The sequence below is a fragment of the Hoplias malabaricus genome, chromosome 10, assembly GCF_029633855.1.
Source record: "Hoplias malabaricus isolate fHopMal1 chromosome 10, fHopMal1.hap1, whole genome shotgun sequence".
Lineage (NCBI taxonomy): Eukaryota > Metazoa > Chordata > Actinopteri > Characiformes > Erythrinidae > Hoplias > Hoplias malabaricus.
The window spans coordinates 29,447,137-29,504,914 of NC_089809.1; the positions used below are offsets into that span (position 1 = coordinate 29,447,137).

Below are 57,778 nucleotides of genomic sequence, written 5' to 3' on the forward strand. Positions count from 1 at the left end.
CCTTTAGCCTACCTCCTCCACAATCTGTTTATCCTGGGAGGCACACACAGCCCCCCAGAGAGGACCCAAGGATAACCTGGCTGCCGTCTTATCCTAACCTTCAAACGCTGAGCCAGACTGAGGGAGCTAGTGCCACGGCAACAAAGGCACATGTGAGGAAGAACTGGGCCCTTAGAAGCAATAGCTCACTAATTGACGGCTTGAGGGAGGGAGAGAGAGTGCGAGAGCGTGAGTGAGAGAGGGAGAGAGTGTGTGAGAGAGAGAGAGAGTGTGAGAGTATGAGAGAGAATGAAAAAGCTGCCAACCCACCCCCACGAAACTTTTCCTCCTGGCACATGCACACTTAAAATGCACGCTGCCTTTCTCAGGGTGTATTTGTTTCTTTTTTCCCCCCCTGCCCAAATAAGTAGACCCAGTAGGCTTTTGAAGCCTGTTTTACTCAGCTGGCCTAGTTCCTCTCCACTGGACCCAGTTGTCAGTTTAACCTGCTACACACACAGTGATCCACTGTCACTCACTCTATCCCTCTGACATAAGGGGAATTAAAGCAAGGTTTCAAAATGTGTGTACAGTTAAATGACTATAGTTTAAATAGTCATGCTGAATGGTTTGACATGAAATGCTATCTTTCTTCAGTGGTATGAAGACTCTAATCCTATCTGTACTGATGAGGATGCATTCCCTAAACAAGTGTATATATATATATACACTTGTTTAGGGAATGCATCCTCATATAGTCTTCTTAACATCTCTTTAGTGTTGTCATAATATCTCTGTTGTTTCTCTGTAACATCACTGGTTATGATCAGTGGTTATAAATGGGTTTTGATATGTTAAACCCTACATGCTTTGGTCAATAAATTGTTTATACTTTTGCTTTCATCTAACCTTGAATGTCTACTGTGAGCTCTTTCAGTACGAAATGAGTACACAAAACAGGTAAACTATAACTCTCAAGAACAGGAAATAAAATATATGGTTAATGCAAGTGTTAGCCGAGTGCAAGGTTTATTCGACATGTATGCAGTAGCACAAATTTGATCATAGCTGTGATTGGAACGCCAAATTGAGCACAGTCCTCAGCACAGAGCCAAATTCTTAAAACATTCTCCCAATGCCAGAGAAAGTAAGTGCAGTGTTCAGTTAGCTCCATATTCACCACGTTCTCATCTGAACTTGCCGTTCCACCTTAAATGGGGCACTAGAAGGCAACTGCGGCAAGAACCATTCAGGAGAAATTAAAAGTTGGCTAATAAACATCATCCTTAGTTGTGTCACCATTACATAGAAAATTACATTTTGTTCACTAATTTATTATGTTTTAAACACAAAAGCTCATCTTTTTGAAAAATTCAGGTGACAGCCCCAGGGAAAGGCAGACAAAATATACAGGCCTACTATTAGTATACTTGTAATGTAGTAGGCTACAGTAGATATGTATTTAAAGGCTATCCAATGATATGTATCTTTGAATGATAAACAAATAACAGTAATACTCTTTACATTTTAGACATCACAACTTCTGGTTCCTCTCACCATCACTGTGAAAGAGATCTGAGCTGGTAAGTTTCTATTCAGCTGTAATGTGTAGGATGAGGAGAATGAGAAGGCAAAAGGATGTGCTGAGGTGAGTGAATAAAGTTGAGTAAAAACCAAAACCAAAGAACAAACAGGGAACAATAAACTAGATAAGGGTGTAGCAAGAGACAACCATGGCAGTGTCACACACAAACAGCTCATGACACAATATGATTCACCTGTAAGCTCAGTCAAATGACAGCCTTCCAGCTCACAGTTGAGGGGCGTGGCACTAGGAGACAAAAGAAAACACAGCAATAATCAAACAAAACCCAGAACAAATCAGAGAAAAGAGCAGATATCTGACATTAACGCAACATTTCACTTTACTCTGAATGGTCTGAATAGTAGTTTACAGAGTACGGGAAATAATAAAATAAATAAGTGGAGTTACTCTTTGATTCATATGCATGCTCAGCGTGTGTCCCCATGTAAAGGCTGCAGCTCAGTTTGCACAGTAAGCCAAGTGCTAATGGACACTAAGGGCCTAGGGCCACCATTTAATTGCTGTGTTCAAACGTTCCATCTAAGTGCCTAAACAATTAATCCTGTTAGTCAAGGCCCACTGTCTCCTATTTGCTGAGGCACGGCTGGAGCTCTGCCCCACTGGGCTGTGGGTGAGTTGTGGTGTGGTCAGGTGTGTTGTGGTCAGAGGGGACATCTGATGCTCGCTAGCTTAGGGGCTGGTTGGCAAACATCTGCTCATTCAGTCCGTGGCCTGCATTTGCCTTCATCCATCAATGTGTACAGGACGATCCTGCCATATCCTTTTGGTCATATGATTGTGTTTTTCTGTCTGTTTACATAACAGCAATTAATTAAGTACATCCTTAGAAATGATAATGATGAAGCTTAATGAGCCTGTGTAAAATTACAGGATGTCATTATATCACAGATACACCATAAATTGTTTAATGACAATATTAATGACACAGTAGTCATCTACTAAGCAGAAGACATCAAACTAAGCAGTATTTCACACCAGTATCAGCCCCCTTATACCATTAAGAGAAATTATCATAAATATTCAGAAATGATTTATACTTGGGAATAGCAGGGGTAGAGAACATACTATGTCTTGTGACAACAGGGTATAAATGCATAACAAATTCAACACAACTAAATAATAAAAATAACTCTTTCTTTTTAAATATAAAGCCCACTTTTATCTTTAACTTTTATCTCATCATCTTTTCCGCTTAATCCATTTCAGGGTCATGGTTTTATACACACACACACACATATATAAAGAATAAACAATGCAGTATTTGCACTTACTATACAATACCTGGTTTATCAAATCAGTCCTGCATGAAATTAAATTAAGTGCTGCTTGTGGAATTGAACCAGTGCTTGCAATAATCTGGAGTGCAGTCTGGAAACAAACTTTTTTTTTTAAACCTATATCATCTTCTAAATCTTATGTTTGATTGTATGTTTATTTATAGCTATTCTAATGCAAAGGAATGTTTTTACTAGGTTTCATGGTTGCCTTTTTCTGTATTTATTTACAAGGCGACAGTTTGCTCATGACACCCCACATTTATCTCGTGGTTGTAGCGTTAGCCCTTTGTGATTTTGCTAGTGCAGTGTACAGTGTGGGGACCTGGGACACATCACTCTGATTGGTCAGAGGAATTATATGAACCAATCATTTTATTTTGTTGCCTCTTAGCAGCTTAACTTCTTTGTATGTAGTAGAGAGGATCTCAATTCATTGCTTGTTGCTATGTCATTGTGCCACGATGATTATGATGATTTACAGTTCTCAATAATTAAATATACACTAAGAATATTTTATAGTAAATTCTGTTCAAACTGCGTAACCAGACGTAATGTTGGCTGCCTCTGTTCACCTTGTTAATGTAAGCAAGGGATTATTAACAATTGTTAATGGTTTTTTATCCATAATTTTGCCAGAACAAAAAAGGTCTCATTAATTGTTTGTCATAAACTGCATGTATTAACTCTAGTTACATGTGTTAGCTGAGGTTGCATATGGACCTGGACCTGGTGAGATGAGTTCTGATCAGACCCCAGGTACTAGTTCATAAGAGTTGAAGTTAATGAATTAAAAAGGAGGTATTATTTGTGTTGTGGATTCTTCCCAGTCCAGTAGTGACACAGAGGGGTTTAAAAATTGCATCAGCACTGCTGTGTCTGATCCACTTGTACCAGCATAACACACACTACAACATCACAATGTCAGTGTTACTGCAGCGCTGAGAATGATCCAACAGCCAAATCATAACTGTTTGTGGTGGTACGGTGGTGGCCCTGACCATTCAAGAACAGTGTGAAATAGGGCAGTAAATGGATGCAGAGCAACAGATGGACCACAGTCTGTATCGTAGAACTGTATGGTCAGTGGAGTTGGGAGCAGAGGGTAGCAGAAATTGGGGGAAAAAACCTGACGCGCATCAGAAACAGTAGAGGAGGTGACAGCTGGTAGAAAGGGAAAGAGGGACACAAAATAATGAAATGTGTGTACTTCTGATTGAAAGGCATACCTGAGGATGTACTCAGTAACTGTAGTTTGAACTGGCAGGTTGTTTTTACTGGCTCTTGTGGAGGTGCTCTGAAATCTGAAGGACAGGCTTTTCACATAATGTAAAGCATTCTCAGATGTCTATAGTGACAATACTCCATTTTATCAACACTGATGATTTCAGGTACTTCTAAATACACAGTAAAGACCTCCTCCCAGTGCTTGGCCTCCTCACATCTGCCTGTGCCCGCCTCTCTCACTCCTCCTGCTGAAAGACTCTGAGCTCTGGACTTTAAGTGAGATTAGGAGCATTAATTAGGAGAGATTAGGGGAGAAAGTGACTGTCACAAACACACACACACACACACACACACACAGCTCAGAGAGGAACGCAGCTCCTGCTGACCTTTGTTCTGATTTAAAAATCAAACGAGTGGCAGCAGTGAGCCAGGGGAGTGGTGGGCATGGGGGCGTGTGGATGACCTCTGACCCCCGGAGGCGTGCTGAGGGGGGACGGAGGGCCTGTGGCCCTGAATGTCAGCCCCCTGGGCGGCAGACACTGCAGGCCCTGTAATGATTTATGGGGCAGGAGGGCCATCGATGGCTGCTCAGCCCTGGGGAGGGACCTAAATGGTAGTTCTGACACCACTGAACGTAGAGGTTAAAGGTGATCAATAACAAGGCTGCTGAAGAGAGTGAAAGAGAGATGGAAGGAGGGAGGGAGAGATGGGAGGAGGAGGAGGAGGCCTGGTGTTTTTTTAATTGCTCTGCTCATTACTGGCCTCTTTGTGTCTGTCTGCTCTCTTCCTTTGAGCATCAGAAAGCACAGCACAGCCCCTTTCGCAGGGTGGGGTTAGAGAACTGTCACTCCTTGTCCATACTGTTCATATCCTTAAAGTTTTACTGCTGGAAATGTGCTGTGTGTTTTCATATACAGCAGTATGAAAAGGTGTTTTATTTTTTTATTTTTATTTTTTTAAGCAAATATGGCTGTAAAATTTGCATATTTTTATTTATCATCAACATCATCTTCATCATCATCATCATTTTCTTTTCCGCTTCTCCATTTCAGGGTCGCGGTTATTTTTATTTATATAAAATGTAATTTAAAAAATTTAAATATATATATAAAATAACAGTAAATACAAATACTGTTTATATTAATATATAACAAATTAGAAATAGATTTTTTTTTCTGTAAAGTAGTAGGTGTGAGTGAGTTTGAAGAACAAGGTTTTGTTCAGATTCTCCTTGATTGAATGAATTTGAATAAATCACCAGCACACGTTATTTAAAATCATAATTTATTAACCCGTAATATTAAGTATATGATGATAACCTCAAATATATGAATTGCCACAAGAAGAGATTTGTAAAAAGTTAAACCAACACATTCACACACACGGTATCACACTTACTGGAATAATGTTACTTGGTTTTATTCTAATGTTGGGTGTCATTTGTTGATTGTTTGTTTTTTTTAGCAAATAAACAGTTACTGCTAAGATACATAACTTTTTAAATCTCAATATCTGGTGCCTAGATTTTGCACAATACTGTATATATGTATGAATATATATATATATAAAAATTCATTGATATCATTCAGAGCATATGCAGGAACAAAGTAGAAAGACACCCCGGAGCAGCCGGTAGTGTCACAGTCACACCTGCTTCAGGTGTCTGTCTGTGTGTCTGTGAGACTGTTAGTGTGGGTTTCCTTCCACAGTCCAAAAAAACACACATTGACAGGTGGATTGGTGACTCAAAAGTGTCCAAAGGTGTGAGTGAACGTGCCGCTCTGTGAAGAACTCGCACGCACCCACCGTGGCCCTGAACTGGAGAAGCTGTTAGAGACAATGAATGAATGAATAAACATTTATAAAATTAGCTGTAGGGCGGCACGGTGGTACAGCATGTAGTGTCGCAGTCACACAGCTCCAGGGACCTGGAGTTTGTGGGTTTGATTCCCGCTCCGGGTGACTGTCTGTGAGGAGTTGGTGTGTTCTCCCTGTGTCCGCGTGGGTTTCCTCTGGGTGCTCCGGTTTCCTCCCACAGTCCAAAAACACGTTGGTTGGTTGGATTGGCGACTCAAAAGTGTCCGTAAGTGTGTGATTGAATGTGTGACTGTGTGTGTTGCCCTGTGAAGGACTGGCGCCCCCTCCTGGGTGTATTCCCTCTTTGCGCCCAATGATTCCAGGTAGGCTCTGGACCCACCGCGGCCCTGAATTGGATAAGTGGTTACAGATAATGAATGAATGAAAATTAGCTGTTATAGACTCAGTGTGCCAGTCCCAAAGCCTGGATAAAATAAGGAGGGTTGCGTCAGGAAGGGCATCCAGTGTAAACAAAACTGTCAGATCGTTTTGCGGATCGTGGTTGATCTGCTGTGGCGACCCCAGACAGGAGCAGCCGGAAGATGAAAGAGAAGAAGTCTCTGTGTGCCAAAATGTAGAGTTTGACCTTGGCTAAATTTACTTCTACCTTTATACTGTAGTAGTCTCTGAGGTGGAGGCCAGGAAAACTCCCTTCTTATGCCTTTTGAGAGTGGGAAGAACTATTGAAAAACAATAAGCGCACAGAGGCTTAATTATTATTACATTTTCTCCATTACTTGGATATTCCAGATGGAGGGCAGAAATCTAACATTAGTGTTACGAAGCTGAATATGTTTCTCTATGTATCAGGCTCTACATTATCAGCTATAAAGTTTGGATTTCCTTCACAGTGTAGGGGTTTTCTCAGTAGCTGTATGAAATTTTTGCATAATGCATGACAGGTAACTAATCTTTAAGTTAAAACAAGGCTAACATAAGAAAGTAATAATGTAACAAATTAAAAGGATGTCCTGGGAATTTAATTTAACCTTTTTTTCTTTTTTAATCATTATTTATTTTGATTGAAATGGCTTTATTTTTCCTGTCTGTCTGTTGATGTGCCACTCTCTCCGTCTCTCAGTCTCCCTGTATGTTTGAGGAGGGTGAATGCGCCACCCACACCACCCCCACCACCCTCACACACGCACTCTTTCACTCCCACCCCCTGTGTCTATGAGGAGCTCTCAGAAGTGAGCTGATTAAGATTAAGACTGGGCTGCTTTCCCTAATCACATCTCCGCATCTAAATCATCTGTGTACATTTCTAATTACGCAGTCGCGCGCCACGTCCTTGAGCTCAGCGGCAGGTCTCCATTTCATCTCTCTCTCCCTCTCTCTCTCTCTCTCTCTTTCTCTTTCCTCGTTTCATCTTCCTTATTTATTTCTTTTTTGTTGTTGTTGTTATTTTGGCTGTTGTAAGCTGAAGGGCTCATTTACACTCGTCTCTTCTCTCCAGTGACAGTATAGCAGAGGGCAGGGCAGGCCGCCCAGGCTCCAACCCGCTCACACACAAAGATCATAGAGAATGGAGAGATCACTTTTGCATGTGAAATGTCTCATTCCAGACACGTGACATGAGTTTATGCACTTAATCAGTTCTCTGGGCAGATTCTCGTGTTCCTAGGTGTGAGGAAAATGCTCCACATCCAGAGCCTGAATGGAGATTCTCTTAAAATCCATTAAAAGCAACTGCATTAAACAAAAATAAAAATGAGGCGTTACTGTAATCATCAAAATAGAGAAGACTCTTTATCTTGGAGGAGACGTGTTTATTTTTATACAGTTAGTGGTCTCCCAAACATGGAGTCTGTTCCTCCTTAAGTAATGTAACAGTAACAGCAAAATAGAGCAACATCAACATCTCTATTCATACTTTTCAAATAGGTATCTCCACTGTCCAAATGCCTCCAGATGCTGTGCCTGAGTCAGCGATGCAGTTATAAAGCTCCTGAACCGTTTTGAACAGTTTGTTTCCCATTTACGGAGCCAGGGCTGCATAAAAAAGGGGGACCTTTTTCCATGCACCAACAAACCGTAGAGCTAGCAAATGGTGAGGAACCAACCTCTACATTTTTATGAAAAATATATTGACTTTAAATCTTGAGCATTACCTTTAAAATTTTCTTTGCATTGTGAAATCTATCTACAGACTAATGGGAAATATGGTTTATTTGGTTCTTTATAGAACCTATTTGAAAATGATTCTGTGTAGCACCACCCTTTGTGCCATTACAAGCCAGACATTGTAACAAAAGTAGAACCATTTTTTGATGCTATATAAAACCAAAAACAACACATATTGAATTATTTTGAACAATTTCAACATGCAAAGAACTGTTTAAGCAAAGAACAAAGGGTTCTATTGGGAATTCATGATTCTAAATAGAAACATAGCCTTTAATAAATATATATTTTTAAAAAGTAAAGTGATGTTACAAACAGGAATAAAGTCGTAAAGGGGCCAAATTGTGATGTTCCTAATGTTTTGGTCAGAGCATGTCCAAAGGGCAGTGTTTAGTACCTACTGCAGTGTTACATAAAGGACACTTGCAGAACTCACAAAAGGGTCATTAGTGCCCAAGTGTCATTATATTTATATGTTAGAAAAACTGATAAGATGTGGAAATTCTTGAAGATATTGGAGTTAAGAGTGCAGGGCCATGGGGAGTGGCTTCAATTTCCTCTTCAGTATCCTTAATGAGGACGTTGTGATTATTGTTGTAATACTTACATGTGTTTAGATCATTGAAGGTGTTTTTTGAGTTGTGTTGTGTATGAGGAGGATGGGTTTGCTGTATGTGCTTTTCTGTCCTCCTTGTGTGTAATGTCATGTTTCCCCTCCCATGTTGCGTTGGGGGTATTTTCTATGTCCTTATAAAGACTGATTTCCCAAGCCCTTTCATTAACAGAAAGTTATTCTGTAAGTGCTATTTTCCTTAACTTCTTTAACACCAGCACCACTACATTCTTCAAGTTTAATAAATTATGAAAAAAGGGGAAAAAAAACCCACACACATATTTCAATACATTTTATGCACTTTTTAGCTGCCACTCCTAGTTTTTAATTTGTCAGTAGCACATAGAAAATGTGGAAATGATAAATACCATACTTTTGTGGCATTGATTGAAAAGCCCTGGATATCCGAACACACATGACCTTCCCATTGTCTAGCACGTTTCCTTCAGAGGCTATGGCTGCTTTTTTTTATTATTATTATTATATTCTTTTCTTTATTCGAGAGTCAACCTTGTGATTTAAGTCTTGAAAGAGCGGTCCCCCAGGCTGACCATGATACAAAGCCAAGGTTTGAAGGTGAAGTACTGGGCAGCCTATAGCATTGACTTCACATTACCTTTAAGATGTAGGCCTTCTGGGTGAGCTATTAACTCTGCAACCTTGAGCATCTTCCAGGAAGAGGCCTTCAGTGCTAAAGATTGGCAGAAGAGAGAGAGCAGGCCATGCACACAGACTCACAGTAATGACCGGGAAGCAGCCAAAAGAGGAGAAACAGGAACATCAGAGGAAAGCTGGGGCAGATTTGGAAGGTTTACTGAACAGTATTGAATTGCCGATCCTCTTGCTCTGATTATGGCAGAGAGGGATGTTCCCAAACACATTTTATAAAGTTCTACATCTTCCTATAGATTCCTGCTGATGTTTTACTGCTCTCTTTATGAATAACGTTCTTCCATGACAACTGATGTAAACCCTCATGAACATCTATAGAACATCTTTATCTATTCCTTATTATGGGCTTACTGCTTAGTACTGCTTAGATTGTATAGTGCACTACTCACTCATTTCTTACAACTTCAATGTACTGACATGTACTAACACTTTTGGTAGATGTATAATTGGTCATTGATTATTCAGTGCCTGTATATATCTCTAAACAACCACCTGCACAATATTTATGTAAGCCATTGGACATTCTAAGTTTTAAAATGTTTTTATGTAAAGTATAATTACAATTCAAAATTCAATAATTTCCCTGCTCTTTTGTCATTTTATGATAACAGGTGTGGTATTAAAATTACATTTCTCATTTATTCAACAAAAATGGCAAGCAAGAATAATAATAATAGTAATAATAATAATAAAATAAAATAATAACTAATTAATCATTGCATTCGGTGTGAGTTTCAGCATGAAAGAGCACTGCAAACGAATGTGCCTCAATTTGTTCTGTTCCAGAGGATAATTATTTATAGTTTTGGTTTCAATGTTCAAGATGGTGATTTTAATGTTAACCACTATGAAAATAAAGCATTTATATACTAACTTAATAATACTATGCAACAGTTACCATGAAATGACAAAAGGGATGGGAGAATGTTTGAATTTTTAATTACAATTATATGTTACAAATAATCTGCAAAATTATTGGTGCAACAATTTAATCCGACATCTGATCTAGCATTTAATATAGAAATATGCAGATATGGTACATTGCTCTTGTCTTTTCTGAATGTCACATTAGTAGCACTTGAGTTTCTCAATAAATCTATCTATCTATCTATCTATCTATCTATCTATCTATCTATCTATCTGTCTGTCTGTCTGTCTGTCTCTCTGTCTGTCTGTCTCTCTGTCTGTCTGTCTGTCTGTCTGTTGACTTATTCCAACAAGTGGCAGCTGTCGTAAAGGCTGCTTCATGCAGGTACACTGTAGAAAGTGTTATGGAAACTGAACCTCGCTGGAATAAGCCTTTATAGTTCATGCAGGTTTATATCCAAATTGTCATCAAATCTCTAGTCATCTCCAATCCTATCTTAGGCTGAACTGCTTCATCATGCCACACAGGATGCCAACAAACTCTGAGGGTGAGGACAAGAAAAATCTTTCTTTGAGACTCTTCATGACAACCACTTTCTTTTCAAACTTCTGCTGTTGCAACATCAGCAGACAGCCCAACATGCCATGGGACAGGACGAGGGAATCCCACCCATAGAGCGAAGCCAGATATGTTCTCTTGGAGCTCCTGATGATAGGTCAGAGGCTCAAGTTTAGGATCAGGATCTGGCAACCAGCACCTACCTCTGAAGCCGGCTGGAGATGGTTAGCCTACGTTAACATCTATACTCCTATCTTCGCAAACACATCACATTAGTATTTTTTGAGGCAGTCAACAAAGCTCCCATAGTTCCTTGTTCAGGAACATAGGCTGGAATCATCCAGTCTATGTGCTTGCTCATGATTCAAAAGAACCTTGCTAGACCCCTCAGTTCTACAAACAACGTTCTGTGCCACTAAGATTAATAGTCCTCAAGATGGTATCTTGTGTCATTTTGAAGTGTTATTTTTCAAGACTACAGGGTTGTGACTGCTTTCCACCAAAAACAAAGCCAGAGGCAGAGGCAAGCTCGGGAACTTTCTAGACCTCCACTTCCAACCTCTATATTTAGGTCCACACCTTAGAGCCTACTTGAAGGCGAAAGCATATACCTACAGTGCCCTGTATCATAAATAACACAGCATTCTCCCTCTCCTGTTCTCTGCGGAAGCTTTTCATATGGTAAATAGCTGATCACTGTGTGGCCACATTGTTGCCTAGCTTTCATGTAGCTCTGAGGGGAAACCTTGAGGTGTGGAAGAGAAGGAATTTTTGATGAAAAAAAAAGGAAATCTTTCCCTCTTCCTTCTACTGCAACCCCTCGCTCTGCCCTTCACGGCTGGGGTCAGGTATTTACTACATAAATGAGAGAGACTGAGACTTGAGGTTGAGAGAGTGGGTGTGAGGGAAGCACGGAAAGACCTGTGGAGAGACAGCGCTTACTCACCTGGAGATAACACTGTTAATGGACAGCCACTATATAACTCCTAACAGCCTCCTGCCTGAGCCTACACAGCCTTTGTCTTGGAGACAGTTAGCACTGTGGCACTGCAGGTAATGCTGTGGCCACACATCTTCAGGACCTTGGGGTCTTGGGTTTTCAGACACCTACTGTTTGTAGACACCTCCTTATTGAACATTTCATCTGTAGTGACCTTAATATTCTGTAAAGGCGTTTTATAAAATGTTGCAATCAATGATTTGAATGCATTCTGCAGCAGATATTTTAATGAGTTCAGATTCTGATATTGAATAAGCCATTCAGCATCACACACACCACTCAAACTCTTCATAAAGGCATTTAATGGTGCTCCATCATGCCAGAAGAAGCAAGGTTCGCCTGTTCCACAGCCTAGTGCTGGGTAGTTTTATATGCAGCTTCTCTAGAAGCTCCCATTCCTTTGTTGGCGCTTTTCCATGGAGAAACATATCAGCAATGCATGCACCTTAATTTAGCTCCATACCCTGAGTAAAAGATTCCAGGCATATAGTGAAAATGTCATGGCCTTGGAGCTGGATATTCTTGCTGAAGATCATTGCTGTAGAGTGAGCTGTGTCATTATCTTAAACAGTTCCCTTGACTTTGAAGGCTTCCTTATTTTTTTATGATTATTGATGGGCTATAGATATTGCCATTGCACTGGAATGATGAATGACATCTTGGGGAGTATCATGCCATATGGTGAATACAATGCTCATAAGTAGTAATCCAGCATAGCATTGTGTGTGTATTGGGTCTAATGAATAAATCCATAATCCATCTAATGGAGTGCACCAGTGTGGCGCGACCACCATATCAATCTAAAGGCTCTCAAACTTGATCTTGTCTAGATTGCAAGACTAGTCTGGGCCTCGATTTTGAAGTGACTGATAGCTGATTTGCTGCTGGGTTTTGGTTTGAATAATTGTGGACATGTCTCATCTCTGAGCGGCATCCTTTCTAATACAAAGTGCCAGTTTGCAAACTATTTCCTATTGCCGTTTTAACACACTTGTGTCAGCCCAGTCTCAGAAGAATCAGTACAGAATCTGTAGGGATGGCTGAATACACTTCTGTAATATCTTAAAAGAATTCAGTGACAAATTTCAGTACAAATATATCAAATAAATTAGTGCTGTATTCAGAATGCATTTATAATACCAACCCTGGTTCCAAATGTTTTGCAAAATTCAATTAAAAGAGTAAGCTTTTCCCATAAGTGTACATAATTCATGATACTTAAAGGGAATGTCTGTGATTGGTGGGAACGTCAGGTCTCTCTGGTTTGTTTATGTTCAGAAGCTCTGCGTCTTTTAAGGTGGAATGGTATGTTTGAGGGGAAAAAAGACTTTTGTTCAACAACTTTAAGATAGTAATTAGCCTTACTAAATGGTTAGGTAGCATTCTTTTATGATTTTATATATTTTATTTATTGTCTTAATACTTAAATTATTCTTAATTACTAATAATTAATGTACCCTTATTAAATGAAGCCAAAAAAATATCCTGTTCAGGGTCATTGTGGGTCCAGGATTGGCCCCAACTGACTCAGCACAAGGCATGAACACACCCTGGACAAGGGAACAGTCCATCACAGCGCATCACACATTGACAAGACAGACACTCACACCTCTGGATACTTGAATAACCAGTACACAACAGGTGTTTATGGACTGTGGGAGGAAAACAGGAAATCCACACAGACACAGGGAGAAAAAACTAAACTCCTCACAGACAGATACCCAAAGAGTGTTTGAACCCACAACCACAGAACCCTGGAGCATATACAAACCAGACATATTTTTGGCACTGATTCCCTACACCATGACAGACATATTGCTTTGACACCTTTCACTGATAACAATCTGGATGGTCTCTCAACTTTTACAAAATGAATTAACAAGATTAAATGTGGACTCATTGGGCAAGCACCATTATTTCCTCTTCCTAAAAAGTACAGAATACAACACAGATTCAAAAAAAGCATGTCTTCTGTAGAGAAGATTGTTCTCTTTAAATAACTCAGTAACACAGATTAATAACTTCTTCACCACAGTTATTTATTTGTTTGCTCAGATTACTTCTATAAAGTCAATGGGCTAAACACTTTGTGCTGATTTAAACTAGTTAATAAGCAGTTATTCATAGTGTTTCATTTAAAGCTATAATATTCATTCATTCATTCATTTTCTGTAACTGCTTATCCAGTTTAGGGTCACGGTGGGTCAGGAGCCTACCCGGAATCACTGGGCGCATGGCAGGAATACACCCTGGAGGGAGCACCAGTGCTTCACAGGGCAACACTCACTCACACTCACACCTAGGGATACTTTTTGAGTTACCAATCCACCAACCAATTTGTGTTTTTGGCCCGTGGGAGGAAACCTGAGCACCCGGAGGAAACCCACGCGGACACAGGGAGAACACAACAACTCCTAATCTGTAATATTTTCTGTTAAAATACTAGATGTTTCAGTAAAATAACATTTATCAGGGAAGGAATACAGATACTTGTTTCCTGTCTTCTGAACATGTATTAGCAATATTTCCCAACTCAGAATATGCCAAAAACAGAATATGCTTCTTATAATGAATCCTTCCACACACACACTTACACTTGGATGTAGTCCAAATGTGGATATGTGGCTCATATAAGGTGGACCTATATATGAGATGAGGAAGCCAGACTCACCCTGAGTCAACAGTCATTCCAGGCCAAATGTGAGCCATATGATAACTGCAGATGTGCCAAATATTCTTTCCTGGGAAGGGCTCTTCTCAACATATTTGTTAGGAGAGTGTCCCAGAGTCTGGGTTCAATGGACAGGCTGCAGAGAACTAGAACTTACCCTGGAGCCTGGACGTAATACAGCAAGAAACTCCCTCAATAAGAACTGCTACTAAGGAGTCTTACTGTATTTTCCACTCTTGCATTTCACCAGAATCCTCGGCACTGCCACACACTCTCAAATAAAGGGAAAGAACATGAGTTTAAAAATAGCAAAAAATGCATTATTCAGGCATAATTGCCAGCATTGTAGTAGTGTTTGTAATGTCATTAATAACAACCCGTGCCCAAATAATGCGCTTAATGTTATTTATCTGTTGGCAGATAGATGTAGCTAATCCTCATTCATTTGCTGTGGATCAATGCAAATCCGCTAGCGTGAGCGAAATCCCACCCCCCCTCGAGCCCATGGCTTCTAATGTATTTTCCCACCATTAACCAGCTATAATCCCTGCTAATCATCGCTAATCCACATCTCCTGTGTTTGATGATACTCTCCTGATGAAGGAGGCGGTGTCGGGGTGCAGCACGGAGCCGTGGCTGTGCAGACGCTGGCAGGAGCAGCCCGTGGATAACGTGGCGAGGAGGGAGAGCTCGAGCGAGCGGCCTCCTGCTTCCCAGGCAAGCTTGATGGCACCAGCTTCCTCTGAACGGCTCTCCCTGTGGCTGAGTGTAATTATGCATAGATAACCAATCTGCAGTTATCACACATGCACATCTGCTTTATGCTTTCCATGGAGAATCAATGAGCCATCCCATGCTCTGTTGTTCACCTTTTCATCTTTATTATGTACATACGCTCTCCCACAAGGCATTTTATATTAACCTTAGACTTGTTCTTTTGCAGAAACAGAAAGCTTTCTGAAACATTCTATTCAAGCAGAGCTGGAGGAATAGGATTGAGTTTCTTTTTTTTTCTTATCTGTTATGCATCTGCAGTTTTGTTTTTTACTCTGGTATTAGAGTCAGAGTACTCAGAACTGCTGAATATCAATGGATACTGTATAAGAAATCCTCATTTGTTATCGTGTTTGGATACAATACTATGACCACTAGCACAGTGGGATTTTAACAGATTACACATTATGTTTTGGATTATTTTTATGGGACAGTGTTGTAACAGACGGAGTTGGTAAAGAAACTGTGCACATAAACCAACGTGTGGGTATTCATTTACTTGAATAAAAATCGTCTAATTCTTCACACAAAGAGAAACATGCATATGTATATACACTCTCCAAAAAAAAAAAGGCACTGTATGGGTACATTATTGTTACGAATTGTGCAAACAGTGTAAATGTACCTTCAAAGGTACAACAGTGGTGTTAAAGTCCACTTGTGCTCCCTAAAGATACATTACATTTTTTTTTTCACCGGAAGCAGAAGTGAATATATGTAATATTTCATTATATAACTGTGTTAAATAAAACAAAATATAAGTCCTGGAGATTAAAGAGGGCATATGTACTCTAGAGGGAACCAGCACAGTGACAGTTTTTCTGAGAGTGTAACAGAAGGAATAAACTCAATGTTAACAAATATTTTATTCCAAGTAAATTTGGAGCATTTCTGTTTGTCTGTGTTCATGACTTTTCCACACAGTGTAAAACAGCCGATAAATTCAAATGATGTAGTAAGATTAAAATCAACAAAAATGGAGAACAAGTTTTCTTTGGACAGCAAAGATACTCTTCTCAATGTACAATGAACGGAGTAAGACCAGGGCTGGCCAAAGTGTGACCACATGCCTGTCAAACTGTTTGTTTTCATCATCCCAATCTCATCCCCCAACCCAATCAGAATACAGATATTCTTAAACACTATATGTATCTAGAAAAGTCTGAAAGTATGGCACCCAGAGACACAGGTCTGGACACCACTGGGGAAGTGGCACACTATTTATTTATTATTTTTGCTTTGTAGTCCTCCGCACCCTTTAATGAACTGTGACTTGGTTTAGGGGTAATTCAAGTGTATTGACGACTGATATTTCATGAATCACATTTGAAATCATGGCCTTTCATATATACAGGCTATTTAGTCCTCGCATGACATGTGTCATTGCAATATTAGTTCACACACAGAGAAATAACAAAAGGTCTGGGCCTGATTGTGGCTGTGGCATTTACATCTGCACTCTGTTGCTGTTGTCTCACAACATGACAACCAAGGAAGAGTCTGTGAAAGCAAAGGCCATGAGCTTGAAAAAATCAGAACAAATCATTTAGAAATGGGGCCAGACGGGTGTCAAACTGAAATGTTTAGAATGGTAATGCACCATTGAACACCAGCAAGAACACAACCTGCTTAACCTCTGTCATTGTATTTTTATTTATTTAGTTAGTAATTTTGTGATGGACAGGCGAAAAAAAAAAGTTCAAATGCTTCCTAACATAAAAATGAGTGTACATAAATTACTAACCTTTGGGACCTAGTGGGATCTGAGGAATTTTTTCACAAATTTGAATTATCAACTGGACAAATAAGTGAAAACAAACCTGTATGGAGGAATATACATTCTTCTGCTCAAATCCACTGTAGAGTCTGAGAACCCTCTGTGGTAGACATTTGTTGTAAGTTCTGTGCCCTTCAGGTCAGGAAAGCTAGGCTGTAAATCCCATGTTTTCTGCTCTTGTTGGTGTGTGCAGGGGCTCTGCTGTCCAGTGTGCTGCTCTCCTGCTGCGTCTGCGTGCTGGGAGGAAACCTGTCAGGTAATTGCAGGCTTTCATGCAAATAGCGCAGCACAGCAGTGGTTTGCCTCATCCACTCTTGAGGTAATTGGTAAATGGATATAAGAGGTTGACCGGGTCCCTGTAGTACTCTTCCCTCCTCTGACTGGTGCAGGCTTAACTTCCGGTTGGTCTCCTCTGTGAGCCATTTCACACCCTCACTACCAGCTGTTTCCTGGTGAAGAACAGGAATACAAACAAAACAAAGAGGCAAGCTTTAGAATAACTACGAGTATCTGCATGTTTGCATTTCTAGGCTTCTAAACATTTAGGTAAGGATTTAATGTGGTCAGAGGACCTAATTATTATTATTTTTTAAAATATCTTGAACCTTGAATAAATTCACTTTACATATGTTTGTACATCTGTATTTATTTACACTTAGTGATACAGGATTACTGTACAATATACACATATTAATAATATTTCTTTTAAATCACAAATATCGAATGAAAAAAGGATATCAGAAGTTAATAAATAAATATATATATGAAAGAGAGATTATTCATAATCCACCAAGCTGATTTTGTATTATTTGCATTGGCCGTTGGGGGGCGCTGAAGTCTCGCGGTTCCTCTTAAGAGCTGTAGGAGATTTTGGGCTCCTGTCTGGCTTTATATTCAGTGCAAGAGACTGGAATGTTTGGAGAATTTTTATGTATATTCATGTAACGAATGCGTAATATAGTTTTTGTTTTATTATTCTTTAAACTTGTCATGTGAACTGTTGCCTAGAACCCGAGGTAGAACCCGAAAAACATTTAAGAACATCAGTGAGTCGGTGTAGATGTCTGTCTGCGCTTTATATCCTGAATGATGACTAAGTTTATGCACTTTTAGGAGAAGGAATAGTGCGTTGTGTAGTCGATGATGTATGACGCGCTCTGTGAACAACGTTAAGACGTACACACTCGTAAACCGTATTCGTCAACGCTAGTAAACATGTCTGTAATATATATGTAATAACTCCACATATTTTTTCCGCGTGTACAGTGGTCAAGCCTCGTGTTTTATTTTTAGCATTATTGTTATTATTATATATTTTTATATTATTGTATACAATATTTTGTAAAAAGTTCTCTCCGTCTGCTGAAGCTTTGGCTTTAATTGCGCAAATAAAGTGTTGTGGATTTGTGGTGTGTTAAGTCTACAGGCCAAAACTCTCTCACAACTCAGTTCATTATCACAGAGTTAACCATAGAAAATGCAATACATTTACATTATTTTATTAGAGGCGCGAGCGCGATGTTAAAATAACAGTAAATGTGAAAAAGCGCGCGGGGAATGAACGCCTCTCCGCGGATTAAAACAAAACCTGAGAAACATGGGAAATAAAATCTCGTTTTATTTACGCTCTCTTCAGCTTGAATCTCAATCTGTAAAACATATTAATTCGATGTGATCACAACATTTAACCGGATATATATTGACTGTATGATTTTAAATAATTTTCTAAATCATTTCTTTCTTTTCACATCACCCGTTTCTCTGGTGTTTGTGCGGGAGTGTGTCTGTGTTTATGGAGTTATAACAACACTACTAATAATTTTATTAATCTAATTTAAGATGGACAGAACATAATGTTCAGAATAAAGAGGTGCCCGAGTCTGTGCTCGGTTATTCTGAATATATCAGACGAAACCACTAAAACGTAGAAACTTCCCAGGACCGTTGGAGAGTTTTGAGAGTAACCGTTATTTTGGGAATCAAAAGAAACGCGCCGCTTGTTCACGGAGAGGACTCTTCATTTAAAAATTCTGAACCTATTCACTGTAATATTGTAAGTTGGTACAAATATATTTCTAGCTATTGTAGCTCTGCTTATTTCAAAGAAATGTCTCTCTCTATATATATGAATTTAAAGGCAGATCACCTTGAGCGAGAAGAGAGCATTTTACAGCACCTTGTTACTGACAAAGTACACAACTGTAATGTTGCATTTATTTAAATATTGTCTCAATTTTTAGATATTTTTTTAATAGTAAAACACTTTAATCAACCCTTCGCGTAAATGAACTCTCCGACACATCTGGGGATTAGACAAATACTTTACCCCCCAATCTCAGGAAGGAATATTTCATATTAGAAAGGTGTAGTGAATTAGTGTATAATCATAATGTTAAACAGAATGAAGTTTGGACTCTGCACAGAAGCGGAAACAGACACCGATGCGGGAAAGTTATGTTGGGGGTGATATATGATAGAAATGAGAACCAGTTGTAGTGAAAAAGCTGATCTCAGAATGAACCGGATCGAGGAGTTGACTGTTAAAGACAAGTTAGAAACACCGGAAAGTGAAACTACTGCTACAGGAAGTTCAGACATACCGCTCCCACCGAATTATTTTCCATTTATTATTTGTATTCTTCCTGTAATTTATATATATATATATTTGTTTTCTCAAAAAGATAAGTAAACAAGACAGAGAAAAAGAGCAGATAAACATGTGCTTAAAAAAGACAGAAGGCAAATTCTTGTATATACGTTTTATGTAAGTAATAAAATATTACTATAACATAAATATAAATGTGACTTTGCAGTCTACATTTCGCAATCAACATACAACCAAATGTAGTAAACAAAACATTTGTAATCCACTGCAACATAATTAACAGAGCCCAACGAAAACAAAGCTCCAAACACATTTCAGAAATAAATATATAGATATATAAACGGTCAAATTCATAAATGAAATATTAAAATATCTTCTTGGAATTAGTAAGTGTACAAAACTGCTCAGAGGGAACAAGAAAAGAGGAAGAAATAAAAGGAAAAACAAAAAGAAAAACTCAAAAACCAAACTCAGAACAAATACATATGTTTACATATTGGACATATTTACATATTGGAAATAATCATGACAACTATTTATTTAAAATCTTTTAAATTTTTCAGTGTTTTTTTTTTGGAAAAGTTGTATATCCACACTGTGTCAAATAACAGGATTGCGAACAGGAAAAAAAACAAAACAAAAACAAAACCAAAATCAACACCTGTTCCAAAAACTGCTCACTCACAGATGCCTCTTATTTTTGAGAAAAGACACGGAACACCCGAGTCAGAATCCCTCGGTTCATGTGCTGCTCTCAGAGAGAGAAAGAAAGAAAAGGAAGAGGGAGACATAAGAAATAGTCCCACAGCAGCTGCTTGCTTTTCTCCCCGTGATAATCTCCCTTTATCCGGCGAGGGTGAGTCAGGAGGACAGTGAGGGTGGGGGGTGTTGTTGGGGGGTTGTGGGGGGTGGGGGGGTGGACAGCGAGGGGCTCAGCAGAGAGAGTAGTGGTCTCTGGTGGTCCTCACGGTGGGCTGGAGAAGAGGGGAGCTGGACAGGCGCTGGGATTTTACCTGAGATTGAGCACTTCTGCACTTTAGCCCTCTCACTCTCAGCACGCTTTAAACCAGGGAGATCAACCCACCCACGAGAGATAGACCTTCACCATGGGGGGACATTTAAAAGAGACTGTAAACAACAACAACAACAAGGTGATGATGATGATGATGAGGGAGAAGAGGACATTTCACACAGCCTGCCTTTACAACCAGCACCCTTTGATTCAGCACGGACACAAACACACCAGAATAAGTGCTCATCAAAACAAGAAGACAAAGATACGTAATAATAATAATAATAATAATAATAATAATAATAATAATAATGGAGACAGACAAAATAAAAGTCTTTTTTTTTTTAAATAAAAAGCTCGTGCGTGTGTGCTGGCTGCTTTTTTAGGCCCATGGCTGTGTGGACAGAGAAAGCTCGTGCTCCACTTCCTCCACGACATGGCTCACAAAAAACGCTCGAGCTTTTGTTTCCTCGAAAGAAAACCCAAAGCCCAGATTTGAAAAGAACGGCACAGAAGGATCCCCCGAGATAAATCAACACCTAATGTTTGCCTCACTCTTACAGTGTTTCATGGCAGATTTTGCGCGATGTGAAAAACAACAACAAAAATAGAGAACATAAACATTTTCAACAAGTTCTCACATCCCAAATTAAAGATAAGCAGCACAGGAGGCAGAGGAGAAGCAGTGTGAGAGCTACTGATTAAGATTAACGTAGGGTCGATCCAGCCTCTGGTCATCTACATCAGGACTAACAGCTAACAGTAAGGACAGTGTCGCTAGGAACTGACTTGATTGAGCATTGTACGGAGTTTCCACAATAACAAAAACACACCGGCATCAGCTCAACCCTATGGGCTGTTGATGTTGTGTGTTTTATTCGCGTGGAATCAGCGTGCACATAGGAATCAAGACATTTCATTGTGTTAAAGGAAGGAGTAGTGCGAGTTACTGGTGGTCAGAGGGTCCATCCAGCCTGTGGTCATCTACATTAGACTAAACATAGTCTCTTTCATGGAATAAGGGCTCTCTTTGAGCAGTGCTAAAATAATAATAATAATAATAATCTAAATGAATCCTCAGAGTGTACTATTTTTGTTGTGTCCCCACATTGCACCCCCATGTCTTTCATTTAGTAAATACAGTAAACAATGTCGATCTGGGTTTATTACCTAAACACACTCTCTCTCTCTCTCTCTCTCTCTCTCTGCTGTGTCGGAGACAACACTCTCCCGACCCAACTTTTCCTGCCGGACAAACAAAACGCAAAGGACCGAGATGAAACAGCTTCCATTTAGTCCCCTTTTCTGTTCACTTTTTCAGCTGCACTCTCTCTCTCTCTCTCTCGCTCTCTCTCTCTCTCTCTCTCTCTCTCTCTCTCTGTCTTTGAGCACATGGAGACATTGAGATGAAACACCATCCATTTAGTATTTAGTACCTTTTCTATTCTGTTGCTGTAGGTCTCTCTCTCTCTCTCTCTCTCTCTCTCTCTCTCTCTCTTTGCTATGATTTTTAAATTTTTTTTTTGTCGTTGTTGTTTTTTGAAAAAAAAAGAAAAAGAAAAAAGAAAACCCAACAAAAAAAGAAAGGAGTGTCATTGAGCGCTGTCTCGGGGTCACGGCACCGGACTATGGAGCGTGTTATGGTGCAGCGGTGGCGTGTCGGCCTGCGCGTAAACGTCCTCGACGCCGGCGTGCGGCGGCAGGCCTACGGGCGTCATGCGCTTCTCCTTCTGCCGGCGGTTGCAGAACCACACGCGCACCACCTCCTTCTCCAGCTGCAGCGTGCCGGCCAGCGTGCTGATCTCGTGCGCCGACGGCTTGGGGCACTTGAGGAAGTGGTTCTCCAGCGCGCCCTTCACGCCCACCTCGATGCTCGTGCGCTTCTTGCGCTTGCGCCCCTGCGCCGCGATCTTGTCCAGGTTGGTGGGGCTGCCGCTGTTCGAGTCCGTCTCCTCCAGCCACTTGTTGAGCAACGGCTTGAGCTTGCACATGTTCTTGAAGCTCAACTGCAGCGCCTCGAAGCGGCAGATGGTGGTCTGCGAGAACACGTTGCCGTAGAGCGTGCCGAGCGCCAGCCCTACGTCCGCCTGCGTGAAGCCCAGCTTGATGCGCCGCTGCTTGAACTGCTTGGCGAACTGCTCGAGGTCGTCCGAGCTAGGCGCGTCTTCGTCCGAGTGCAGCTCGTGCTGCTGCTGCTGCCCGTAGGGCGACGCTTCCAGCGCGCCTTCGCTCCCTGCGCCTCCTCCCGCGCCCGTGCCCCCGCCTCCTCCTCCTCCGCCGCCGCCTCCTCCGCCAGCGTCCTCGTGCAGCGGCGCGCTCAGCATTCCGTAGCCCGTCTGCGAGTAGAGCAGGGACGGCTGATGCGCGCCGGTGCCCGGCGAGAGTGGAGGCAGGTGGTGGGCCGTGGCCGCCCACGAGCCTCCGCTGTGGTGATGCTGGTGATGCTGCTGGTGCTGATGGTGGTGGTGGTGGTGATGGTGATGCTGTGGATGGTGCGCGTTCTGGCTCGGCTGGTGCCCGAGATGCGCGCGCTGGTAAGCGGCCGCGGGGAGGTCGTCGCAGGCGCTTTTGTGCTCCCAGTCTTGGGCGGAGGAGCGGGGCAGCCACTGGTGGTGGGTGAGCCCTTGCAGGTATTCGTGGTGCATCATCTTCTGCACTTCGCGGTACGTGGTGCCCTGGTGCATGCGCTCCGGGTCCGGGTGCATGAGCGGCGCGGACGACAGCGCGTTAGTCCGCGGGATGTACTGCGCTGTCGTGGCCATGGCCGGTAATGGGGGTGCTGCTTGCTGCTTGCTGCTGCTGCTGCTTCTGTGGATGCTGCTGTTCTCACGTGCGGGGAAACACTCAACACTGACGGTCGCTCGCAAGGCGCTGATGCGCTTTAGAGCGGGGGAAGGAGGCGAACGAGCCGGGGAGGAGGGGCCAGGGGCGGGAGCACACGCCCTCAGAAAGCGCTGATTGGCGGGATGATTCCTTAAGTTCCGAGGGCAGGATCGCATTCACTCGCGATTGGCTGCTCTCTCTCTCTCTCTCTCTCTCTCTCTCTCTCTCTCTCTCTCTCTCTCTCTCTCTCCTTTTTACGAAATGAGGCTTTGTGGGGTGTTTTGCACCTAAACCACGTGGGGGAGTGCGGTCCTCTTCACTAGGGTAGAAGAAAGCCCCCCTACCCCCACCCCCACTCCACCCAACACACACAAAAACACGCCTCTTTCTTTAAATTAGTGTGGTGAGTAACTGTATCTGTCCTTTTTCAAGTACACACCTGCTGCATTAGCCGCACAAAGCAACTATCTGACCGCCACAACTGTCAAACATATCAAACAGGAAGAGTGGTGTGTTTTCCCTTCACCCGGTTCCACAGAGCACTACTCAAAACGTCCAGAAGGAGCTGACTTGACTGGGATGTGTCCACCCTTCCACGTGTATCGTATACATGACGTTGATGTAATACCTTCCGTTTCTCTATGGAGCCAATGGAACTAGAGTAAACTAAAGAGAGAGCTGAATCTCACCTCCCTTGGTGTTGCGTGCATGCTCTTAGAGCAGTGGTCTAGTGCTCTACAGTGTGTGAGGTGGGCTTCTAGCACCCGCCCTCCCTTTGGTTGGCAGTGTTCAGAATAAATGTGATGTTTTGTTCTGGATTTATTTATTTATTTATTTATTTACTTGTCCTTTAATTGATTTATATTTATTTGTGAATTTCTCCACGCGGGAATTTTGTGAAATTTGGACACTTCCACAGGTTTCTCGAGTGGGGAGAGCTCTATTTTCATATTCCTTCAAGCCTTTTTTTTTCTCGCCACGTTTATTTTGTATTCTTTATTTTATATCCCCCCCACTCTCTCTCTCTCTCTCTCTCTCTCTCTCTCTCTCTCTCTCTCTCTCTCTCTCTCTCTCAACAGCAACTTGGAGAAATCCTGCCTTCCTCCCTCCTGGCTTTTCCTCGCGCTGCTTTCCCCGGCTGATCTGATTATTTTTCCCTTCACGTTTTGTCCCAATAGCAAATTACCAATTCTATGAATTGCAAAGCAGCCTCGGAGACGCTGAGGGCTGAGGAGAGAGAGAGGAGAGAGGAGAGAGAGAGAGAGAGAGAGAGGGGGGGGGGGGATGCCAAGATTGAAAGGGATCTTTGCAAACACAATCACGTTCTTAAATGGAAATGTGGGGCTTTAAACAAATCTTACATCTCTCCTGTTTCAGTCGTGTAAAAGTCTGCAATCAGGCGCGCGCTCCTTCCAACTCCCGCCGCTGTTTGCAGGACGGCTCTTATCTTCTCCTTGGTTGTGGTTGTTGTTGTTGGTATCAGGCCTATTTCAATTATTTATTCTAATGCAGGTTTTACTGGGCCACGCTCGCTTCCTTTGCATTTGCCTTGTTCTGATTTTTGGGGGGACTCTTTCCGCAGGCTTTCCGGAGAAGAGAGGACGAGGCAGGGGCTGAGGCTGAGGAAAGGGCTCGAGCACGCTGCCCCACTGGTGAGTTTGCACGCTTCTTTTCCACCCCCCACCCCCCCACCCCATCTGTCTTGCTGAGAGGGAATGAGCGCTGGCTGGACGGGGATGCTCTCAGGGTCACAGGTGCTCGTCACCACTCTGTCAAAGGCGTGGTTATGTCCAGCCACCATTTATTTATTTATTTATTAATCTCAGCCGCGCGCGGAGGAAAAAATCCGGAGCCAGCTGTGTTTGGTCATAGATGGCTAATAGACATGAAAGAGACAGTCGCTGTTATTTTTGATTGATTTATTCGGTTATTTTAAATTGTTTTAATTCAGCGTTAATCTGATCAGCTTTATACAGGAATACGACGCTGGAGCTGGATTTTTAGCACCCCATAATTAGAGCAGAACCCAAAACAAGCGCGAACATGACCCTTAAACAAGGACCATCCATAATAACCCTAATCCTAAACCCAGTCCTAATCCTAAAGGCTGGTCGCCGCTTACCGTTTCGTTTTAACACGTGATATCACCAATTAATTCGGTTTAAATTTAATACCGTGTAATTAACCGTTATAAGCAGCTCCAGCAGTTTTAATTCTACTGCTCTCTGTGGATTATATGTTTCTTCAATAACCACAGCGTTGTCCTGTTATCTCTGTGTGTATTTCTGGATGTGATACGGACTTAATGAGGATGATGCTTTACTGTAAGCTCTCTCTCTCTCTCTCTCTCTCTCTCTCTCTGTCGCTTTCGTCTGAGTGGGAATAAAAAAGAGCAGAGGGAGGCAAAATCCCAATGGAACACACACACACACACACACACACACACACACACACACACACACACCACACACCCGAGCTCGCACCCACACACCAGCTCTTGTACTTGGGACAGAGGGGCTACAAAAGCGGGCAGATGCTCGTGCTGCTCCTCCTCCAGTTCTCCTGCCCCCTGTGAGGGGCAGAGGGGGGAATTTTTGCCGGGACGCACGAGGTTGCTATGGAGAGAGGATTGAAAGGAGCGCACTGATCTTCCTCATGAATGATCGGCCATACAGGAAAAAACGAATAACAGGCCTCCGTCTGTAAGACAGTAGGGGACAAGTGTGGTCTTTGACCACTGAATTTTTGGACGCACTAATTTTGGCCGCAGTCTTTGAGTCGTTTGGGGGTAGGGGGTTGGTGTGTGTGTGTGTGTGTGGGGTGGGGTGGGGGGTGATGCAGGGGTAGTGGGGTTCAGGATGTGTTGGCTAGTGGCAGCTTGTCATGCAACTTCACTTTCCGCCCCCCACACCCCCCGCCCACTTCAGGAATTCTGCACTCCGTTTAACACTCAGAGCCGCGGCTGCACGCAGATCACTTCCGCAGCGCGCGGTTGCAGGGTGCTCGCGCTGTTACTCACAGAGTGATTCACGAGTTTTGAATCGTATAATTATGATATTGGAGAGTAGCAGACCCCTGAGCCCCTTCACTCCCATCGGACTTTCTTGAAGTGGTTTCAGAATTAACGCGATTCCACGCAGCGGCTTCTAAAACAAGGTCCCCGCTCGGTCCCAGCATCTGCTTCACCCGTAAACAAACAAACAAACAAACAAACAAACAAACAACGCGAGCATTCTTTCTCACACAAAATCGAGGAACATTCATTATTATTTTATACAATCTTCAGAACGTAAAGTACACACCTAGAAAAACCGCGAGTGCTGTGGTCCCCTCAGGAGTAGCTACGTTTTCAGTATCTTTATTAGAAAACATTATTTTATAGCAGTCTAATTTAATTGTAGTTTTGGTTTTTATTCCTTTTTTAACTCCAGATGTTTTTAATTGTTTTTCTATTTAAACAGTTCTATTGGGAAATTTTAAAACAATAATCGCCCTTCTTTCTGGCAAATAGTTCTAAAACTTCAAGGCACACAATTGGATTTTATTACCACTTTTTTTTTTTTTATCTTTGGAGATATTTAAACGGTCTATACTTTAGTGAACAGAAGCAGTACCTGGAGACAACCTTTTTTTCCTGAGATATTCGTTCGTTTTTATTCATTATTATTTATTCGGTTCCATTTGATAGATTTGTTTTGTTTCACATATTTCCATCAATGTCTAAAACCCAACAAACAATGAAACAAAAATGAACGAATTAAGCAGAGTTTGAAATTTTTAGCATTCACTACTCAATAAAGTTTATATTCATCCACTTTTATTTTGCAATTTCAACGACTGAACAAATGAAAATATGTTGTATTAACTGGGTTTCCCCAGTAATTATTTGTTTTAAAAAAGAATATTTATTATAAAAGTCTGTATATGAGACAGTAAAAGTGTATGTGTGTGTGTGTGTGTGTGTGTGTGTGAGAGAGAGAGAGAGAGAGACAGAGAGAGACAGACAGATTCTTTGCATTACAGTAATAAGTCTGTGTTTAGGAGACAGTAATGTGTATGACAGTAATGTGTAAGCGATAGTAAAAAAGTGTTTGACACAGTAATACGTGTATAATGCAGTAGCAAATTGTGTGTGTGTGTGTAGAAAGCGTGTATGTGTGTGAGACACAGTAATAACAACAATATGTAATAACTATGTGTATTAAATTGTTGCGTGTGTATCCATGAGGCAGTAGTAAGTATGTGTCAATGAGGCAGGAATATGTGTAATGTGTGTACAAGATAGTGATAAGTGTGTATGAAACAGTGTGAAGTGTGTGGCTATGAGAGTAATGTGTGAGTGTGCAATAAATGTTTGTGTATCAGGCAATAATATTGAGTGTGTGTGTGTGTGTGTGAGAGAGAGAGAGAGAGAGAGAGAGAGAGAGAGAGAGGGAGAGAGAGAGTGAAAGAGAGAGAGAGAGAGAGAGAACATTTTTTTTGCATTTACAATAATTGTATATTTCAATGATTATTTTTGTCCTAAATTTTTTGAAATTTCAGCCCATTGCTTGGCAGTATAAATGTAACCAATGGACAAAACACATTGAATTGTATTAAACTGAGAGAGAGATGGAGAAAGAGACAGTTTATATGACACACGTGTTTCTGTATAGGAATGTAATATGTATGTGGGTATAAAACAGTAATATGTGTGTATGATGGTTTAATAAGTATGATTGTCTGTGTGTGTGTTTTTGTGTGTATGTGAGACAGTAATAAGTGTGTCTCTATGAAGTAAAGTATACTGAGTAGCATGTAGAGTGTGTAGTGTATTATGTGCAGTACATTGTGTAGTATAGAGCTTCTGAAGTGTAGTGTGTACAATAGTTTGTGTTCTGTAGCATTTGTAATGTAGTATGTTCAGCAGAGTGTGTAATGTTTTGTTCAGTAGTGTGTAGTGAAGTGTAGTATGTTCAGTAGTGTGTAGTGGAATGTGTTCAGAAGTGTGGACTGTAATATAATGTTCATTGGTTTAGAGTGTAGTTTTGTGTTCAGTAGTGTAGTGTTGTGTTCACTAATGTGTAGTGTAGTGTTGTGTTCTGTAGTGTAGTGTTCACTAGTGCGGTGTGTAGTGTAGTGTTCAGTACTGTGGAGTGTATTGTAGTGTTCAGTAGTGTGTAGTGTAGTGTTCAGTAGTGTGTAGTGTAGTGTTCAGTAGTGTGAAGTGTAGTTTTGTGTTCAGTAGTGTGTAGTGTAGCTTTGTGTTTAGTAGTGTGGAGTGTAGTTTTGTGTTCAGTATGGTGGAGTGTAGTTTTGTGTTCAGTATTGTGGAGTGTAGCTTTGTGTTCAGTAGTGTGTAGTGTAGTGTAGTGTTCAGTAGGGTGGAGTGGAGTGTAGTGTTCAGTAGTGTGTACTGTAGTGTGCAGTGTAGTGTAGTATTCAGTAGTGTGTAGTGTAGTTTTGTGTTCAGTAGTGTGTAGTGTAGTTTTGTGTTCAGCAGTGTGGAGTGGAGTGTAGTGTTCAGTAGTGTGGAATGGGGTGTAATGTTCAGTAGTGTGGAGTGGGGTGTAGTGTTCAGTAGAGTGGTGTGTTTTGTGTTCAGCAGTGTGAAGTGTAGTGTAGTGTTCAGTAGTGTGGAGTGTAGTGTGTAGTGTAGTGTAGTGTTCAGTAGTGTGGAGTGTAGTGTAGTGTTCAGTAGTGTGGAGTGTAGTTTAGTGTTCAGTAGTGTGGAGTGGGGTGTAGTGTTCAGTAGTGTGGAGTGTAGTTTTTTGTGTTCAGTAGTGTGTAGTGTAGTGTTGAATAGTGTGTAGTGTAGTGTAGTGTTGAGTAGTGTGTAGTGTAGTATAGTGTTCAGTAGTGTGTAGTGTAGTGTAGTGTTGAGTAGTGTGAAATTTAGTGTTGTGTTCATTAGTGTGGAGTGTTGTTTTGTGTTCAGCAGTGTGAAGTGTAATGTAGTGTTCAGTAGTGTGGAGTGTAGTGTAGTGTTCAGTAGTGTGGAGTGTAGTTTAGTTTTCAGTAGTGTTTAGTGTAGTTTAGTGTTCAGTAGTGTGGAGTGTAGTTTAGTGTTCAGTAGTGTAGAGTGTAGTGTTCAATAGTGTGGAGTGTAGTTTTGTGTTCAGTAGTGTGTAGTGTAGTGTAGTGTTCAGTAGTGTGGAATGTAGTGTAGTGTTCAGTAATGTGGAGTGTAGTGTTCAGTAGTGTGGAGTGTAGTGTTCAGTAGTGTGGAGTGTGGTGTAGTGTTCAGTAGTGTGGAGTGTGGTGTAGTGTTCAGTAATGTGGAGTGTGGTGTAGTGTTCAGTAATGTGGAGTGTGGTGTAGTGTTCAGTAATGTGGAGTGTGGTGTAGTATTCAGTAGTGTGGTGAAGTCTGTGCAGTTTTGTGACTTACTCACTTTAGCTTCGTTCACTGAGTAGAGCGAGCGCACCTCAAAGTGTTTTAATGAAAAGCTTCACCTCGCTATAGCTGAAAGAAAGACTCTCTCTCTCTCTATCTCTCTCTCTCTCTCTCTCTCTCTGTGTGTGTGTGTGTGTGTGTGTGTGTGTAAGGGACCAGGCTCGGTCCGCTTAGTCCCGAGGGAAACTCGCAGGGGAACCGGCTTCCTTACGGGGAAAAAGGAGGGGAGAAAAGAAAGGTGTTAGCCATCTTTCTCCATCTTTCTCCATCTCTCCACTTATCTTTGGGCTAATTAGGCGGGGCTCTGAAGACGTCCGCATGAATATTCATGACGGGCAGCAGCGCGCAATTAACCACGGGAAGAGGATGAGAGAGCGCGCGGAGAGGAGAGTGTTTCAGCTCTCTCTCTCTCTCTCTCTCTCTCTCTCTCTCTCTCTCTCTCACACACACACACACACACACACACACACACACACACACACACACACACACACACGCACACTTCACTCTCTGCACTGTAAGGGAAGGTTTAGTTTTGAATGGTATATAAATGTTACCCGAGCTCCATTTTAATTGCCCGCGTGTCTGTGCACTGTGGACAGAATACACTTTTTTTTTTTTTTAGGAAGAAACCATTCATATTTTTTAGAAGTGGAAATGACTATAGTCGTCTAAAATGCAGTGGATTGTGCAGCAGGCCCCGGTCTCACAGGTTTATAGATTTCCAACAATTTATTATATTTTTAATTTGGCATTTTTCTTAACCCTTAACTAAATCAAAGAAAATAAGGCACTGAGGATCCAAACACAGCGTGACACGTGCATAAAAGCAAGCAAGTGAACAACTGAACAAACAAACAAACAAATGCAGAAAAATGTATTAGTAACTTTTCAGCCCCCCCCCCCCCCATATTTACATATAACCACACAGATAGGCATATTTTTAGAATATGGAATAAAAGACTAAATTCAAATGAAAGTCAACATGTGTTTAATTAATGATCTATTATATCTGATTGTATAATAATAAAGAACTGTAAAAATATATATTTAGACAATATATACAGACCTAAAAAGCAGCATGACAGCAGGAAAGAGAAGGACAGGATACACACACACACACACACACACACACACACACACACACACACACGCACACACCACACTTTGTTTGGTGCCCTAACCTGTGTGGCTGCCTTTCTGTCCACTGAGGCCTCAATCCTCTACTTTGAATTCAAGGTGATCTTTATCCTGTCCCCCCTCCTGGGTGTGCACTTGCCACTGGCTTCCATAAAGATGCGCTTATGTATGTATGTATGTGCGGAGGGGAACACGGGGAGCTTTTGGAGAGGGCTGCTGCGATAAGCAGTGGAATTTGTGCCGCCTGAATATGGATGGAAGGCCGGCTCTTAGTAAGCAGCTGATAGAGAGGTAAACAGCTTGTGGGCTGAAGGGGTTAGAAGCATGCACCTGAATACATTGGGCCTCTCCTCTGTCTATCAGCCCAATAGCTGATCAAGTCACTATTATTTCTTCCCCTTCCCATAATGTAGTTTGTCTGAAAACCTTGCGGGGACCCTGACCACAGAGACTGACTTGCTCTGATGCCAATTGAGATACACTCCCTCCGAGCTCAAGGGAAGACTGCTATTGCAAACATTTTCACTCCCATTTTTTCAGAGATATGTCGGCTTCAAGACTAAAACTATGGATGGATTATGTTGCATCAGTATGCATTTGTATCGAGTCTAATCAGTCAGAAACGTGCCTCCTTTCTTTAATCCTTGGCTTCAGCTCTGCTTTTCGAATACTAATGTTTGTGCCTGTATTCGTTCTGTGGTAATCACAAACAGCCCATCACTTCCGTAGAGCTCTGTAGAACCCTGCGCTTTTACTGTCACTGCTGTAGCAAAAGTTTGGCTGAAGTACATTTAAAGTATCACTAAAGTGCATCATTAGTTCATCATTTAAAGGCAGGGTTAGAAGAGAAGTGTGCCACATTGTTTAAAGTGTTGTTCTCTGAATTCACTAGTCAATGTAAAATTAAATTGAATGAATTGTAACTGATGTATAATCTTAGTTCATTCACATTGCTATGTTCTGAAAACAATCTGAAAAAAAGGTTTTTCAGTTACTGTAAAATCTGTAAAAAAAAAGCTACATAAATAGAAACTTAAATAAAAAACTGTACATGGCATTTCATTAGGTGTTGGAATTGCTTTGGAAAAAAAACAATAACAAAAACATAGGCATGGCCGTGGAAGCAAATATGCTTTTCTTTAATTATGAGAGCTTTTGCATTTTTATGGCTTACATTCATTTCAACACTGTTTTGTGGGCTGCTGCCAATAAGCCTTACTTTATAGGGTTTCTGTACATTCTCCATCTCTCAGACTTCAGCTGTGGCTTAGATTATTACACGTAAGCATTTTTTAAAAGTAAGGTGGAAAAGAAAGAGTTATTACATGTAATTACAATTTAATTACTACCTTGTTCTCCATGCGGCTGCATGGCTTCAATAAGTCCTCTGTGAATCGAGCCTCTACGGTCAGCTCAGCAACTGATTATGGAGTCGTGCTTGCACTGGGTCAGTTGGGTTGGTGTATAATAATGAAACAGTGCAGTACAGTGAGCTGCCAGGAGCAGGATTTAAATACAGCCACAACTTAGAAGCACAATATTGTACTGCGGCTGTACTCCACGGAAAAAAAGAGAAGGTGATTTACTATTTAGATAGTCTGCTGGGCTATTTTAAATATTTAATTACTGGCGTTGAACACCTTTGTGGATTATTATGTATCCGTTGAACCTTAGCGGGGCTAGTCACATAGCTAGGAAGAATCACAGCATTCCGCTCATTTACATACACACACACACACACTTGTGAGAGATGTCCAGAGGCCCTCTCCAATGTTATTAATGAGGTGCTTCCTTTTAATTAGATAGTAATTCTTGTTAATGCATGCCTAATGGAGCCCTATTGTCCCCTTCGGTCACTTCACATGCTTCTTCAGTGTATACCCTGCTTGTGTCTCTTTCTTGCTTTTGTGTTTTTCATTCTGCTTGGAGGGTCCTTAATGACTTTTACCTCGGTATAAACTTTAGAGCTGTGCTTGGGGGTGGGTTACTGTGAGCGGACCCATTCAGGTGTACTGATTGACCGCAGGACCCCATCGAAACGTCAGTGGTCAGTAACGTTACACCCCTCCAGAGTTTGTGGAGGAGCAGTCCATATTGTTCCCGTCTGTGCTCATGTGTGACCCGGCCTTTCCATGATACTGCGCTAGTGAGCGGGAGAGTGACCGTGGCGAAGCAGATTGTTCGCCAAAGAGGGGTCACGACCAGCTGCTGACCGCCCGTGTCTCAGCGCTGTCTGCGGTCAGGCACTTGCAAGGCAGACGCAATTGAGTTAGACTGCTTTTAATTGTGGATTGACCGGTCTGAGAGCTGTTTTGCGCTCGGGTCACTCGCCATAGCAGAGGTGGAGTCCCTTAAGCCCAGCGGCAATTTCAGCCCAGCGGCCAGAAAGAGGCTAGAGGCTGGAGGAGAGTGGGCAATGCATGACTGATGATTATAAGAGTTTATAGAAGAGGGCTTTGATAAGCTTTGGTTTGTTTGCTTAAGTGGAAAAGTGTAGAAAGTATGGGAACAAAGCTGAGGAAAAGACAGAATCACACACCCACAACCACACACACACTAGTGGGAGCTTAGACTGCGCGCCTCACTGACAGCCCCCTCATGCGCACGGTTGCGACAATTAATCGGCTCATTAGCAAATGATCACTGTGTCGATACTACAGCGGGGCAACAGGGGGCTGGGTGTTTGAGTTCTTTTTTTTTTTTTTTTTTTTAAAGCACTCTTTTGCTTTATTCTTCTTTTCTCTTCCTCTATTCAAAACTTATTCTTCATCTCTTCCTCCGCTTTTTCTTTTTTGCTCCTCCTGCTTTTCCTTCATCCTCTTGATACCATTACAAACGCCCACTTCTGCTGTTATAGCACTCTTTTTACTCTCGGAGAGCAGGTCAGGGTGTTGCGCTAACATTTGTTATCTGTAATCCTGCAGCTTCCTCATGCAAAACGAGCGTAGTAAACTCCCTCTCACACCTAATCCTCCCCTACTTTCTTTGATGCACTTTTATTCTCTATCTTCCTCCCTTTCTCTCTCTCTCTCTCTCTCTCTCTCTCTCTCTCTCTCTCTCTTTCTGTGTCTCTCTCTCCTTCGCCCTCTTTGTGGACCAGGCAAACAGGATGGGTAAAGAGAGGCATTCCTGATTGCCACACTTATCTTCTTCAAGCCCTTATGAATTATGGGGGGACTTCTTCTTCTTCTTCTTCTTCTTCTTCTTCTTCTTCTTCTTTTTTTCCCATCCTGAATCCCATACCACCCCCACCACACACACCCACTTCTCCTCTTCGCCCTTCTATCGTTTACACCCATTTTCTGGCAATTAAAAAGCAGCGGTGCTGCAGGTTCTTTCGCCCGCAGTGCAACACTCCAGCGCTGATGAATAATTTCTGCTCTCAGCCGAGGAGCTGGCTCTGCTTTCATGTTCTGGCTTTGTTGATTTGCTATTAAAACTCAGTGTGGGGTCTTTGGCTGTAGTGGAAAAATATGGAAACAAACACCAGTGGCTCGTTTGTAGGCATGCGCCACCTTCCAACAGGCTTCATCACGCACTCTTCTCATTGAGAGCCGGGCATGTCACTCAGAGGCCTGTTGCCCGTGTCTTTATGGGTGATCAGATTATTGATTTGATTGCAGCGTTTGATGCCTGTGTGAAGGCACACATTGAGATTATGTACTATATATCATGCAGATTGATGCTATGTATCATGGCAAGTGCAGTGGAGAAGGGACTGTAAGTGCTGACTGGTGCAAGTGATGGGTGAAAGATGGCTGTGTGTGTTGTTGATGCAGCAACTTCCATGTTACTTCTCAAAGTTAAGCCATTTTTATCTGATAAAAGTATAAACTGTGGAATATAAGAAACTTTAAAGGACAACCTGTTATTACAACCAGTGTCAACCTCTGTTCACATCTATAAAGGCTTATTCCAACCAGACCAACAGGCATTAGTCATAAAAGCTGCTTCAGTCAGGATCAGTTTAGAATGGGTTGTGATGAATATCCATTTTTGGAGTGAGCCTTTATAGATGTTTATATAATATTTATATATGTTTTAGAGATTTATGTAATGTTTATAGATGTTTATGTATTATTTATATATGTTTTACATGTTTATGTAATGTTAATTCATGTTTATGCTATATCTATTAATGTTTATAGATGTTTATTTGGGTTAAGATCAGGTTTGTTAATAAAAGACTTGTTTAGATCACATGAGGCCCCATTATTGACCAATAGGAAACTGAAACATTGTTAGTAAGTTCATATAATTTGTATTATATGTGAGTGATTTCTAATAATTATTTCATGTGGGTATTTCTGTGTGTGTGTGTGTGTGTGTGTATGAGTCTATTTGTGTGTTTTTTATCTTTACCATTTCCAGACTTTTCTTTGAGAAAGCCCAGTATGTGCAGTTACAGCTGAAGCAAACATGAATATTAAAGATATTGATATTGTTTTTGACAAAATAATTTGCATGTTTTCTATTGTTATATGGGCTTTTTACAAGGCACTAGAAAATAGCAGAGTATTGATTTTGACATGTATAGATGATTATTTTTAGTCCTATTTGCATTTATTTAGCTCTGTTCCAGTCCACTGGCTTTGGAATGGGGAAAGGAATGTGAGTAGAAGCTGCTGGGCTTCACTGCGTGAAGTGCGTAAAGGACAGTTGGGGAATTCCCTGAGTTATAGCGAGACTGTGGCTGACCATAACAAATAAGTTTATTAGTAATTAGTGTGATGGCTAGGCATTGTAAACTACAGGTTCAAAACAATGTCATAACAAATTATGTATGCCCTACTTACATTGTCTAAAAAAGATGTATGTGAATGCACTCTTTCTTTTATTCACTGTGTGTGTGTGTGTGTGTGTGTGTGTGTGTGTATAAGGCAGGTGTGATGCCCCAAACCACATTGCAAGAGGACACAGAGAGAGGTAAGATTCACGGGAAAAAAATTATTTCAGGGATCAGCAAAAAATAAATAATAATAAATAGTAAAATAGTAAGTTTACAGGAGAAGGAACAAACCTTCATAACTTTTAATGGAAGTCAATATAAAAATATATAGGAGCATGTCTATTGGTCCATTCAGCATGAATATATATTGGATTTATATTTTTATATATATATTTAATATATGTTTTTTTTTCTTTTTTTCTTAAGGCAATTTGTTTTGACTATTGTTCACAATCATTCAGTTCAAAAACCAAAAATGGAGGTTTGTGTTGTGCTCTCTCCAAATGTTTCACACAATGTTTAACTGTGTCGTTAACATGGTGAGTTACAAACTTTTAAGAATAAAGAAAATGTGACATACTCCTCAATAATACTGTGTCTTTATTATGAGTGTGGGTTGTGGGAGGAGGAGGGCTTTGAGTTTATGAATCCATCTTCAGTTTGACCCTCTGAAGTTATGGCCTGTGTCCACTAAGGTGTAGCTCTCTGATCTTTCAAGTTGATGATATAGATTTATGAACTTATTGTTTCATCTCTGTGTCAGAACAACACAGTCCCCCACCTCCACCTACTGTGCGGCTACAAGTGTGTCTCTTTATGTAAGACCAGCAGTTTTATAGCAACACTTACAGTGTCCATCAGAGGCTGCTGTGAAGCTGAAAACTGACCTTTGAAAATACTTAGATTAAAGATCTCGACAGGCCAACATCAGAACTGTTAGGAAACGATAATATTCCAAAATAAAAATGATATATAAACTAAATAACTATATAAAAATGTGATTTAACTTATTTTTAACAAGTTTGTAACCAATGTAACTGCATACACCCATCATAAACTAAAGCACTTTGTAGCTCTGCAATTACAGACTGTAGTCTGTCTGTTGCTCTGGATACTGTTACCCACTTCCACTGGACCCTCACAAGACCACCACAGAGCAGGTATGTATATATTTCATTGTTGGATCATTCTCACTGCTGCAGTGACATTAATGTAGTGGTGGTGTGTTAGTGTGTATTGGTACATGGACTGGTTTGAATGGATGGAGTTTTTTAACCCGTCAGTGTCTCAGAAATGTCTGCAAAACAGTAACAAGCATATTGTGATAATGACTTGTGAGCACTGTTGAAGGTCTAGAGGATGACTAACAAGGTTGTAACGATGTAATCAATTATCTGCAAGGTAGTTGTGTCCGTTAGAGTGACCAGTGAGACGGAGTTGAAAACCTCCAGCAGCACTGCTGTGTCTGATCCACCAAATTAGTGTCACTGCAGGGCTGAGAATGATCTACTGCCAAAACACACCTGCTCTGTGTTGGATAAGAGCACTGAAGGACAGGGTGAAAGGAGGCTAAAAGGCATGGAGAGCAGCAGATGGACTGCAGTATGTAACGGTAGAGCATTTATGTGGTAGGTGGAGCTGATAAAATGGATGATGAATGTAGAAAATGGATGTGATTTTAATGTTCTGGCAGGTTGGTGTATATTTATTAATTTATTGTAGGAACATTAAGTATGTTCTTCAAGAAAAAAAAAAAATCTGTGGCTCATTAAATATGCAATTAGACCCCGCTATTAATTCCATTCACTCAAACACTCAACTGTAGTTGCAAAGCCCTGCCCCCACGAGCTGACAGGATTGGTTCTTTGTGTTGTGATCTCATAAACCCCTGCTGTGTGAATCTGCCTGTTTGAGCATGTCTTTGGAACACTGCAGGTTCAAAGCTGAAATGCTCAGCCTCCTTATTTTACTCTTAAAACATCTTCTAGTGTTTGTAAAAAACAACAACAACAAAAAAAATGTTAACAAGGTAAAAACGTGATTTTCACTGGAGGGGGTCTTTAAATGAGTTGTAAATATTCACTGCATTCACTTTCCCAGGGTGTGAAAAGTGTGCAATTGTAGGCTGTGATTTTGTTCCAGATTTCTGGTACGTTTTATCACTCTACCTTCTCTCACGTCTGACTGAGAAACAGCGTATGTCTTTTAGCAGATACAGAGTGTAGCGCAATGTGACAGAGGTTTGGAAGCTGAGTTTCTTTCAGTGTTTGGTTTGTTAAATTCAATGTTTGGAGCCGCGAATTAACAATTGTCACTATTAGCTCTCCTTTAGTACGAGTGCATCAAACATACTCTGTTTCTCAAATATCACTCTACAGGAAGTGTTATTTTGTTCAGGCATGATCTCTCATCACACACAATGGAAACTGAGTCAAATATAGGCCCCAGTAAGTTATCCATCCATCCATCCATCCATCCATTGTCTACGCCTTATCCAGGTCCGGGTCGCGGGGTCAGCTGTCAGAGTAAAGAAACCCAGACCTCTCTCTCCCTAGCCACCACTTCCAGCTCCAGCAGCGGCTCCAATCCGAGTCTCCCCCAGATGTCCGCACACTTCACCCTGTCTCTAAGGGAGAGCCCAGGCACCCTGCAGAGCAAACTCATTTCAGCCGCTTGTACCCGCAATCTCATTCTTTCAGTCATTACCCAAAGCTCATGAACATTAGGTGAGGGTTGGGACGTAGGCTGAGGGGTAAATCGAGAGCTTTGCTTTTAGGCTCAGCTCTCTCTCTTCACCATAACGGACCAGTACAGAGTCTACATAACAGCAACAAGCTTTGTCAACCTCCTGCTCCATCTTTCCCTCACTCGTGAACAAGACCTGAGGCACTTGAAGTCCTCCACTCGAGGCATTAAATTACTACAATATAAAAGGCTTGTAATAATATGCTTAGTTAAAAATCAATACCTGTGGTGCTCCAGAAATATCTGAGTGTGTTCTATTTAGAAACAGATTACAAATAGAAAGTAATTAATTTATTCACTCAGTAACTAGGTAACTTATGTAATGTGTAATACGGTTACGACATAGTTACCGAGGTAATTTATCATTCTAAATATTAATAGCGATAATACACACCCACTTTCTGGTTAAAGTATAAAGTATCAGCCTTTTAATCTTTACAGACATTAACAGGTTTTGCTTGAGTAAAAGTACACACACACACACACACGTCCATGCACGCACAGTGGTCTGTTGACTTTGTTAGCCAGTTTGGCACAGCAGTTGTTTTGGCACAAACATGTGCCAAGAGCCCAAATGCCAAATGCCTCGCATTCCTTTCTGACTGCCATACTGCCCCAATCATTTCACACTCCTGGAGAAAACAGCACACACATCATTGCTGTCCAATTAAAAACATGTATCTTTCAAAAAAATGTAACTTTACAGGAGAAGAAAAAAACCCTGTTAAATTTCAATGGAAGTCAGTGCAAAAAGATTTAATTCCAAGACATTTTGAAGCATTGCTATTTGTTCATTCACATTGAAACTTTCACACAGTGTGAAGGACAGCTGCTGTGTTCAAATGATGTAGTAAACTAAAAATCCACAAAAATGGAGATGCATGCTTTTAATTTGACAGCGACGACATGTGCTCTCTAAGAGGGAGCTCCACACAATTATTTGGATATCTCTGTATTTGCCCCGTAAGACAAAACCTTCCCAAAAAATTTTTTTTTTTAAAAAGTAAAATATAAAATAATGAAACGAACAGATATTAACAATATATAAAACACAAGGTAAAAACATTTGCTTTCATTCTTTATGAAATCACACCACAGTGTAGGCAGCTGACATTTTTTTAATTATGGAAAGTATGATCTTAACTAGCCGGTACAGTGGTGCAGCAGGTAGTGTCGCAGTCACACAGCTCTAGGGACCTGGAGGTTGTGGGCTCGATTCCTGCTCCGGGTGACTGTCTGTGAGGAGTTGGTGTGTTCTCCCCGTGTCCACGTGGGTTTCCTCCGGGTGCTCCGGTTTCCTCACACAGTCCAAAAACACACGTTGCAGGTGGATTGGTGACTCCAAAGTGTCCGTAGGTGTGAGTGTGTGAGTGAATGTGTGTGTGTCTGTGTTGCCCTGTGAAGGACTGGCGCCCCCTCCAGGGTGTATTCCCACCTTGCGCCCAATGATTCCAGGTAGGCTCTGGACCCACCGCGACCCTGAACTGGATAAGCGCTTACAGATAATGAATGAATGAATGATCTTAACTGATATTTCTGAGTATGTAAAATCACCTTCTGCACTTCAAATCACGGGAATATTTCAGAAAACCGTCCAAAATTCCTCAGATGAAAATGCTGAGCTTTACATGTAAATATGTCTCAACACCAACAACTCCAGTCAGGTATTCATATAAAATACTTTGCCTTGTATAAATGTTACTTTCTGACTCACTCTATCTCTCTGACTCAGTCTGGTGTAGGCCCAGTGACACATACCTAGTGAATGTTGAATAACTTGAATCATTAATTGACCTTGTTTAAGTGTTATGAATCTGTATGAGTACAGCTTACAAATATCTGCACTGCACCTTTTCTCATATATTTATATTCTCATATAATCTGTGACCATATGATGTTGTTATTACATAATGATAAGTCATTTATTTTGTGGGCAGTGTGTATTTATTTGTTTGACAAATATGAAAAAAAACACAAAACTGTATTATGATTTTTTTATTATCACGTAGCATTTGCGCTTACTTTTTCCAACATTTAGTTTATCCAACAACTCCTTCCTTAAATGAAATCAGGTGAAACTGAAGGAGGAGAAGGACTTTTTTAAATGGCCTGAGTGCATACAGGAGGATAATAATAAAAACATATTAATGACTTTTATTCTGAAAAAAGCACTCAGATCAAAAAACAACTTGATATATGTTTAACAGTATAAAGATGTACTGTAAATGAATATAAACAGGAAACCCTAACACTATTGTTGTCCATGCCTTGCAGTATTTGTGAGTGACACGTATACAAGCAGAGCAGGGTAGTTTACGTACTGATTTGTGGTTATGTTTATGTTAGTTCATCGACAGAATTGATATCATTATTATTGAATAATAATAATATAGTAATATTATTTTCCTTAATCCGCTGGTGCATGGTGACCTCCTCAAAATTTATGAGATGTTTTCAAGTCAGGAAAAAAGTTCCTAAATTCAAACAGTTGCTACAAGGAAAAGGAACTGATAAAAAGGGCTTAGAGGTCAAAGTCCATTTGGAATTTAAAAGTTGAGGATGTTTCTCTTCTCATGTAATGTACTTATTAAGGAGGTGTGAGGTGTAAAGTGACACTGTTCTCTCTGATGTTGAGCTTTATGTTGTAACTGACCTACATAGAACACATGATTTTAGACAGGAGGTAACGCTGGCTTTCACTATATACTGTGTACGCTTATTTAATGCATTTCAGAACATAGGGACAAACTCTCTCTCTCTCTCTCTCTCTCTCTCTCTCTCTCTCTCTCTCTCTCTCTCTCTCTCTCTCTCTCTCTCCCCCTCTCTCTCTCTGTTTGGGAGAAGTCCTTGAGTGGACAGACACACACATACACTCCCTCTCCTTACCAAAAATGGAGAGGAGTGGAAACTGCTCCCTCTCTGATGAAAGGGACTCTGTGATCGCTAGGACAACAAAGGGTTGAGCCGTCTGTGTTTGGAAGAGCTTCTCCCTTTCTTCTCTCCTTCCCACTCCTCCATCTCCTCTTCTCTCCTCTCTGATCTCTGTCGCTCTCTCCATCTCTCTCTCTCTCTCTCTCTCTCTCTTTCTCTCTCTCTCTCTCTCTCTCCCGTTGCTGTGCTCTGGCTGGGCCTATGTTGCTCTTCGTTAGGCTGCTGATACAATCAGGGGAACAGAATTAAAAATCAGCCAGCGTCCTTGTCGAAGGCACCCAGGATGGTGCACTTTGATGTCTCCCTGCAAATTTGAAATTCATATGTTGTCACACTTCATTTCATTCTCCTGCTTCTTCTTCTTCTTCGTCTTCTTCTTCTTCTCTCTCTCTCTTTCTCTCTCTCTCTCTCTCTCTCTCTCTCTCTCTCTCTCTCTCTCTCTCTCTCTCTCTCTCTCTCTCTTTTACTCTTCTTTTTCCGTTCTTGGATTGCGATTGCAGTCATGTAGTATTCAGTCTTGAACATGAAGTGAATACTTTGTTCGAGATGTCCGCGCCTGTGCCTGTCGTTAATGTTTTATGTTTTTACATCATTAGGTGGGAGGGGAGAAATAATGAATCATTTAATTTGCTTTTGATTGGAGGTGGTCTGGTGGGGCTGTTAGCTTTTGGAGAAGAAGGAGAAGATGCTGCAGATCAGAGAGAGAGAGAGAGAGAGAGAGAGAGAGAGAGAGAGAGAGAGAGAGAGAGAGAGAGAGAGAGAGAGAATGGGGCAGAAAAAGAAATGTTTTAATTTGATGGCACTTCAGAACCATGTGAAAGTTTAAATGATCAGATATCAGACCAGCCTGAGAGTGACTGCCGAGCATGCGCCACTCGCAGCCCCCACGACAAGCCCCCTGCAGAAATAAATGCACAGCAGCACGCGCAGAGCATCCTGTTTCATTAACAAGGCAGATTGGGAGACAGCAGGTAGAAGCAAACATTTTAACCCAAGCAAGTAAACATTTGAACTTCAACATCAAACTGTAAATACACTGTGAAAACAAAGGGTTCTTAAAGGCTATCAGGTAGATTGTATGGTTCTAGAAAACACTGAACTGGTTTAGAACTAGGCTTTCGAGTTCCAGTGCTGGAGACCAGCTTGATGATTTCCCTGGTTGAGCTCACACTCGATAGCTGTTAGTTTGGACACTCTCCTTTAGATCAAAAATGATAAAAATATAGACTGTTAAAATTATAGAGATTCTGTAAACATTTAAAATTGGGGATGGTCTGATACTGCATTTCATTTTGATATTGGTACCGATACTGATACCTATTCTTTAAATATTGAAAAATATCAAAGCTCTATTTGATACTCATCCTAACTCTAACCAACCAACTAATCCATGCATGACAAAGTTGGTGTACACTCCTAAAAATGAAGGTGCTACAAAAGTTTCTTTGAGCGATGCCATAGAAGAACCCCTTTTGGTTCCATAAAGAACCATTTTCACTGATATGTTTAAATGGTTAAAGGAACTTAAGAATGAGTGATTGATTTTTAAACCTTTTAAAGTTTATTCAAACTCACATTTCTTAAACAAAAGTGTTTCTTCTTTGGCATCGCTCAAAGAACCTTTTGTAGCATCTTTATTTTTAAATGTAGTGTAGGGATAACAATGTATTTGAATGTGCTGCTTTCAGAATATTACTGTCATCAAACCATCTACAGACTATAAACAATGTGGACAGTCTTTAACACACCTATTTACAGAATTTAAATGTCTTTCAGCAACATGCCGTACATCATCATCAATAGATTTTATATATATTTAGAGTCTACAGTTATAGTGCCTTAACACTGGTATTATCTTTATTTTTTCTTTATGGGCAACTAATAACTCACTGTCAACAGACGTCTGTAACCATCTAATTTTATTTGCATTTGATAAACAACTCATTATATTGTTTAATATCATTTATGGTATGTTTTTGCATGACTCCTTACTAAAAATCTACATATATTTATTTGACTAGATTCTAATATCACTAGAGGAAAGTGTAATGGTATTTATATGCTCTTCAAAATATCTACAGCCATAAACTGGAAGATAAGCATCCACTTTTCTTTAGTGCTATCAGAATCTCCCTAGCCCAGTGGATATATGCAGATTTTCAGTAATGAGTCAGATAACATGCAAGACATTATCAGTTGTTGCACTGTTTACAACTTATGCGTGGAAATGGAGGTTTACCGACAAGATCGTTGAAAGATGATAGTCATCCATTAAAGGTTTGTTAACACTGCAGTGTAAAGGCTCTACAATTCTAGACTGTACAGACACTGTGATGAATAGTATATTACAGTTTCTTATTTTGTTAGTTGATAAGCAACTGTAGTCTAATAAAGTCTAATAATGAAATGTATGACATGCTGCTGAAAGATAATTGACTTGTTGAGAATCTGTAAATAGGTGGGTTCACGAGTGTCAACAGGTAGCATTGTAGATAGTCTGTACATGGTTTATTAACTGTTTGTAAAGTTTCAGACTTTCAGATAAAGTTACACAGTACACTACACCACCCCTGCCACGTATGCAGAAGCTGGAATAGAGTTAGGATCAGTATCCACCCAGAATCAACAGATATTTGTGGAACAGTTATCAAATCAATAGGCATAGTAGTGAATAAAGGCAACGTCAATGATTTAAGGTGGAATGGTTGATTTAAAGAAAAAAAAAAGACTGTTGTTTGAATTTTAGTTCTGTAACACTTTCTGTTTGTGTTTATTTTCATGAAATTAGCCATCTTCTGAATTTGTAGTCAGTTCCATTTTAAGTAATGCTACTGTAACAGCCCAAAATAAGTCAGTTTAACCCACCTATGGAGAAGGAATACAGCTACATTCTCATCTCTTTTCATACTTTTCAACATTTGGAGGCCTCTCCACCCTCTAAATAACTCCATATGCTGTTTCTTGGCCATGGCTCAGTGAGGGACGCAGAGAGAGAAAGCCTAGCAAATCAAACGAAGATTTTTGTTTTTGTTTTACCCTTTTACTCACACTGGTTAACATAGACACATTAGACCTTTTTCCAGTAAACAAACACACTGGAGAGCTATAGTAAACTGTGAAAATCATGATTATTGTTTAAGACAACATTGATAGTATACAGACGGTCCTCTAAACACATCTACTATTAACTAAATGTCCCAATTCATAGAGTGCTTATTACACTATTGTGCTCTAAACTGCAGATTAGGGTTCGATTACCAGTTTGGACAAGAACACACTATTGTACTGTACAATACTTCCACTTGTATATAAAAATAAAACTGACTAAACTTAAAAGAAATGTATTTACTGGTTGAATAAGTCACTAGACACATTGCTGTAGTTTATTTTTATATGTTTAATTCAATCTGATGCACTGAAATTCTTCAGGTCATCTTCGTTTTCTTCTTTTTCTTTTTAATTTGCGAATGTGGTTCCTTAAAGCACCATCCTCTAACAGGTTCAGAATGATTCATGTATGGCTTCACAAAGACTCCCCTTTTAACTACTATATTTTAACGGTAAATGCATGTGTATCGTAATTAACACAAATGGAGAAACCGTGATTTACATCTAGTCCCATATTTCTGTTTGATTCTGTGCTAAAGCAAGAGGGATGCATCCCCCAGCCTCAGTGACCTCCCCAGACAGTTACAGATGGGCCTGAGGTTGGGGTTGGGTGGGTATTTTGGGGGAGGGTGGGCTGTCCCAACGGCCCCATGAAGCCCAGCTCTGCCATCAATCTCTCGACGTGAGCCCCTCTTTTTCCTGATCCTCTCTGCCCCAGGTGACGGCAACACACCCGTCCACACACCCCCTGTCCTCGGCTCTCGCTCCATCTCTGGCGGGCAAGGCTTCCCTCCTCTTCCCAGGCCTCCTCCTCTCCTCTATTGCTGATGAATGGGTTTTAATAAAAGCTGACAGAGTGATGAAATTAAAAGTGCATCCCATGGCCCGCGATCGCTCCAGCCGCTCAATTATAGGACATATTTCAATATTGTGTTCCTCAAATTACAGACAAGTGTCTTACATCACTGTTGTGCTGATATTATTGGACTCATCATCACTTGGCTTGATTGGTGATGTTAAAGCCATTGTTCCAGTACGCTATCGAGGAGGCGCAGTGTTCAGCGTAGCCCTACGAAATCCACTTTCCTCGGCCCTATTAGCTGACATTACATAGATTTCCCATGTCGTCTCATTAAAAACAGGCCTGGCAAAGCCGGGCTGAGCTGGGCTGGGCTGGGCTTGGGTGAGGGGTATAAAGGAGGTGGGGAAAAGAAGCGAATGTGCGTCTTTCTGAGGGAAAAGTCCCATAAGGACTAACCGACACAGGCCAGAGCTGCCCCTTATCCCTATTCAGAAAAGCGATCTTTGTTTTGGTGGATTACGAGGGACTTAATCCCTCCAAATGTATAATCGGCCTGCTTTGTGCTGGATGCTAGAGTGTGAGGGAGGGGGCTCGGGGTGCTCCTTGTCCTCTGGGTGAAACTGTGTCTGTAAAGATGCTGTGTTTCATAACAAAAAAGGCTATGACACCATTGGACACACATGACAGTATTAAAGGGAGTGCTAGAAAATGACAACTCTTAACATCCGTCTAGACCAGCTACACATTGTACAGGTGCAGCAGTACATTTACAAGCTCTACACACATGGTTTACAATTGAGTTATTAATTAAATAAGAAATGTATTGATTTGTATATTTAATGAGAAATAAATTTGTGTCCAAACTGTTAGCCACAGTTTAAACAGAACTAAGCAAAGAAATCAAACTAAATAGTATAATCATTTATGGTTAATGTGGGGTAAATTATGTTGTTCATTAGCCTTATAGTTCACACCAGGCTTAAGAGTGAGCAGGAGCACAAGACAGAAAGTGAGGTTGGTAACCGTGGGGAAAATTGAATGACGCTGTGGCCATTGATGAAATAACCTTGGACGGGTTCCACAGTGGAAGAGTGACAGGGGTTTGGAGTGGGGCCAGAGGGGCCTTTGTGCTTGTTACCACCACGTTCCAATCAGGCACAGATATTTATACCCTTTTGGTAATTGAAAGGTTGACTCCTGTGCCAACTGCATGTGTGCGACCACTCCCCACCCCCGTTGTTTAAGGATGCAAGAAAGATGTATGATCAAGTGCTGCCTTATATTTATCATCCCCCTGCTAATATATACAGTGCAAGGCCAAATAGTTTGTCCCCTTTGCTATAGTAACAGCTTCTACTTTCCTGGGACGGCTGTACACGTTTGAAAACATCTTCTGATAGCATTCAGCACTGGGAAACATTAGTGAGGTCAGGTACCAATGTGGGATGATAATATCTGGGTCACAAAAGCCTATTGCAGAGGTACACTCTTATGACAACAATATTATTGTCTAATGCTAGTGGCTTTACAGTCCTCTAGCAACTGTTCTTATGCAACTGCTCAGTGCACCCAATTTCAATTCAAGCTTTTCAGTGTTTATAGATACACAGTTTATATGTAACTGAATGTCTGTATCCATATATTTTAAAGTAGCTCATTTCACTAATTATGAGGGGTGTTCATTATGTTTTTGCATCAGTATTTTCTACAAATCCTGCAGGAACTTTTATAATGCTTTGAAAAAAAGTGGCACTTTCCGAGAGTATATAATAAGACAAATCAAAGTTGGTTTTATTTTATTTTTTACATTTTTCCCAGGGAATTGGAAAACTAACGAAGTGAACGAAGATACAACGAAGTTAAAGGTGATTAAAAAAAAAAAAAGTAAGTAATACATTTCATATATATATATGTGTGTGTGTTACATCATACCTAGGAATTACTGAGGAATTATTGAACGGCCCTTGTAAAAAATGTATCCTCAGACATTTGAACATTTAGTGTAGAAGCTATTCTGATTCTTTTTACTCATGACTAAATTAAATCGATCATATCACTAAAGGTTATAGTCACCCTTCTGATTTACCAAAAGAATGTGATGAGTTTTATATGTTTGAAGATGTATCATGAGTGAAATAAGCAGTCAACACCATGGCTAAGCATTTCCATTTTGAATCATCAGTGTTCATTTCCTGTGAAATTGTAGGGTGGGTCTTAAGCTGTTGACAAGCGTCAGAAATGTAAATGGAGATAAAGACAGGGACTAACTATGTAAAAAGATGGCTGCATATTTAATCAAGCAAACAGTTACTTCTTAATCCACTCTAGGGCTTTTATAAGATTGAATTATTTTCTTAGAAACAACTTCTCACCATGTCATAAGGTCAGTGTTGTGACTGAAAATGATGTTAAAAGCAGGGCACCTGTCACTTGTGAAAAATGTGTCAGACAGAAGGAAAAGTAAAAATACTTGTTGTCTAAAGAGTGCGGGACTGCAGGTACAATTCCCAGGCTCTACAGCAGCAACATATGAATCAGCTGCATTAATGTAATCTATTACATTACAGGAAGTGTCTGGTCATGCTCCTCTGAAGCTTAACATAGTGACTGATGGATCTCAATTGCTCTGTCAACAATAAGAGTGAGATTGTTTTTAGCACTGGTAACAGGAAATCAAGATTAACTCCCATAAGACCAAAGGCAAAGTTCTACTAAACACTGAAGGAGCTGAAAGAGTGTGATTCGTTGTTTGTCTGACTTTGGAAATGTTGTTAGTCTCGTCAGGATCCATATTCTCTGTCAAAAAGTTATCTCAGGCACAAGCTTCCAGACAAAAAAATAATTATACTGTATATTGTGAGCATATAAATATTCAGGGTCCACTAACACACACACACACACATTAAAAAAAAAATCTTAACACAACCTGAAAACACATATTCAGCTTAAAATGTTGGTCCCCACAATGAAGGCAAGTCCGAGTAATTTGAGTGTGAAAACAGAATTTGGTCCCCACAGTGTGACATATACCCATGTGTTTAATTACTCTTTGCTTCTAAGTGGTAAATAGAAAAATACATTGTTAGATGTGGCTGAGGATACTTTCCTGCTGCACTATAAAAAGTAAAAGCATAAAATAACTGTAATTTTCTGGCACCAGAAAATAACTGTTAAAAAACAGAAAAGTACTGTACATTTTAAAACATAGATATACTGTAAAAAAAAGACAATTATATTTATTATATCTATTACTGTAATTTTACATGAATTTTTCTGTATGAATTCCATAAAATCGTGTTCTTTTAACATGCATTAGTTGTTAATATAGTGGCAAATGCCTCTTTAAAACAGAATAATTATTTTAAAAATGATAAAGGGAAGTTTATGTTCAGACTACTACTATAACTACAAAAATATACAAAACAAAAAGAATGTAGTTTTATTTTTAAATTTAATTTGATTAAATTAACTGTCAGAAAAACCGCAACAAATATCTATAATTTTTTTGGTACACATCTGTAAATGTCATTCTGATGTAGCTGACACTCGTCTGTCCATCTGTATTGTGTAAGGTGATAACACTTATGGCGCTAGAAACTCATACTCATTAAACATTTCTGACACATGAAACAGACAGAGTAAGGTTTTAATTAAACTATTGTCAAAAATGGACCATCTCTGACAGAAAACAAAATATTCACAGTAATCTTAATTTGAGATGAGGATGGGGTTTACAGCGTCCAAAACAGTGTTCAGACATACAGACATGGGCATATTTCTTGGTAAACTTAAAGCTCATTGAAACAATGCATCATTCCTCCTGAAACGTGATGAAATTAAAGGATGTGGGAAAAGAGAGAAATCATTGCTTATTCTACAAAGATATTCTACAATGGCTACAGATTAGTTTTTTTGTACCTATAGACAAAATAATAAATGAATTGGTATCCTATGTTTTATTATCTTAATTTAAATTCATTCATTAATAATTGTTTTTATTTGTAAAGTGACGTTGTAAACTAACAGCTTTCTTTATTTCTTTAGAATCATAATTCTTCAATCTTATAGTCAGGCATGCAGAAGTAGTCTCTCTGCTGTTTGGTATCATTGTGTGCACCACACTGAACATGGACCAGAGAAAGCAAAGGAAAGCACCCTTTGAGAAGATCCAAATGAGAAGCACATTAAATGTGAAGGCTTTCAGACCATCTCCAAGCAGCTTGATATTCCTGCAATTACGTTTCAAATGCTATTAAGAAATCTAAGGTCCATGGGACTGTAGCCAAAACCCCCTGGTCACTTAATTTTGGCAAGTCACACCAGATCTATGTTCACCGATGGAATAATGAAGCTTTCAAAGAAAAGATCACCACAGTGTAATACAAAGGAGGTTGTGTTTTGGGGCTGATTTTAGGAGAACTGAATCTGTGCAGGGCACGATGAAATCTCAAGACTTTCAAGACATTCTGCAGTGGAATGTATTCTAACTCAATCCAAGAGGATAATGACCCAAAACACACAGATAAAAGCACTCAAGAATATCTGAAAACAAAACACTGGACTGTTGTTCCCTGAACCCTATTTAACCTCCATAGAAGGAGCTGAAGCCTGTAATCTGGAGAACCCACCCTTCAGACGTGGGACAGCTGGAGCAGTTGACTCTGGAAGAGTGGGCTACGCTACCTGTCGACAGGTGCAGGAGTCTCATTCAGAGCTACAGAAACCCATTATCTTCAGTAATTGCCTCCAAAGGCTGTGCAACCAAATATTAGCTTAATTTAAGAGATTTTCAAATAAAAAATTGGTATTCACCTGCACTGTCTGAAAAAAACTGTCACTGTGGTGGTACCCTCAGGGATTCATATTCAGTACTTTTAATTGTACTATATTTTATAATCTTAGATTTTAAAGTTGTGTTTATATCATGCGCCCCATTTAATCTCCATGACTTATATTATTATCTTGTGTTTTACACAGTCCTGTATTAAGAGATTACAAATATTCACGTCTCCTACTGGAGGAGATAATGTAATGTACCTTTAGGGAACACAACTGGAATTTAAAACCACTGTTGTACCTTTAAAAGTATATTTACACTGTTTGTACCTTTAGTGACACGAATGGTTACAGTAGAGTTTTATTTGAGCATGTATCTTATGTACCGCTGTGTTATTTCTCCTCAGTGAAGACTAAAAACCTATGGTATTACTTAATCTTCTTTAACAGTCTTTTGGAAGTTTAAGTTTTCACATTCTGATATTGTGTGTCAGCCCAGGAACAAATCTGTGTGAAAGTAACTGTCCAGCATGTCACTTAAACAAAAACGTCACACACAAAGAATAGAGGGTGTAAACTGCTCTAAATCGTATTCATGCTATTCTTCATGAGTTCTATCAACACAGACCCTCATGACTCTGACTGAATGTTTTAGAAAATAAAAGTCTGAAGTGAATGAATGAAGGATACTCAGTTCTGAGGAAGAAACCTCCTTGAGTGAAATGAAGAGAGCAGCTAACTTTTCTGTTGACTTTTGGGAAGAATGCAGTGTAGCCTGTCTGCAAAGGGCTTGGCAGCTTTGCTGCTGCTAATGATATGGGTGGTAAAGTGGTGGCAGTAGTGATAGGGGATGTAAGTGAAAAAAAAAACAAGAATAAACAAAGATACCAATGTGGTGAGATATATTCTACTGAATCCGTGTACAGGTTGTCACACCTTTACAACTAATAAAGGTCTGCCTGCAGACTGAATGGGTCTGAGATACTGAGAAACTTCACAGAATAAAAATAGGTGAATTTAATATGGACAAAAACAGAACATGATATATACAAAGGGAATTATATTTTCACACCTTAACAAAGCCATACATCAATCTCCATACCTCCGAACCAACCCCTCCTGCTCTGGAGATCATATTTAGAGTCAGAGTTATGGGTAGGTTTGGGATTAGAATTAATCTTAGGCTTAGGGATAGGGGCAAAGTTGTGACACAGATATGATTTTTAATTTTTCTTTTAAAACTGTGTGGGCATGTAACATCTGATCCTCTCAAATCAGTTTTGAGTAACTTTCATGTGTGTTCCTATGGCTGATATGTATCGATTTGTGGGCATGGACCATGGATGTGTACGGCCAGATCACATGTCACGCCAGCCAGCTTGAGCTGTGTCCCAAAAAATGCAATATTCCCTACATAGTGCACTTCACAGATATAAATATAAAGCGTTTCATAATTTGACCTCACTACTCGAACCCAGAAACCATTATTTTATGACCTACAGTGTTCACTACATAGGTTGGATGGGACGTTTGAGATTGAGCCAAGTTCTTGATGCAGCAGTGAAAGTAGACTAGATTTTTTTCCACTCCTCATCCTAATCACGCACAGTTGATGGGCTATTTGCTGTGCTCCTGAGCAAAATGCCATGCAAATGAACAACAAATGAGTCAGTTTTTCCATAAATATATGATATGATAGTTTTGTTGTTGGTTACAGAGGTCATTTGCAAATATGTATCAATGGGTGCATGCTTGTTGTTTCAGGGACATGTTCGTTCATACTACAGATAAACACAGGACACATTTACAGTATAACATAGTGTATCAACATATATTACCCTCCAATAGGAACAGACTGTATGTAGTAGCTGTGAAGTCCCTTCCCCATGGCATACTTTACCTCCAAAGACAAAGACTTACCTGAAGTGCAGGTCACAACAGAGTTTCTGTATCAGAAATACAAGATAAGCCATCGTGCACATGACATTTACACTTACAGCACAGTCTGCTGGTCTGGGCCATGCACTGCTAATACATTTATTGGGCTCATAAATTGTCTTATGAAGGCAATTTGTTTATGGATTTTTCTGTGACGGGCTTCGGCTGTAATATTGAGCAAAGTGGCGTCGTGAGTGGTTTTAAATGGCCAGCTCAGTACAGCGTGGGCACAGTGGGCAAGCAATTCTCCTCAGGCTCTGCTTTCTTCTACCATGGCCTTTGAAGCTCTTCCTTCTCCTGAGTGGTGTTGGACAATAGATTATATTTTCTTTGGGGAGCATAGTTCTCTGAAAGAGAGTGCGACAGAGAGAGAGAGAGAGCGAGCGAGAGAGAGAGAGCAAAATACCAAACTGAAATAGGGAACGGGCCTTTGGATTCAAGGAGCCCTCAATCCCGCTCTTCAAAAGCACTAAAAGCCCAAACGCACTCCGGCTCCATTTCATCTCGCGTTTTTGTGGAGCAGAGTTTGTTTTGCCGGCCTCAGTCGTAGGCCAGGAGACGCACGGACTGAGAATCGGAGCTTTTGTATACGGAAGTGCCGTCAGTCAGAACCCGACTGCGGGATCAAAGTGATTGGCTCTGAGCTGTGCGGTGTTCCCACCAGACTAGCGATGATGAGCCAGGCCTGGCCGTGCCCACACGCTGGATGCGTGAGGAGCTGAGAACCGCCTCCATCACCTGAGGGGATACAAACAAACCCAGCACGAGAAAGAGAGAGCCTGAGAGACGAGGCCCTGAACCGGGAGCCCACCGAGGATCCTCTCCCGCTTGAAGAGAGAGCGAGGGAGGGATCAGTTTAGGGTGTTTTTAATAATTAACCGACTACGTTTGTTTATTAGTCTCCCTCACTTCCACACCCTGGTGGCCCGGGAGCCTCTGGGGTGTGGGGCAGCTCTGGTGAGATTCACGGGGAGGTGGGCTGAGAGAGAGATGTGTTATTCTCCAATTAAGAGCGAGTGTTCCTGGCCCCGAGCAGAGGAAGCGTGTTAGGATCGGACTCTGGCCTCTGTCCACTCTACCTGCTGAGGAGCTTCCTCATCAGCATAATGCCCCACGAGCAAGACCATGTATAACACAACAACGGAAGGCACTCAGGCGGTCAAACAGACCTCCAGTTTAAAATAATAAATTACAGAGCCTGGCTGCAGCATGTGGGAGATTCTGAGCCGTGGAAGCCAAAGATAAGAGCACAGATTCTTTTGAGGGAATCTGCCTCTGAGGATATTTGAGGAGCTGTGGAGTTGAAACAGACTATGATCTAGTAAGTGTATAAACTGGGCAGGGATGCTCTCAGGTCAAAGAACGCTGACACCTGTCCCAATAGGGACAAACAACTTACAGTGTACAGTCTGCTAGTTTTTCATGATCTCTTTTCGTTTCTTGCGACGCCGCTTTTGTCACGCTGCAGCGGATCGAGCCGCGAGGCCCTTTCTTCCTTCCACAGAAGCCACATGGGGATGAGCAAATAAAAGAAGGAGGGATGGAACATGAAGCGAGTGCAGGAGAAAGGAGTGGGAAAAGAAAAGGGCTGCATGAGTGAGGCAGAGAGAAAGGAGCCGGAGAACAGAGGCGGTTTGATATGATTTCAATGGAATGTTTGTTGACACTGATTCGTGGCCCGGGGCCTTGGGATAAATGATTGAACAGCGCTGGCTGTCAAAGCCAGAGGATTTCTGTAGGCTTGTGTTTCACTGTGTGCTTTTCGCTGGAGGGAAGGTAGCAGTCAACTAATTGACACAGAATTAACCATGAAACGCACTAAGCACTCCCCCTCCTCTACCACTACCGCTCCCTGAAAAGCAAGAGTGCTCCATGACAGACACACTGAAGTTACCCCTCACCCACACACACGCAGGCTCTCTCTCTGTCTCTCTCTCTCTCTCTCTCTCTCTCTCTCTCTCTCTCTCTCTCTCTCTCTCTCTTTCTCTCTCTCTCTCTCGCTCTCTCTCTCTCTCTCTCTCTCTCACACACACACACACACACACACACACACACACACACACATACTGACTTACATGACTTACACACACAAACACACACACATGCACCCACACAAAAATACACACACACACACTGACTGACCCTTACCCTAAACTTACACTAATCTTACTGTAACCTTAAAACATGTCTTCACTTTAAAAACAGACGATGTACGCTGTGGGGACCAGAATTTGGTAACTGGCCCACAGTGTGTGTGTGTGTGTGTGTGTGTGTAAACAGGACTTGGTGCCCCCCCAAGTTAGTAATACCTGACAGACAGACACACACACACACACAAACACACTTCTCATGGGATCTGTGCAAGTAGCTTACATTTTGCATGTAGTATACAGCCTTTTAATCAATTTGGACTTCCAAGCTTGAGAGTGGGATCGAACACACACACACATACACACACCAACACAAACGCACACACACATACCGCTGTCTTACCGCCTCCTGCACGAAAGCCCACCCACTCTGTATGTGCACCAAAGGAGGCTTCTCTAGAAACAACAGTTTGCCGCCGCTGGAATAAATCCTTGTATCTTCATTTTCTACCATTTATTTGTTCATTTACAATTGTGATGAATGGGAAATGGACCAATAAACATGGTCCATGCTTTTTCAGGAACTAACAAATAAGCAAAAACACCTCTTGCATTAATGATGTAAATTAGATGTTGTATTGTCACACAGGAAGTCCTAAAGTTTGCGGACAGCCCTTGAACTGAGCTGCAGATTTTCAGTTGTGCATACGCAGTTATCCTGCTCTCCTTACGACAAACACAAAGAGAAATGACATGTCGCAGAAGAAGCTGCACATGAGCCTAAGGTCACCGTGCCCAGTGTGAGAGGTAGCAAGGCACAGTGAAATCACATTCTCTGGAGTGAAGGAGCATTGTCCAGTGCCTTTGTGATGAGTTGGAGTGGCTTTTGTGATCCAGCACTAATCATCTAACCTCTGACCTCACTTAATCTCTGTTATTATTATTATTATTATTATTATTATTATTATTATTATTATTAATACTAGTAATAATGACAATATGTAACACTTATAGCACCTTTCTCATAGCCAAGGACTGAATCTGTTACTGCAGCCATATCTTTAATTTCAGAAGAAAATTGTGGACACATAGTGTATCATGTTAGACATGCAAGGTTGTGCTCCCAGGGCCGATTTATACCAGACATCCTCAAAATCCCAGACTTATCTCCATAAGCAAAAATAAGCAATGGCCTCCTGGAAAATAAAGCAGATGAAGCTATTTTATTTAACATCATTTCTTTCATTTCTTTCACAATTTTTCATGCCACGCGAGGAGAAGCTCATGCTGCGGTAGTAGTTCTTGTTTCCCACTGTACGACGGGGTTGGGTTCTATTTCACTTCAATCTATTTAAGATATGGATTGAATTCACAGAGGGATTCATTTCATAAATAGAAATGGGGGGCATGCAGATATACTATAAAGGATTACATTTAACCCAGAGACTTTAACAGAGGGGCATGAAAACAGGCTGTACATGACCGCGCTGTGAATCCTCAATATTAAATAAACAATTGCACCTGCTGTGGACGTTCCAGGAGCGCTGCCCCCAACAAGATGCCCCTAGTTGATTAAAATTTGGACCTGGGACAAGAAAAAAATACGCTTATGGGAAGTGTGTGTGTGTGTGTGTGTTTGGAAGGAGGACTATGCAGAAGACAAAGGAAACAGCACTGCTGTTTTGACCACCTCAGCTTCTGGATGTCCTTGTGAAGAAGCTGCGGAGGGGGTACTCCAGGTCAGGGGCCAGTCATTTACTGCTGACTATGAGCCAATCAGAGTGTCCCAGACTGTCAAGGACTGTAGAGTGTGTGTGTGTGTGTGTGTGTGTGTGTGTGTGTGTGTGTGTGTGTGTGTGTGTGTGCGTGTGGTGGGTGTATGAGGCTGGTAAGGAGCAGTATGCTTCTGAGGCAAACCCCTGGGTCAATTATTTCTAGCAGAGACAGTGGTGAAGAAACTCCAATTCTCATTTGCCCTAAAAACACACACCTGAGCGGTGCACCGCTGCAATTAATGTCTCCTCTCAATGACACATGCATTGGCAGTGACAGCTGCCCCACTATGAGCTGAGCTGATGAACTGGCTGGACACACCTACCAGGTTAAACCACAGAGAGTGGAGTGTGTAATCTTTCCCAGAGAGCCTAATTTTAGGTGTCGCATGCTTCTTTTTTCTCCGTAGTTAAGGGCAGGTGCGCACTTGTAGAGTGAGAGTGTAAGTTCAGGTTGTTCTTGTCTCCCCTCACACCCCAATTGACTGTTATGTCATTTACAGATCAAGGCCATATGTGGAAATGCCATGGTATTCTGAGAGTCAAGAGTCTGAGAGTTTTTACTGCTCAAACCTTGTTTTTTATTTATGTATAATAATAATAATAATAATTATTATTATTATTATTAATAATAATAATTTTATTTTAATTATATATTTTTTATACTGTAATTCTTTTTTTTGGATACAAAACAAATCTTTGTCACATATTAAAAAATCAGATGCGATTTAGGCCACATTTGTTTGCAGTGTGAACACATCCTTAGTCTTTACCCCAGACATCAGAGTAACTACAGGCAGCAAAATCATTGTGTAATTTGGTATTAAATTTAATTGCTCAATGAAAGAGGCAGATTCTAAATATATCATCAATGCCACAGTTGAGTTTGTAAGTACACGAGAAAATACTTTATTCAGATTTCATATTATTGATACTGAAATATTAAACATTAATATCCACAGAGAGAGTTAAGTCTGTTGTGCTTTTTTAGACTCAAAGCCTATGCAGCTTATTATTATTATTATTATTATTATTATTATTATTATTTTATGTATTTATTCATTAAATAAATACATTTATTTATAAAATTGATTTATTAAATTATTAAATTGATACTTGCGCCAATCTTCAAATTACAAGCATTCGGCTGCCTCAGATCTAGTCAAGTCACATTGTGCATAGATGTGCATAGAGACTCTGACTCAAGATTGTTTGAAATTTGGGAAATTGGCCCTGTTGTTCAGTCTGGTGTATTTCCTGTACAGGTATCAATTTTTCATAGAATTTGGAGAATGAAAAATGTTCCAACTGAATGTAGTTATTTATTTATTTATTTATTTTGAGCGACACAAATAATTGCAGAGACATGATTGATTTGCTGTCTTCTACCTGGGTGTGTGGTGCAAGCAATCAAAGTTTTCCCTTCAGTTCTGCCAGAAAATCAAAAAGTGTAAACGTCTTTTCCAAAACTGGCTTCATCAGAACTCAGTGATTAGCTTTCACTGTTCCATAGTGGTAATAGAACTTCATTCAGTTTGATACAAGCAATGGAGTGATGTCCATGGAAACCAGCTTCAGGAAGCTCTCAGATGCAGGAGAAACCATATTTATATATATATCAACAGTGATAGAAACAGGTGTTTAGGTCCAAATGTGTGTCTTACAATCTACATTATATTCACTCAATATGTGTGTATCTGTGCTCAATTTCAATATGTATAAGTAATAAACCCTTAAGGGATCCCACCCCAGTGATGTGTTAGGTACCACCCCAGTGAGTCCCATTAAATTAATTCAGATATTCTACCACAGCAGCTAGTGACACATAGCATGTAGAACTGGAGCGTTCTGTGCACTTCTCTTTTTTCTATCTCTGTGTGAAAGAAGCACAATGCCGCTTTATTGTCGGATGCTCTATGATAGTGTTTGAGT

General features: G+C 40.7%; 1 protein-coding gene and 1 long non-coding RNA gene across 2 annotated transcripts; one reads left to right on the plus strand and one right to left on the minus strand.

Annotated features, from left to right (window-relative positions):
* Positions 1–20,109: 20,109 nt before the first annotated feature.
* Positions 20,110–23,432, minus strand: pou3f1 (POU class 3 homeobox 1). Its single transcript, XM_066683694.1, has one exon. The coding sequence runs from the start codon at positions 23,377–23,379 to the stop codon at positions 22,231–22,233; it is 1,149 nt and encodes a 382-aa protein (XP_066539791.1). The 5' UTR covers positions 23,380–23,432; the 3' UTR covers positions 20,110–22,230.
* A 1,395-nt stretch (positions 23,433–24,827) lies between these two features.
* LOC136708082 (uncharacterized) lies at positions 24,828–36,196 on the plus strand. The gene is made up of 4 exons (XR_010804314.1): positions 24,828–24,912; positions 25,023–25,092; positions 35,836–35,881; positions 36,111–36,196. It is a non-coding gene; the product is annotated as an uncharacterized lncRNA (long non-coding RNA).
* The last annotated feature ends 21,582 nt before the right edge of the window (positions 36,197–57,778 follow it).

Excerpts from the sequence above, each read along its gene's own strand:
- pou3f1 (XM_066683694.1), bottom strand. The coding sequence starts at position 23,379 with ATGGCCACGACAGCGCAGTACATCCCGCGGACTAACGCGCTGTCGTCC.